Source organism: Drosophila pseudoobscura, chromosome 4 (assembly GCF_009870125.1).
Source record: "Drosophila pseudoobscura strain MV-25-SWS-2005 chromosome 4, UCI_Dpse_MV25, whole genome shotgun sequence".
NCBI lineage: Eukaryota > Metazoa > Arthropoda > Insecta > Diptera > Drosophilidae > Drosophila > Drosophila pseudoobscura.
This window is the reverse complement of record NC_046681.1, coordinates 14,740,580-14,801,527: the sequence shown is the minus strand read 5'-3', so window position 1 is coordinate 14,801,527 and position 60,948 is coordinate 14,740,580. Positions and strand designations below refer to the sequence as shown.

Sequence of the window (60,948 nt, the reverse complement as noted above, 5' to 3'; positions counted from 1 at the left end):
GCGGTCGCCTGGTGACATCAAAAACCAACAGGTTGTCGCAGCAACTATCGTATCACGTATTATAACCTCTCAAAAATGGTGGATGATGCACAGTTCTAGATAATTACATAATCAGGAATGTTAAAAAAAAGGTTATTGTCCGTCAGAGAGGGTCGGATCTGCAGCTGATGATAGGAAGGCATTTGATGGGTTTGTAGTTTGGGGTGACATTTTGTGGTTAAGCAATTTCGCCCTTGCCACGGGTGGAGCGGGATGGAGCGGTGTGGGTGGCATCGTCCATCGCCCGGCAACGAACGCATAATTTATAATTGTCAAAGGAATTGCCAGGGATCGGGGCTGCTGGGGGATGGGTCGCGCGTCAGCGCTGATTTATGGAATTTAATAAATTTCCACAGATTTTAATCGCTTGTAATTATACGAAAAAGAAGGACAGAACAGCAACAAAAAAGGTGCAGCAGCAGCAAAAAAAAGGACACAGTACAGAGACAGAGACACTTCGCAAATTTCAATTAAAATTAAGAACGAAATCAGCGACAGGTAATGTCCACGTTTCTCCCTTATTTGATTGGTTTTTCCACCATTCAATGGCAGTGTGTGTGTGTGTGTGCTACCAATTCAATTTCCCAGCCAAACGTTTTCCTTTTATTTTTATTTCATTATGTATTTTTTCCTGGACTCTGGACTCCCCGCTCTCCCCGATCTCCCGGTACTTGCGATTGTATTATAAAGCCTCTCATATTCTTACCAGCAGCAGTCACAGATTGATTTTGCTCTCCTCTGTCCTCTCCTTCCTATCATCTTTTTGTTGTGTGTGTATTTCCTTGGAGACAAACTGGCCCGCCCACAGGACTTGCGTTTTTCATCCAAACTTCAAAGAACTTTCGGCTGCCGCTGAGCCTCGAGTGTCCTTGCCGTGTGTGGTCCTCGGCTTATGCTTCTTTTTTTCCATTTATGTTGCGTTTTTCTGGCTTCGGTTCTGGGATTCAATTTTTCTTGTTTCGGCTCAGTCGGCCTCAATTTGATTTCCAAAAAAATGGCAAAAGAAGATGAAGAATCGAGCGGTTTTGAGGTGTGGCACAGTCGGCACTTTTGTGGTTTCTGGGGGAAGGACTTCTGAGTGATGGCGATGCTGGAAGGTCAAGGGGATGGAAGCTTCTACGAGAGATCTTTTGAAGGGTATGGCATTGAAATTTCTGTAGCATCTTTCATGACTCGATTATAAACTCCGAAAATACAAATTCATTCATATATGTAATCATCAAAATTGTGTGTTTTTTTCTGAGAGTTTTACCGAGAAAATCAACTGCTGAAAGTCAACCAATATCAATCAATTAATCGCTCATCATGGCCGAACGAGTTGGAGGACCCTTGAACTTGTACATGTTTGTGTTGCACACTGGCCTCCTGATGTCATTCTTTATTATGAGCGGCATTATGCAATGGATGCTCCTTTGCATATACATGAAGCATGGACATATCGTGTACACGATGATTTTATTCTTCGCCGCTCTGTTGCTGCTCACCTGCATACACTTTAGCGAGTTCCTCAAGTACGGCAAGCCATGGAACTACATCGCCATTCTCACTTGCTACGAACTATTGACCCTGGGAGTCACTAGCTTCATTGTGGACAGTAGCGCTGGCGCCGCGATAGGTGTCATTATGGGTGCAATTTTAGTCTGGGGTGCAATTCTGGCGGGATGCTATGCCATCATTCGTTTTGTCAAGTATCCCAATCCCTACATATTGGGCGGCGCTGGCGTTGTGGGTCTGATGATCTCCATTACCATGGTGGCCGTCGATCAGGTCCTGGATTCCAGGGTTTGCGGGGAAATAGCCCTGTTCATTGTGTTGCTAAGTGTCATCACCATGCTGGTCTCCCATGTGCTGATGACCTACGACAGCAGAGACGTACTCACGAAGGTGGATACCCTGCTGGTGGCCTTTGTGCTCTACCTTAATTATGTGATAATTATGGTGATCATATTCATTTTCGTCATCCGCAACAGGCGCTACAAATACGTGGAATGTACTACAGAAGTCACTGTGAAGCGCGCAATCGAGGCTACAGAGGCGGTAACATATTTCTACAAACCTGCATGGGAAATTGATTGACGTGTTGGAATGCTGCAACGCCCACCTACCCACCCATCGTTCAACAATGATGCCGTGGAGATTCTCTTTATTTGGTGCAGCACATGAATCATCATCTAGCCTCAATCACGTCCCTGACTCATAATACCTACGTGACTTGCGATCTGAGTTCGATTTCTGTTTGTGGAAGTCCCCCATATTTTTGACAGATAATATACGTACTTGGTTTCATAAACCTTTCAATAAATTAAGTTTGTGTTATTATTTGTATTACTCAAGGATTGTCAATTGAGATATATGTATTATAAGGAATACCTCTCATCTAAACTATTATTATATATCTTGTATATATATCTATTTTATATCTAGATCTAGTTCAAAACCAACGAAAGCTTGTGTTAAATTTTGAAAATAAAAAGCTAACATTTTTAAAGAATTTAAAGGACTGGTAATAAAAACAAATGATGCTTTCTGGTCACACTGGTCAGCCATAAATTAAACTAGAAAAATATTTGCCAATTGGAATTGCACAGGAAGGACGCAGAATGCCCCCCCCACCGCCCCACACACAAACAGAAAGCTGATATGGCTGTAGTCGGGGGTCGGGAGAGTCGCAAGAGGAAGAGATGCCATGCCGGCAATTGAAATTGTCGTCATTTCTGTTGTTATTGCTAGGTTTTTTGGTTCGCAGCAGCGGATGCAATTCCTACAAAATGATAATTTATGATAATGATGCTTCCGTTATGGGGCGCACAAAACTGGACACACAGGACACGAGGACATTGAGAGACATTGGATTGTGGCATGCAGCATAAAAATCACCGAGCCAGAGGGGCGATACTGTGTGGGGGGCTATGGCGAAAAATTTGCCCGTTTTCATTCATTTTACGGGGTCTGGCCTCGCATATTTATTGATAATTTCCGTGAATTTTGCAGCAGTCAAGCGAAAGCGGAAGCTGTGCCATTTGCTGCACGCCTGCCCAAAAAAGGACAATAGTTGCGCCATGCAGCGGACTGTCTGGAGTGCCCAGAGTGTGGGCCATGATGGGTTACGAGGCTGCGACAGTGCCAGGCCCAAATCAAAGTGTGTGCCTATCGATTGTCTAAGCGTTTGTCTAAGCAGACTGTCTCCCTCAACAATTGTTTCGACTGCCTGCCCCTGAGTATTTATGGGTTACGCTCGGGCAACAATGGGCCCGTCACGTCCATTGTCTCTGATTATCAATAAACATTAGCCAGACAAAAGGATGACTCTCGCCATTGGGCGAGCAATTCTAATGACCTTGAAAATTAGTTCCTGCACCCATCTAGGATCCAGCCTCCCTCTATTCCCTCGTACTCATAAGCCCACAAAAATCGTTAATTATTGTTTATTATTTATCGTTGATTGCATATTAATTGTTTTCGCTTTATGACAAAAATTGCATTTTAATTTGAAATTGCCAGCATATGGATGTCGGCCGTCGGAGGTCAGACACGTTAACATATGCTGGGTCTCAGCTCATTGCCGATGCACTGCATCCGCTTCTGGTCAAATGGCAGGAAGATGCATTAAGGCCACAAATAGTGTGGGACAAACCGACAGGAAGGACACCGTGACAGCAGCCAGACCAAAGAGCGGCTATAATGAGCCGGGAATCATTTGAATTATTATCGGAACTTTAATCATGATGGAATTATATTATATTATTTACTACGTGAATGGATGTGCTAGTGGCGGATGGGTATTAAAGCGGAATCTGTTTAAGTTATTGATAATTGTTACGGCAGAAAACGCAGTGGCAGCCCTAAATATCACTTCGCCTAACAGCACAGACATACGACTCGGTATATAGCTGGATATATAGCTGGGATCGGAAACGATTCCTACTGAATGTTACAAAGCTACACATCCACCACAAATCTAATATAACCCCTATACTCTTTAAGTATCGGGTATATCGCTCATCCGAAAGTGTTGATTGGTGCTATGGATAAAGAATCAAATGTTATGTGTTGCACATCAGGTAAAGTGCAACTGCCAGAAATTTTAACAGCTGGTATAAGTATTCGCTTGATTCGTCTGCCATGTGCTACATCACTACCAGTTTTTTGCCTTCAATTTTAACTATTTGAGAAGCCTTGGTTTGATGATAGTTCACACGATAGGCAGGACAGGGTTGAAATATTCTGAAAATAACACGAATTGAATTGTATCAGAACTTTTTTAACATTCTAAAATCATAGGGATCCATCGACGACCAATATTTAAAGAAAAGATTAGGTCTATTTGCCTAGGTAATAGTCTTTAAACTCCTTGAAATATTCTCTTCAGATATATAATTAGAGGTTTCCATTAATATTTATTATAATCGCGCAGCTATAGTTCCGTGGCTTCCATATTCCCCGTTTAATCTATTTGTTATCCCAGAAGCATACCCTTGTCAGACGAGAAATACCCATTACAATTATGAATTTATCACCATTCATTTATGCCATTCTTCCTACAGAAGAGAGCAGCCAACTTTTGGGCTATCAAAGCACGAGGGCAAATTTGTTCAGCTGCATTGAGCTCAGCTACTCATTTGCAAGAATTTAAAGTGCACTTGCCAGTTGCATGTGGAATGGATATGGAAATAGTTTTCCCTTATCTGGCCGGGGGTTTGGATTCGGGCTGGCAGCAAATGGAGCCAAAAGTTATAGACGAACAGGCAAATGCAGGAGACTTCCATTTCCTCCATCTCTGGGAAGTAGTTCCATCAGCGACTCCAAAAGAGGCAACAAAAAAAGGACCAACTTTCGTTGGGCATAATGCGAGAGTCCCACAGGGAGAGAGAAGTGTTTGGCATAAAGTTATGCGCCAGCCAAACAACAATAAAATAATATAATTTTTTTGTTTGCAAAACTCTCAATTGGAGGATAGGATGAATTTTTTTTTTCTTGTTTTGGGGCGAATACGTGTTGCAGGCGAAGCCTTGCGTCCTTCTTTTTTTTGGGGCAATTCGCGACTTGCGTTCGACGCTTGGTCATAAACTTTTGAAGGAATATCGAAAGTTTCTTCCTGGCATCGCGCTCTCGGCTCGGCAAAAGCTTGGGAGCTGCGCGAGAGACACACAAAGGCTACAAAACTTATAACGAGAAAACTTTGGCACTTGGCAAATGCGCGATAAAGAAACAAACAGAACAGAACAGAACGGAACAAAATAGAACTGAGAAGCATACATATATATCTGGAAGGGAGAGGAGATGAGACGCGCTGAGATGAGCTGGAGCCGCGGGGAGGCGGCAGTCGGCGAAAACTAGAAGAAGATGCCTCGCAGTTGATACGAGGCAGAGGTAAACTGGCTAAAAACAAAATGGAAGCTGATAAAACTGTCTTTGGCGATGGCGAATTATGGTTGAACTACGATTACAAGGAACTCATAAGGGTCTCCAGAAAAACTACTCTCCCATCAATTTAATTTTAATTAAAATAAGTGGAAAATTAAATTAAGGTAATGATAAATAAATATAATAAAATAAAATAAAAACAATTAACTTAATGCTTGTTGGTTGTAAGAAGAGTATGATTTCTCTGGAGAAAATATGTTTAAGTTATGTTATTCATAAAAGGAGCTCGAATTTGTTACATTGATTACATGAAATGAATAAAAAATCTGGGATTCCAGCAGCACAAAATCGTGTCCGTGAAATTTTATTTTAGAGATTTTATTTGTATTTATTTGATAATTTATATGAATTATTTACATGAATAGAATTAGGTTTACAAAATCTAAATCCACTTAAAAAAGCCATCTCGACTTGGTTCTTCGGATGAAATTTTGTTGTAATCAAATCCATGTACATATAATAATATATTTTATTAATCCAAAATCCTTTGGAGAAAAGTTTTTAAGTTTTTAAAAGTTATTTTTTTAGTTTTTTATGCTGCTACTTTTGTATAGAAACGTTTAGCATATATAAGTTATGTTACAAATAAAAACAGCCGAATGCAAATAGAATTTTTTTACAAATCTAAAGAAATTTATACCAACAAAATGAGCAACACGTCAGCATGTAAGTGTCCCATGGCAATTCGGTTATACCCATGACAGGATATAGGAAACAGCATATAGCAGAGCCAGCGATTGGATAAAAACTTGCTCAACCTCAGCCCACAGAGCATCGGGGTTCGAGGCTGGGACAGGGGGTTCGGGATTGGGTTGGATGGCTGGCGAAATATAAAACTTCGGCAAAAGCAAAATTGTTCCCTGACAATGGAAAAGCAGAGGGAAAACTCAAGAAAACTCATTCGCGCGCATTTCAACTAACTAGCAGAGTGGGAGGGTTGGGGTGTGGTGAGGGGGGGTTGCCAGTAAGGAAAAACTGGCAAAAATTATTATTTACGCACGGATGGTGTCATCTAATTATGAATTCATTTTCATTTTGTATACTAGCAGCATACTGAAGCAACAACAACGGTTCCCTGGGTTTCCTTGGGCTTCCTTGGGCTTCTTTTTTGGTTCTGGGGCCGGCTAAGAAATTAACAAAATGCGACCGCACTCGGACAATACACCTGCAGCAGCAGTGCCGTTGCAGGCATCCTGATCGTCATTCCCCACATTATTGCGATGCTGGTGGCACTGGGGACTGCCTGCTTTTAATGCAATATATTTTCCAAGAGATTTTCCAGGCACCCGCGACGATAAAAAGTTTCGCTGCACGCAGCATTTTTACTATTTTGCATTCTGCAGCTCTGCTGCATTTTGGCTTAGACCAAAAGCCAGGCCAAAAGAAAATTTCATGCTCTTTGAAAACTTGTTAAAGTATGATAACCACAATGCAGGCCAGCACTACCCCCACTCCTCCATCTCCCTTCATCTACTTCCCCTAGAGTTCGCCGCAAATAATAATAAGCAAGTTGGATGCCATTCCAGAGACCGGGACTCGTTAACTTGCCTCCCAAAAGTTAAGAAATGCATAAAATTTGTTAACAAGCTAAAAAATAATGCAGGGGAAAAAATAGAATGCCTTGTTCATACCTATACCGGGGATGGGATGGGGATGGGGGTAGGCTGCCCCACAAGGCAGCCATTTTCTTAGCGGATATAACTAACAAGCGCGAAATTTTCTTTCTGATGCCCTTTTTTTTGGCCATAACTATTTTGCTAAGAACCTGGAGTTATACCATATTCGTTGCAAGAAAAATAATCATAAAATATTGAATTTTATTTTTGTATTTTTAAATTTGTAATTAAAAGATATGGAATAACTCTTAACCAATATCTGATCATAAAGGGTCGAATATATTTTTGATGTTTTTCTTTTCCTTCCTTTCCATTTTTATTTACAAAATTGCAGTAAGATTTTTATTTTTATTTATTTTTTTGAGTTTCTATAAGAGCTGAAAATCAGATATTAGTTCTTATTTCATAATTTCTGACCCAAAAACTATAGTTCTAACAATCTCTGCTTAAAACTAATTGAATTCGTATGTCGATCTGCAAAAAGATTTCATATTTCTTTCGATTTAGAAATCTCCGACAAATGTGAACTGAAGATTGAATGTTTATAACATTTGAAAGAGCATTCACAGTGGGTTCTTATCTCTGAAAATATTTTTGCTTCTTATTACTGTTCGCATTTGGGGGGTGGATGTGTATTGTTTGGGCCAAGAATGCATCAAGATTTGTGTTAAACTATGTTAAATGGTAATTTCAATGCAAAGTTTCGCTAATGAGAACTAGAAAAGACTGCAAAATAATGATGTTCTTCTGTAGAAAGTTGTAGCCTAACAATCGTTAAGAGCACTAAGTACTACCAAAAAATATATTCACATTCTCCCAAAACCTTGGCTGCTGTCGTCATATATTTTTAAATTGCATTTCAATTGGTTTTGTTTCGGTGGGTTTTGGTTTTTTCTTTTTTTTTGCTCTTTCCTTTCCGCTTTTATGGCAGTTGGCATATTTTTGCGGTTTCAGTTTTTTTCCTGCGACTTATTTGACCGCTAATTACATTTTAATGTAAATTAATGAATCCGTGCACTTAACTTGGCCACATTGTCCCTCTCTGTCTGGCTCTCTTGCTCTCTCTCTCTCTCTCTGTCACTCACACACTCTGTCTGGGGTCTCACAGCCTGTCAACTTGTCTGGCCGTCATCCTCCGCGCCAACACTCTGACTCATTGAGTTCCATGGAACCACAGCCACGTCCACAACATCGAGAAGTTGCCTCATTAGCCAGTCGCGTTGAAAGCCAGAAATCGGAGATTTTTCGGTTTCTTTTTTGGCCTGAACATTTTGATAAATGATTGAAATAAATGATGTTGGCTTTGGCTTTATGGCTTTATGGCCGAAATTAACAGAAACTCGAGAGTCTGTGACGTGAGGTTTTTGGCTTTCACGCAAATGGAGATCATCATGGATCAAATTTGAAGGCAGATCATGGGACGATGGGATGTAAATCTGAGGAAAGATCGAGAAAATTAGATACTTATTTTCTTTTTTCGATATTTCATTGGACTTCTCATGGGTTTAAGGAATCCAAAGGAACTGGGAAACATCTCTCTATTATATGATAGATAAAGATAAAGATAGAAGAAGATAGAAAAAGATGAAAGATAAAGAATTCAAATAGGGAGTCAACCACAGTATAAGTTAAGCATCTTAGCGTCCTCCCATCCATAATCTTAAAACACTCCAAGCTGCATCCATGCTTGAAAATTAGCCAAAACATGGACTGACTCTGACTCTACCCCAACCTGCAGAATTTCCAGCTCTTTAAACATCGCACCCACTCAACGCCACCATCGTCTCGGCTCGGCTCGGCTAATTTTGCAACACATTTTGATAAGCTGGAAGCTTCCTTTCCTCTTTTTTCCCCCTATATACTGTTTCCATATTAAAAATATTGTTTGCCTTTGCTCCAGCCCCAACTAAGGGATGTTGCATTATAATATATGAACACTCTCACGGCACACCTATTACTATACTCTTGTATGTGTGCGCCATTATGGAGGATGCGACGCCTGTTTTGTGTTTTTGCTTCACATGTGTGAAATTGCATGTAGGTACAGGAGGCGCAGGTGTGTGCCGTGTGGCGTATGGCGTGTGGCAAGGAGAATGATGCATTAGACACATCATAATTAAACGCGGCATGGCGCTCATCATCGTCACCCATCTCTCCGTCATTATTATCAACATTTTTTTCCATGATTATAATATGCCACTCGTGATGTTGCTTCTGGTTCTTGCAGCCAGCACCCGCGCCAATTAGGGAAATTGTGTGCTATTTCCAATTTGAAAATTTCAGCTCTTCTCGCTCTTCTTCTTCCGGCTTGTCTTTCCCCGACTCTGGGGGCTTAAGTGCCCCACCAACCAGCCAGCCAACCAAACAGCGAAAAAATATTAGAACTGCAAGAGAGGCGGAGCAAAATATCAAATACCCTTGCAGACACTTTCTTTCAAAAGCTTATATTCAAATATAAGTGTTCGTTTGTATATGTGGAAATTCAAATATAAAATATACATGACTTATTTCTTAAAATCTAAAAATCTATGATCCAACATTAATTCCCATTTACATATCTCTTTCTGGAATATACGAGTAAGCTAGAACTAAGAGATCAAATATATATATAAAATACTAGCTGGAAGGCCCCCTGGCCACTCGCTTCGGTCATGCTCCAAGCCCCGTCTCACTCGCCGGACGACCCAAAACTCTAAAATCCTGGTATTTGTGCAAACTTATACCGAGACTTCAAATTCCCTACAGTGAAGAGTATTAGAACTGAATAAAACAAAGGTAAAATCTGCGATTTGTTCACCGTTCAACTTCCAAGATCTCCCTCCTCTATGTGTGGGCTGTGGGCTTTGGGGGCTCTGTGTTGTCCATTAGCCAAAATGGAGCAGGCTATTTTTGATTTAATGAGTCATGGTCTAATGGATTTTGATGTTTCGCTAACTGTAATTAAACACTCGCTACCCCAAAAAAAATCAGACAACGAACAGTTTCTGTAGTTCCCTCAAGTCTCTGCTTTTGTTTCCATCCCATAAGGAAGTTGGACTCTCAAGTGCATATTTCGAAAGCTCTGAGAGCAGCAACAGAATGTTCAGCAGTCTCCAAAAAATAACTAACCAAAAACGATTTGGGGGTGCAAACTGAAAGTATAACAACGAAATAAATAAAAAAAAAACAGCGAAGTAAAATAAAATAAACAAACAAATGCCTCATTACATGCGAAATTAAATTTAAATGTTTGCTTAATGCGATTCCCAGAGTTGCCCAGGGTGGTCCCGGAGTAATACGGGGTACTCGGGGCTACTGGTACCCGGCAAAGGGCGGAAAAGGTACAAGCCCGAACCCAAACCCGAACCCGAGCAGCACCACCAACGCACATCAAATATAATTTCATTTTGAAGCCCAGGGCTAACCAAGGATGATGACGATGACGATGAGGAGATGACGGGTCGCCGACGCATGCTTAGAAAAATATTTCTGGTATTTTTCCTTTTTCTTCTTTCCTTTTCCATCCCATTTTTCCTGTCGTTTTTTGGCCTCTCGACTGAGTGGAGAAATTAGAATTTTTGCGTGTGTCTGCGGTCGCCGCATTTGGACGCCGACGGATGCCGCCATCGCTCCAGGCCGCATTTCCTGACACTCTCCCCCCCGCCCCGTGACACATAGCACCAAATTTAATATATATTTATGCAGGGTATAACCTCAAGGGTGAACAGGTTATATAAGGTTTGGCAATACGGAATAGATGGGATAAGATGGGGAGTTGAAAGAACAACGAATCTCAGCAACATTTATTCGAAAAGATTTCAAATTGCAGTGATCCCAAGTTTACATTTAAAAATATTTCAAAACAAGAATTCGAAAGATTTATCGCATAGATACTTAGATCTGGAGGAATAAGCATAGTATACAATTTAAAATAAGAAATTCTATAAATAGCTCTTAATATTTACGTATGAGTTTTTGAATTCGAAAGGTTTTATCTTAGATATCTCTCAATGCGTAAGAATATATTTTTTATTGAAATAGAAAGATCTGCTTAGATTTTTAGGTGTACCATGTATGTAGATGTAGAAGTACCATAATGGTTGGAAATTTCGCTGAATTATTAACTAATAGCTCTACTTAAGTGTACGTATATTTCCTGCATCTCTTGTCTACTCCGCTTAATAATGGGCATCTAAATGTCGACTCTTTTTTTGTGGGAACTAACTGGTAAATATATAAGGCCGGAGTCTGCCAGAGAGACAAAATCATAATAATTTCAATATTTTTGTTGCTGGTTGATGTTGATGCCGTTGCCTGCTGCTGTCAGCGGCAAACTGTCAACGCAGGGCGTTTATTTGACAGCCGCTGGGGATTAGAGGGGGTACGGAATGGGGCATGGGAAATGGGGGGCTGAGACTGATGAGGCAGAAGGTTGTTCGGAAGTTGGATGGCAGCGGGGTGGCACGCTCAATTAAAATATAATTTTTGTAGAATTATTAAAAAAATAAAACGTGAAAAAATAAAAGGAAAGAACGGGCATACCGAGGGCAGATCCTTTTTGGATCTGCATCCCAATACATTCACATGGCCATAAATTAAAAACTTAATAACGAGCGGGGCACAGGATTCAGCGCAAAAACCAGGACATGCCCAATACGTGTATCCTGCTCCTGCCTGCTCGATGTCCGCAGTCACATCACATACATATCTCTCTGTCTCCCTTCCTCTGTGTGTGCTTCTCGATGGGATGCGACTGCGGCAGCAATAAATCGCTAACAGCAAATAAATCAACGCGCATAAATTCCAATGTTCGCCGAGGATGCATGCCCCGACTTTATTTACGACATTGCGACAAAGACAGTAACGGCAAAATGCTGCCCCTGCCACACACCTCTACAACTCCTCTACATCTTTCCCTCTCCCTCAGTCTCCCATGCCCCTGACCCTACTGCACCTTCTAGAAATGAGCGGGACGAGGTCAAGCCAAGAGGGTGCCTTGTATCTATCTTTTCTTATGAAACAAAAATTTATTGAGATCAAAATACGCCCGATAGATATATAGATATGGATATAGATATAGCGGAACGCCCACTGTTGCAGGGCTCTGAAGCTTTCGGCTATAGGAAATCATTTTGTAGGAACAATTTTTATGGCACTTACAATAACATTAGTTACAACAGATCTATGAAGGTATGACATTCTTTGGACCATTTTGTGGATTGGTAGCTAATTTTTTTGAGAATTACTGCAACTACAGATATGTCGTCTAAAAACGGCCTATACAATACAACAAAAATTTGTTTAAATGTCATAGTTGAAGAAACATTAAAAAAGGAACTTTAGAACTTTAGCTTTGGGTCGGTAAATCTTCAGGTTTGTTCGTTCCATAGACCCGAAAGGTTGTACAATTTTCTTATGATTTCATTGGGTTTTGTGCATATCAGCTCCAAAAATGCCGAGTGACAAAGCCATCAAATCTCAGTTTCGGAATTGAAAAAAAAAAGGTTTTTGGGTATATTACATATTTGAAGTACGACTCACCCAGCCCAATTTTTTGTATATCATGACGAACGAAACATCTCAAACAGAAATCAAAAAGAACATCCCCAAAACTCATTAATACAAAAATCAAGTGATTCTTCGAGTTCCAAGACGTTTTCATAAATTGCCAACTATCTACTCGACAAAACACTTTTTAAATTAAATTAAATTTGTATAGTTGTTCCCAAAAATAGGTATAGGACCTAACAATTATAATGTGCCAGCCAAGGTCCTGTCAGGGCACTGCGGATTTCGGATTCCCATTCAGCCGGCCAGTGGCAAAGCCAATGAACACGAAAAAGGTTGACCTCAGTGTCGGGGCAATATGTCCTGCCTGGAAAAATGTCAGGCTAACGCTGTCCGTGGTTAACCGGAGAGGCAGTCAGTTGCCAAGGGTTAAAAGGGTTAACCCCAAAAGCTAAAACAAAACGCAAAAAGGCGAAAACCTCTAAAAAATGTGAGTTGGCAGGAAAGGGGCAGCAGGAGTCAACGACGGCAAGGACGAGTACGAGTATATTTGGCGCATTAAAACAAAGGGATGTGCCGTGTGCTAGGCAAATAGACAAAGGCCGTGCCTGTGGACACATGCGAGGCGCCAAATCAAGCCTTGATTTATAGCCCAGTCAAAGGATTGCCAAAGGAACAGGACCGACGACACACACACAACCGGAGAAAAAACTAACATTAGCACCCTTGTAAATGTGTAAAACCGCCAGGGAAACAACAAATCAAAGGGGACTACTCATAGGAATGTGATTTCCATCCAGGAACCCATAAGAAACTCCGGGCATCTATTAGTTGCGCCACTCGGCCAAGGTTTCACCTTTCCAGTGAAACTTCTGGGTGATAATTTATTTATTTGGGATTATTTATTGCGCATACATCATAATTTTTGAGACTCTCTGGCTATATATTTTATTCCTTAAGCAGGCTCCAGGCGGCCAGCATCCAGCAGGAAAGAATTATAACTTTCAACAATGAAGGATGCGCAATAAATTAAAAATTCCAAACTTAAAAACGTAACAATAAATACATGGCAGGCACGGGGACGGGGTGGCCCTACCGGCAATCGCCAGGAACAGGACATGCAGTTGATTTATTTCTATTCTATGGAAAATCAAACAGCGGAGAGGAGCCGCAGCAGGAGTCGCACATCCCAAAATCCCTGCCATACCCGCGAATACGTCTCAAAGAAACGGAAGTATTTATTTCATAATCGTTATGATGTAATGAAGAAAACGTCGAGATTGCTGCAAGATTGGACGGGACTTCTGTAAAAATCATGTACATGGTGTTATTATATACAAATCAATGAAATATTGATCAAATATATTTATATTGTGTGCAAATTTCATTCCAGCTATGATTTTACTATATTTTCATATATTTCAGGTTAAAAAATGCATTTTTAAATTATTCTAGGATCATTAAGTGATTATATCATACTTAAAGATATGTATATATTTTGTGGTATTTTGGTACAAAATATTTATTTATCTTATTTTTTTGTTTGTTTTTTTTTAAGTAAAGTAAACCCTCAATAAAATAAATGAAAATTTAAAGAAAAATAACATTTTATTGAAGAAAAAACATTATTTTCCTATTATTTATCTATAAGATACTGAAAAATTCAATTGAGAAATTTAATGCTTGAATCAATCTGAACAAATATTTTTCATTGTTATTACGAGATATTTAAATTTTGTATTCTAAAATAATTTTGAAAGAAAAAATCATGTAATTTTGAATACACTCATAAGAATAAATACTCATCCTGGAGTACGAAATTGCACTCATCTGTGCAACTCCCTAGTCGACTCTCAGTGTGAATGATTTAAAGGAACGGCGCAAAAAAAGGAAGAATAGGAAGAAACCGAAACACATCCTCAACATCAAAATACGTGGCGCATATTAAATTCTTATAAAATCGGCATTCGCTGAGGGATGCTCTCGTCTCTGGCATGTGGATCGCAAAGGGGAGAGAGAGTGGAAGGTAGCACTATAGCTCTATAGATAGACTAGGGCGCTATTGTTGTAAGTTTGAGGCATTTTTATGGTGTCGTGTCTCTACCTCCGTTAGATATGAGCTCCTGCTGCGATATTAAAAACTTGTTGCTAATAAAAAAGATTCGGATACGCTTGTCGATGTCCCAGATGATGATGATGATCCTAATGCAGTGGCAGTTGATGATGATGACATCAATGACATTTGTTGCGGTTCAATAAATTCGCAAACGCTTGGAAAAACGTGGATATATACTCGTACTCTTCCGTTTGCCGTATACAATATGTATGAAAAGCATTATGTGTGTGCGGATTTTTATAGACCCTAAGTAGGCTTGGGCCTCACTGCGCATTTAATTGTTCTGCGGAGGAAGGATGGCAGTCAGCCAGTCAGCCAGTGGCAATTGTCAAAGCGAAACGCTTTCCCATTCATCGACACATCGTTGGGTTCGTTCGGGGTATCCCCGGGTGTTGTTTAGCTGTCGGATAATCTGCTGCATGTTGCCGTTGATTAAAATGACACACACACACACGCCGACACACAGACAGACAGATACCCACACTTGTCCGCAATTTACCGCTCCGAATAGGTCGGATGGGGTCGCCTGGTGGGGGGCCGGGCCTCCGGTCGATTGTCTATAAGCCGACTGCAGTTCGTTCCCTCCTGTATTTCTGTATCTGAAGTGCCAAAAAGCACACGTTGCCCCTTTTTTTGTCGTATTTGTCGTCGTTGTATTATTGAGTTGTCGAGTGCGCGTTTTAGTGAGAGGATTTATGCTCGATGGCTCGATATTTGTTTAGCCGCTTAGTTTTACCATTCGTCCATTGTTTTTTGCCGGCTGCCCTTTTTTGAATATTCTTGTTCTATCTCTGTTGTGTTCCCGTTTGAACTCCGTGCTGGGTCTAAGCTGATTTTTCGGGATCATAAAGAGACGACAAATGGGTGAAAAAATGTAAATATTTCATCGCAGATTTGCATACCTTTTTCGATTGACTGTTCAATCAATTATGAAATTATGAAAACTCCACATGAACGAACAGTTAACACGTTATTATGGTAATTGCAGTACCACACTCGCATGCCCGAAAAATCCAATCCGAAAATAAACAGCAGCAGGGAGTCCGTTCAAATGGAATGGCATCCAGGCATTGTCTTACCCATTCGGCAGGAGGGGGTGCTTTCTTTTTTGTTCTGCCTGAGCCACGCCCACACACAGACACACACATGGGAATACGACTGAGTCGTAGGATTTTCAACACCCAACCTTATTATGGTCTGGGTCTGGCCCTCGATGCTAAAATTACTTAATCAAAGTTGGATTATCTGCAGCTCAGGAAGTAAACAGTGCGAGTGGCAGAAAAGAGTGGGTTGGGGTGTTGGTTTCCTTTGAATTAAAAGCGCCAACTCGACCGAAAGTCGGCAAAGCAAAAGTTTGACAGTGCGGCAAAGGCAACAGCAACCGGCAACAGCAACAGCAACAGCATGGGGCACTTGGCACACATATGCGCCACTGTCCTTCCATGCCGAGCTGCAGCTGAAACTAAATTAAATTCCATGTCTAATACTCGCACAAGGATTAGGACCAAACAACGCCTGAGCCGCTCGATTGGGCCTGGGCCTGGGCCTGAGCCTGGCCCCCGCCACTCGCCCCGCCTCGCCTCATTGCCTAAGACGGGTAATATTAAATAATTTTTCCCATCTACCAAAAACGAGAGCCTGCTCAGAGGACACACACATATGGCATGAATTCGCTCGCTCATTGTTTTGCATCGCAGTGGCAGAGTGGCATGGAGGGCTGTCCCAACCAGGAGCAGCCACAGATTAAAGTCTCCCGTGGCGAACTTAATAATAAAAGCCCAGGACCAAAGTCCTGCAATGGAAGATCCTTATACGAGTATGTATGATGATGGCACACAAGTATTTTGTAGGTAGATGCCACGAGGGGCATTGGGCGCAAATCTTTTTTCGAGTGCTAGACATTAGCAGCATTAGAACAGCAGCAGCAGCCATGAGCAGCTATCGCATACAGATATCGTTTATATATGTAGACACACAAGAGCTATAGATATACATGCCAGCCATAGCTTAAAGCTCACAAAAAAAAATGTAAGCGACCAGGAAGCGAATGACGGGGTTGGGGTCGGGGTCACCAAAATAGCCAGAAGGACTTATGTCGTCTAAGTCATGGATAGGAGCAGGGGATTTAAGGCGTGGGCTGCAGTAAATGTATCCGCATTGTAAGCTGTAAATATGTTAAGCAGTTCCAGCATATAATCTTCTATTTTTCTCTATTTATTATTAGCACGTTCAAAAAAATTTATCTATCATGTTTTACACAGCCATTGGCATCGGGGTTCAACTAAACTGGCTCCTTTCGGATGATGAATGTACGGATTTGCATGGGGTTCAGGGTCACACTGAACTCGGAGGCCTCATGAGACTTGTTCGCCGACAAGGGCTTGTGTTGCGACATGAAAAACTCGGCTTTTCGGGGCATAGGGCCGGCTCCATAATGATGGAATTTCATACGTTTCATCTCTTCCAAAGGCAGGTTGCCATCCAAGGTGGCTTCGCGGATCTCGCTACCGCCCAAGCTATCGAATATCGAGCGAATATTGAAGCTAACTACCTTTCCTTCGATGCGATCCAGAAAATTCTCCAAGCGCAAGAGGATCTCGTCATCGGTGAAGGGTTCAAGGGTAAGCAGATGCACCGATTGGGGCAAGTCATTAAAGTCGGGTAATAGCTTGGGTACAGCGTTGCTAATTGCGTTCTTGGATTTGCTGAAGAACTTCCAGAAGGGCAAATGAATCTCTTTCTCAGCCTGACGCTCAGCGATAGTATTTTCTTTGGCCCCTGCATTGAGAATGAGAAACAGTTTTCCCCTTGCAATAAGACCATCACCGAACTGCTCTTCGTTTAAGGCTTCTGCAGCACCGGAGCCATCGCTGAAATAGCTTCGGCGATGGAGCATAATCTCTAATCGTCCATCATTCATACTCGATCCTCCCTGAGAGCGATCATTCAGTAGGACCAGTCGCTTGGCATTATCCTGCAGGGCAATGCGGGATGTGACTGGATAATAGTTACCACTCGCAGGTTGCTTCTCCAAGTCGGGACTGAAGTCTTCGCGCTTGTCTCTTTCTCGCCTAATCATCTCGCGACCATTGGAATCGGTATAGAAGACGCCATCTGATGAGATTCCACTATCGAAAATAGTAATGATCTCTCTACCAAACCCTGGGATAGGACCGATCAGCCATTCAAACTCCACACGATTGACTCCTTCATAAATCCGAATGACCTGGGAGATGTAATCGTCCACCTGCTGATGAATCTCCTTTACCAAATCCCCATCGTATACTGCGAACTCAATATCGTCTGACAGCACATCCATGGGTTCATCTTCACGGAAAATATAGTGGCACGATCGTGTAGTCTTGAACACTCCAAAGTTCTGCTCAATCTCCTCAACGACACCGTTCATCTGAATGGTCTTTAAGCGACCAGTATAATTGTCGATCACCAGTTTAATCTGGGATGTCTGGACCACAGTTTCCGAATCAACATCGGATTGAGTCTCGTCCTTTCTCAATCTATTGTGCAGGACGATTTTCTTGCTCTCAGTCTTCTCTATCTTTTTGATGAAGTAGCTGGCAATCTTGTTCACGGAGGCCTTGAACACAAGCTCGTGCTGAGTGTTGTTCTCGCGGTATTTCAACGCCAGTACGGGCTGGGCCACTGGGACAACTTCAGAGGCAACCACGCGTCCCTTCTCATCCGTCACTTGGTAGCTCTCCTCCCTCACGGGCACCCGCACATACTGGGAGGAGGTGTGGGCCAATGGGTTGAACAGGGTCACGACCACGTTGTCGGCACTGTCCTTGGTGAAAGCGCACTCACTGATGTTCAGTTGCAGGCAGCTCTCAAACTCCCCCTCTGGAAGGTTGGTCAGGACTCGCAGGGCATCCCGGGCATTGCTGGCTCCTCCGATAATGCCATCGTACAGCAGGCGATCGTAGTCGTTGGACACCTCCTGCTTCTCCGTTCCAGTGATGGCATCGTGGTGCTGCATCACACCCATTATCTGGCGGAGGTAGTCCAGATCCTTCTTTTGCTGGTCGCTCGAGAGCCCGGCGAAGACACTGAGTTGCTTCACGGTCTGCAGCATGTGATTACCGTCGCGCTCGAAGCGTTTCTGGGTGGGTCGGGAGGTGTAGTATCCTGTCCAGAAGCTGTCCGCCTCATGTGAGTGGGGCAGGAAGTCCTGCGTCTTGTTGGGCCATGTTTCCAGAGTCTGATGCAAGGACTGCAGATAGCAGCTTGGGGTTGAGTAGAAGACATTGTACCTGAACTGGAGACTGTTGACATATCTATGTGGACGGAAAAGTAAGATACCGGTTCGAGATTGAGGCTGATCATAGCTCACTTAATCAGTTTGTCCATATTTTTATAGTTCTTATGGGCATTTTCATAATGAAAATCATCACCCATTGGAACCATGATGTGATAGGAGCGGTAGTGCGTTTCCAGGCCCTCTAAATATTTGGTGAATTCATTAACCCTGTCCCCTACATTGTTGTCGTAGCTCGTTCCATCAACAATGGGGTCGTCATTGCAAAGCAAATCAAAGCAAAAGCCAGGAGGGGCCGAGTAGTGGTTGTATAGCATTCCGGTGAAGAGTTCCATTTCATCGAGGGACTCGCTGGCATTCCAAATCATTTCCAGGCCCAAGTTATCTGCCCGTTTGCTCTTATCCCTGTGATCCATGCGAGCAAAGAACTGTCCGTCGAATCCCATTTGAGCAAACATCGAGGCCTGCTCCCGGGAGTGGCCAAAGGCATCGATCTGCCAGCCAACATGGGGACGTGCGCAAATACCGAATGCCTCATCAAGGAACCTAAAGATCAGTATATAAAGCCATGGAAGTCCCATGCGGACAACTCGGTTACGACTTACTTCAATCCCACTGTGAACTGATCGATCACACTCTGATAGTTGACTGCCGCCTCATCGTTCATGGTCCAAGCTCCGCCAGTGAATACCAGACGACCTTCGTTGACCAATCGGTTGACCACCTGCTTCATTGACTCCGTCTGTTCCTGCCACCATTTGGCAAAGAACGCGGTCTCCACTTGAATAAAGCGACGCGTGGGATTCTCCAAAAGTGCATCGATGACTGTGTCGAGGATGTACTGGACTCTGGCATGCTGGATGTTGTTCTTGTGGCCATAGTAGTACTGATCCACCGTCTTGAGCCAGCCTACATCATCGTGGGAGTGAGGCACCAAGTGAACGTTGACCATGAAGGGTTTTGTTTCAGGACAAGACTGCAAGCCGAGGAATCACTAGTTTAAACTAACACGTTTAAAAGTATCTGTAATTACCTCATAGCCACAGACAGCTTCAGTTGTGTCGAATGCCAACCATACTAAAAATATAATTATGCCGTAAAAATATTTCATTGCGGTGTGTTTTCGATGGGTGGGAGTCGAGTCCATGACTGATTTCTCCCCTCGTTTAAGCTGTCTTTTTATAAAGAATTGATAAGCAATGAGTACTAGAGTATATTTTGAATTGGAATCAATTAAGCGATAGCCATATTCATAGCCCACCATAATCAATATGTTATCAATTTCACCGTGCGGTTAATCTGGGATTTGAAGAGGTATTGCAATTCTTATCAAAACCACTTGAAGGTTTTAAATGGATTTTAATTGATGAATGCCACTTACGATTAAAGAAAACTTTTATGAATTTGTACTACTTGAAGTACCAGGGCAATCAGGGATCTTATCGCTAGGAAAGTGAAAGCCACATATATTAATTATACCTGGTACTCGATGTGTTTGGGGGTATTTTATTTCTGCGGAGGCTCCAATAATATATTGTAGAAGTAACAAAAATTATAAGCTCATATATACATATATAATATGAGCTTCGGGTACTCGTTAGCCGTTCTCTCTCGTTACTTTCTTTTAATAATGAAAGTTCGAATTTGCATTGGGTGTAGCGTGACACTAAACTCCGATCCTTCCTGGTGTTTATCCGCCTCCAGGGGGTTGTACACGGCTTTAGAGTACTCGACAGCCGTTGGTGGTAAAACGCCAGATGCTTTTGCGGGGAACTTGAATCGCTTCATCTCGCTCAGTGGTAGGTTGCCATCCAAGGTGGTCTCGCGGATCTCTTCACCGCCCAAGCTATCGAAGATCTGCCGAATGTTGAAGCTAACCACATTACCCTCCGTGTGGTCTACAAAGTTCTCCACCCGCAGCAGAATTTCATCATCGTTGAAAGGCTCCAGGGTGAGAAGATGCACTGTCTCAGGGAAGTCATTAAAGTCGGGTATCGATTGAGGCATAGCATTTCTGCTTTCACTGCTGTCCTTGCTGAAGAACTTATAGAAGGGCAGGTGAATCTCCTTCTCTGCCAGACGCTCAGTCCGAGAATTTTTTTCTTTGATTGAGCTGAGGACTAGGAATAATTTACCTCGGGCAATCAGACCCTTGCCATACTGCTCTTCATTGAGAGCTTCGCCAACGCCGCCGCCATCATTGAACATCAGACGGCGATGTAACAGCATTTCCAGCTGTCCGTTCTGCAGGCTGGCCCCGCCCTGCGAACGATCGTTGAGCAGGACCAACCGTTTCTCATTGTCCTGCAGTGCAAGGCGGGAGGTGACTGGATAAAAGTTTCCGCTGATCGGTTGACGGCTCAAGTCTGAGGTAAAGTCCTCCCGCTTGTCCTTCTCTCGCCGCATCAACTCACGGCCATTGGAGTCCGTGTAGAAGACACCATTCGATGAAATTTCACTGCGGAAGTTTGTGACAATCTCCATGCCCACGTTGTCTACAATGGGAATGGGTCCCACCATCCATTCGAACTCCACACGGTTGACACCCTCATAAATGCGAATGACCTGGGAGATCCACTCGTTCATCTGCTGATGGACTTCCTTGACCAAATCCCCTTCGTACACTGTAAACTCAACATTATCTTGCACTACTTCAATGTCCCCATCTTGACGGAATGTGTAAGCACATGAAGCGCGGGTCTTGTACACCCCAAAGTTCTGTTCAATATTCTCCGATACTCCATTCATCTCAACAGTCCTCAAGCGGCCCGATTTGTTGTCTATCACCAATTTGATGAGCTGTGGAATTATGGTTAAGATTTGCAGGTACGATCTAAAACTATCTGAGAGCTACTGAAGCTTACCGAATTTTGAACTACAGTATCGGAATCCTCTGCATGCGGTTCAACCTTCTTTATCGTGTGAGCCTTCTTTGGATTGTCGATCTTCTTGATGTAGTAGCTGGCGATCTTATTCGCGGTGGCCTTGAAAAGCAGCTCATGTTGGGTATCATTGGCACGGTGCTCCATTGCCAAGACCTGCCAGGGAACTGGCACAATTTCTGAAGCAACTCCATTTCCATTCTCATCATTGACTTCGTAGTTATCTTCTTTCACGGGTATTCGGACATACTGCGTGGAGTTGTGGGCCAATGGATTGTACAGCGTCACCACTACGTTGTCAGCACTATCCTTGGTAAAGGCGCACTCACTGATGTTCAAAAGTAGGCAACTTTCAAACTCTCCGTTGGGAAGGTTGGTCAGAAGCCTCAAAGCATCGCGGGCACTGTTGCCAGCTCCGACAATGGCATCGTACATCAATCGATCGTAGTCGTCCGATACGGCTTGTCGTTCGGTACCAGTAATGGCATCGTGGTGCTGCATCACTCCCATTATCTGGCGGAGGTAGTCCAGGTCCTTGTTCTGTTGATCGCTCGAGAGTTTAGCAAAAACACTGAGCTGCTTGACTGTCTGTAGCAAGTGGTTGCCATCGCGCTCGAAGCGTTTCTGGGTGGGTCGGGAGGTGTAGAAACCGGTCCAGAAGCTGTTCGGCTCATGGGCATAGGGAAAGAAGTCCTGGGTTTTGTTAGGCCACGTCTGCAGGCTCTGATGGAGAGCGTTGAGATAGCAGCTCGGGGTTGAGTAGAAGATGTTGTACTTGCTACCGTGTGCCTGGCGCTCGTTTATATACCTTGTTGAAATTCCAAATGATACGCACTTAGGGAACATTTATGGGTAAAATACTCAGGCAGCACTTACTTGATCAGCTTGTCCATGTTCTTGAAATTAACCTTGGCATCCTCGTACTGGAAATCACCACCCATTGGGATCATGATGTGATTCGCTTGATAGTGCTTTGAGACAGTTGCCGCATAGCTAATAAAATCATCCACCCTGGACTCCACGTTGTTATCGTAGCTCTTGCCATCGATAATCGGGTCATCGTTGCACAGGACATCAAAGCAAAAGCCGGGTGTATCCGAGTAGAAATTGTATAGCATACCCGTGAAGAGCTTCACTTCACTCAAGGACTCGCTGGCATCCCAAATCATTTCCATTGACAGATTCTCCAGCCGAGTGTCCTTATCGTTGTGATCCATGCGGGAGAAGAACTGTCCGTCGTAGCCCATCTGGGCAAATATCGCCGCCTGTTCGCGAGAATGGCCGAAAGTATCGATTTGCCAGCCAACGCGAGGACGAGCACAAGCACCGAATGTCTCGTTGAGGAACCTATCAAACAAATGAATGTCTTATGATGAAAATCTCATAGAGTTAACCTACTTCAATCCCACTGTAAACTGATCGATCACACCCTGGTAGTTTACAGCCGCCTCATCGTTCATGCTCCAGGCTCCACCCGTGAACTCAAAGCGTCCTTCGTTGACCAATTTTGTGACAATTCGTCGCGTGGTCTCCGACTGTTCCCTCCACCACTTGGCAAAGAAGTAGGTCTCCACCTGAATGAAGCGACGCTTCGGGTCGCTGATGAGCTCCATCACAACCGTATCCAATATGTATTGGACGCCAGCATGGTGGATATTATTCTTGAAGCCATAATACGACTGATCCACCGTCTTAAGCCAGCCGACATCGTCGTGGGAGTGTGGCACCAAGTGAACGTTGACCATGTTCGACTTTGTTTCGGGACATGACTGCAGCAAATAACTTTAAAATCAAGCTCTGCGTTTTCTCGCGAGTGTTTACTAACCTCATAGCCACAGACAGCTTCGGATTGCTGCGGTTGGATCACCAAAAATGAAACCAAGAGGAGAACAAAGCCCAGACGTATCATATTGGCAGGAATTTAAAGCAAATTGAAGCAAGAACTGACTTTCTTTTAGCTGAACATGCTGTTTTATAGGCACAGGTATGACTTGATAAGGAATGCACACGAATGATAAGAAATAATATGCTCGTACATTAGATCACTGTGATAAGCTAATTCTAAGAACAAGAGAATTATTGCTGTGCAAGACTCGACAAGTCGACACTCGTTACATCGAAGACAACTTAGCTGCACAAGACAATGCTTCCTTTTTGAACATACTTACATTTCCATGAATACAAAACACCCTTCTATTTCATGGGTACCATAAATACGGTAGTATTGGAATTTACTGATAAACTCTCTCGAGTGTTTACTTTTGCATGACTCCCTGGATGATGTACTTCACTTTTATACGATCTAAAAATATGTTGATTATTCAGTTTGTATCAATCATTTAATGGGAGCAGTACTCGTAACTTCTGTTTTACTGAGAACTATATTTTTAATCAATGCTTATCGAGTATTTTAATGGGGCGAAGTGCGGATAAGAGTTTGTTTATGGGAATGCATTACCAGTAGTACCTACAAATACAAAAAAAATACAATAAAAAATATAACAGATTTTTTCTGACAAGACGAAAGTCTCACAATTGTTTAAGCGATAGAAATTTTATTAATGCTCAATTAAACGTAAATTAAGTCTTCAACCTCTTCAACATAAGATATAAACGATATAGAGTTATCATTACTTCTGACAAAGTTCATGCGACAAAACCGTTCCGGTTTTATAGAAAACGAACCAAAAATGGGAGATAAATTCCAATATTTTTAAGTTCCTTAAAAAATCTTATTATCATGATTTTTAGTTCTTTTAAGTTTCTTTCATTTCAGTTTTTTATTCTAATTTATTTCTTCTTGATTATAAAAGTACGAATTTGCATTGGGTGCAGGGTAACACTGAACTCCGAAGCTTCTAGAGAACTATCGGCAGCCAGGGGCTTGTGCGCCGCGGTGTAGTACTCGGCCTCTGTTGATATCGCTCCGGATCCTTCCGCATGGAACTTGAATCGCTTCATCTCGCTCAGTGGCAGGTTGCCATCCAAGGTCGTTTCGCGGATCTCCACACCACCCAAGCTATCGAAGATCGGCCGAATGTTGAAGCTAACTACCTTGCCTTCGATGTGATCCAGGAAGTTCTCCACACGCAGAAGGATCTCGTTATCGGTGAAGGGCTCAAGGGTGAGCAGATGAACCGACGGTGGGAAGTCATCGAAGCTGGGCACCGCCTTGGCGATAGCGCTCTGGGTCTGGCTCTGACTGCTGGCCTTGCTGAAGAAAACGGAGAAAGGAAGGAGGATCTCCTTCTCGGCCACACGCTCCACTTTGGTCGATTCCTCCACAGAGTTGAGGATCAGGTAGACTTTTCCGCGTGCAATGAGGGGTTTGTCGTACTTCTGCTCGTTCAGGGCCTCTCCCACTCCATATCCATCATCACGAATAAGACGACGATGGAGCATGAGCTCCAACTGTCCGTCCTTCATGCTAGTTCCTCCCTGTGCACGATCGTTGAGCAGTGCAATGCGCTTGTTGCTGTCCTGCAAGGCAATGCGGGATACGACTGGATAGTAATTTCCACTGGTGGGCTGCCTCGACAAATCGGGAGTGAAATCTTCGCGCTTGTCCTTTTCTCGTCTAATCATCTCGCGGCCATTGGAGTCTGTGTAGAAGACGCCATTCGAGGAGATTTCGCTGTAGAAAAGTGTCACAATTTCCCTGCCAGTGTCCTCGTCCGTTGGAATAGGCCCGATGAGCCACTCGAACTCCACACGGTTGACACCTTCGTAGATGCGAATGACCTGGGAGATCCATTCGTTGAACTGCTGGTGGACTTCCTTGACCAAAGTTCCATCGTAAACCGTAAACTCCACATCTGTAGTCAAGAATTGCATCTCGGTAGACTCTACTTCACGGAACACGTATGCACCAGAAGCAGAAGTTTCATACACTCCAAATTTCTGCTCAATATCCTCAACGACCCCATTCATTTCAACGCTCTTCAAGCGACCCGTATTATTGTCGATCACCAGCTTGATCTGGGATGTCTGCACCACAGTTTCGGAATCATCATCGGCGTGGGTCTCGACCTTCTTCATCGAATTCACCTGCTTGAATCGCTTGGGCACCTCCAAGTTCTTTTCGGTTTCCTTCACAGACTTTTTATCAGACTTGGGCAGGACAATTTCCTTGTTTTCTCTCGTCTCGATCTTCTTAATGAAGTAGCTGGCGATCTTGTTCACGGAGGCCTTGAAGACAAGTTCGTGCTGAGTGTTGTTCTCGCGGTATTCCAGAGCCAGGACCTGCCAGGCCACCGGGACAACTTCAGAGGCCACCACGCGTCCCTTCTCATCGGTCACCTGGTAGCTCTCCTTCTTCACTGGCACTCGCACATACTGGGAGGAGGTGTGGGCCAATGGGTTGAACAGGGTCACGACCACATTGTCGGCACTGTCCTTGGTGAAGGCGCACTCACTGATGTTCAGTTGCAGGCAGCTCTCAAACTCCCCCTCTGGAAGGTTGGTCAGGACTCGTAGGGCATCCCGGGCATTGCTGGCTCCTCCGATAATGCCATCGTACAGCAGGCGATCGTAGTCGTTGGACACCTCCTGCTTCTCCGTTCCAGTGATGGCATCGTGGTGCTGCATCACACCCATTATCTGGCGGAGGTAGTCCAGGTCCTCCTTCTGCTGCTCGCTCGAGAGCCCGGCGAAGACACTGAGCTGCTTGGCGGTCTGCAGCATGTGATTGCCGTCGCGCTCGAAGCGTTTCTGGGTGGGTCGGGAGGTGTAGTAACCTGTCCAGAAGCTGTTGGAGTCACTGGCATAGGGGAAGAAGTCGAGAGTTTTGTTGGGGTACGACTGTAGACCTTGATGAACAGAGTTCAGGTAGCAGCCGGGTGTCGAGTAAAATATATTGTAATGGGATCCAGTAGCCTGGCGTGCGTTGACATATCTAAAAAGTTAAATCGGGAATTTAGCAGATTACTATTAATCAAGTAGACAGACTTTTCTTACTTGATCAACTTGTCCATATTCTTGAAGTTGACCTCAGCATCTTCGTACTGGAAGTCACCTCCCATGGGTATCATGATGTGGGTCGTGCGGAAGTTTGCCGCGACCTTAGCCGCAAAGGCGATGAAATCGTCCACCCTGGACTTTACGTTGTTATCGTAACTGTCTCCGTCGATAATTGGATCGTCATTGCAGTGCACATCGAAGCAGAAGCCGGGAGTGTCCCAGTAGTGGTTGTAGAGCAGACCAGTGAAGAGCTTAACTTCACTCAAGGATTCGCTGGCATCCCAAACCATTTCCAGTGCGAGGTCAACCATGCGCCTGAACTTATCGCTGTGATCCATGCGAGAAAAGAACTCTCCATCGTATCCCATTTGTGCGTACAATGAGGCCTGCTCGCGACTGTGACCGAAAGGATCGATCTGCCAGCCAACGCGAGGACGTGCGCAAATACCGAACGTCTCATCAAGAAACCTAAAGATATCAGTCCATATAGCTACGTAAGTCCCACGACTACATCTCTGTTGCAACTTACTTTAATCCCACTGTGAACTGATCGATCACACTCTGATAGTTAACTGCCGCCTCATCGTTCATGCTCCAGGCGCCGTTGGTGAACTGCAGACGACCTTCGTTGACCAATTTCTTGACTACCTGCTTGTGGGTCTCCTTCTGTTGCTCCCACCATTTGGCAAAGAAAGAGGTCTCCACCTGGATGAAGCGACGTTTGGGATCCTTGATAAGCTCTGTGATGACTGTGTCGATGATGTACTGGACACCAGCATGCTGGATGTTGTTCTTGTGGCCATAGTAGTACTGATCCACCGTCTTGAGCCAACCGACATCGTCGTGGGAGTGTGGTACCAAGTGAATGTTGACCATGTTGGGTTTTGTTTCGGGACAAGACTATAGTAGATGGAACGATGGTTGATGGTTATTTCAGTCCATGGAAAATATCAGAGCTCGCATCACCTCATAGCCACAGACAGCTTCAGTTGGTTTTGTGTCGATGATCAACAGTACGACAAAAAGAAAAATGCCGCCGAGATACTTCATTGCAACTCCTTTAAAAATTTAAAATGTGTGACTATACAAATATAAGAACTTTATACGACTCCAACAAATAGGTGGCTCGAGCTTGAGTCCACAACTAATTTTCAATCAAGTGTAAGTTGCCTTTTTATATGGGGAACACAACACAACATAGCTGTTTTCCCTGGCTATGAGTTGATAAGAAATGAGCACTTGACCGTATCTTGGATTAGTGAAAGTGAAGTGATGCTTAAAAACCAATTAAGTAGGTGCATTTGAAAGATAGCCCCTGGTTTGGTTGGTAATACGTTTCGAACGTCATGTTGTACATTGTAGGTAATCGAATCTCTCCATTCTCGACATATGGCAGTCCTAATCATCTTGCACTAATACGTTTATCTTAATTGGGTGCCATATTTAACAATCTGTCTGTATTTGCTTCTGTTTTTGAGGGATATGGCACTCCTTATCGAACGTTCATATTCGATTAGTTAAAATGATTTTAATTGTTGATTGCATGTATAAACATTTTTAGTTTTTATTAATTTGTACGGGAAATAATCAATTACCTCATTGGCATCAAACCACATCGATTGTTTGTTTTGTATTGTTTATTAATCCTTCCTAGTCCACAAGTGCCTACAAAAATTAAATATACTTGGTATAGTTTTTTTCATAAATATTGGTATGATCATTAGTTCCAATTAAGACTTACTAATTATTTAATAAAATCTTTATATTAAACATGTTTTTGTGTTGAATTTAGTTTAAATTTGTTTATTTATTTAATTATATACTTTTCTAATTATCCTTAATTATTTAATTGGATTTAGATTATTTAAATTTTTAGTTATATATTTATTTGTTTTAATATTTGTTTTTATTTTTTATGAATTGTTTTCTATTTCCTAGAAACTAGAAACCGAAAGCCACTCGAAGTTCATGTGGTATAGAGCTTAGCCCCTAACCGAGGAGTGGAGTCCATAAGCCACGAACAAAGCACTTATTCCGACCCTGTTCTCGCACAGCAACAAAGCACTTGAGGGCCTGTTTTGGCGGTCATTTGGAAGAGAGTCGAGTGGCTTGGCTCAATTTTAGGGAGTTATCATAAATAGGAGTGGTGTATTATACACTTATTCGATTGATGTTTGCATAAATGTAGGCATACTATTGAAAAGTATTCGAAAAGTAATTGAAAAGTAACCTTATCTGTGTCATCAAGTCCATCCGCTTAGCCTAAGCATTCATATCTGTTATGCACGACAAAACAAAGTCTTTTAATCCTCTGTTTGAGCCGCGCATGTGGCTTTAATAGTCAATAGGTGATAAGCTGCGGTGTACTTATCCTAGAGAGATAGAACGAGGGGGAACGTTGTGAGTTGCTGCGGAGACCGCAACTCTACATGTATACCCGATACTTAGTCAGTATGGCTCTCCTCCGGCAGACGCCGCTAATATTAAAAGACACGACAAAGAGTGCGTGCGAGAGAGCCAGAAAATCAGCCTGAGCGTGACGTTGGGCGCTGCATAGCCACTGCAAATTGATTTGTTCATTTTGGCTATAAATATGATCTGATCTGATCCAGATCAGCAATCTGATAGATAGTGACCATATCTATGATTATGCGTTTATAGTTTTCTCGAATCTGCAATATTGTTGATGCAACAGATTTTCGTCCTTTGTGGGTGCGGAAGGGGGTTTTATAGTGAGATCTAACAGAAGTGTGGATACCAAATTTGGTTACTCTGGCCCTAATAGTTTCTGAGATTTGTGGGTGCTCCAGATTTTCGTCCTTTGCGGGGGCAGAAGGGGGTGTGGCCAAATTTTGACACGAAACGGTCAAGGTCCGATATCTAAGGAGTGTGGATCGAAAATTTGGTTGCTCTAGCTTTTATAGTCTCTGAGATCTAGGCGCTAATGCCACAGATTTTCGTTCTTTGTGGGGGCGGAAGTGGGCGGGGCGTAGTTTTGAAATATTCTTGTAGCAGTGACATATCACAGAAGTCTGGATCCAAAACTTCGTGGCTCTAGCTCTTGTAGTCTTTGAGCACTAGGCGCTAATAGGGACGGAAAGACGGACAGACAGACAGGGCTCAATCGACTCGGCAATTTATGCTGATCAAGAATATATATACTTTATGGGGTCGGAAACGATTCCTTCTGGACGTTACACATATCCACTTTTACCACAAATCTAATATACCAAAATACTCATTTTGAGTATCGGGTATAAAAAAAGAGAGGCATGGCTGTTCAGTGGGTAGTCGATAAAGAGACGAAGATTTATTAAATATTCCTTCTATGCCGCTTTCTGTGTATTTCCAAGAATCGTTTCTAAACTCCAAACTGTTTATACATTTCTTTTTCTATGAAAAAACTGACATCTCAGAAAATACAAACATTAGATGATAAAAGTCATTGAAGTTTGTTCAGTATTCCTTATCTTAAATGAAACAAAAGCACTTCCAAATTATAAAAATATAAAAATTATAAAATTATAAAAAAAGCTGTATTTAAAAGTCCTTTTAATACAAACTATATTTGTTCTTAATAAACAAAAATTAAAAATGAATTAATGTATATAATTTATGGGAATTATGAGTGTATGCATGAGTAAATTATCAGACAAATTTAAGTGAAAACACTTTCTTTTTGCAATATATTGGTACACAATTTTTAATTTAAGTATAGATATTAACATAAAGTTCCCAAAGTTTTTTCTGGGTGTACGGATCCTAAATATTTATCACAATAAAAAAATTTGTTGTTTGAATAACGTTGTTCTAGCGACAATAGCCAGCAAATGTTCTGCAGTTCAGAGCAGTGTTTGCACTTAATTACTTTCTTCTCGAAATATATGTTTTTAAATATTGAATTTATATATTTTATTATATATTTATTATACTGCATGATGGGGAACTATGAATTACTTCTTCTTGATGATGAAAGTGCGAATTTGCATTGGGTGCAGGGTGACACTGAAGTCAGAGGCTTCCTGAGAGTCGACAGCAGCCAGAGGCGTGTGGGCCGTCGTGAAGTATTCGACCTCTGCGGGGCTGTGGCCAGAGGCATCGTGGTGGAACTTGAATCGCCTCATTTCGCTCAGTGGCAGGTTGCCATCCAAGGTGGTCTCGCGGATCTCCACACCACCCAATGTCTCAAAGATATGACGAATGTTGAAGCTAACAACATTACCCTCGGTGTGGTCTAGGAAGTTCTCCACGCGCAGCAGGATCTCGTCATCGGTGAAGGGCTCAAGAGTGAGCAGATGCACCGACTGCGGGAAGTCATCGAAGCTGGGCACCGCCTTGGCGATAGCGCTCTGGGTCTGGCTCTGACTGCTGGCCTTGCTGAAGAAAACGGAGAAAGGAAGGAGGATCTCCTTCTCGGCCACACGCTCCACTTTGGTCGATTCCTCCACAGAGTTGAGGATCAGGTAGACTTTTCCGCGTGCAATGAGGGGTTTTTCGTACTTCTGCTCGTTCAGGGCCTCTCCCACTCCATATCCATCATCACGAATAAGACGACGATGGAGCATGAGCTCCAACTGTCCGTCTTTCATGCTAGTTCCTCCCTGTGCACGATCGTTGAGCAGTGCAATGCGCTTGTTGCTATCCTGCAAGGCAATGCGGGATACGACTGGATAATAATTTCCACTAATAGGTTGCCTGCCTAGATCAGGGTTGAAGTCCTCACGCTTGTCCTTTGTACGCTTGATCAGCTCGCGCCCATTGGAGTCTGTATAGAAGACGCCATTCGAGGAGATTCCACTATCGAAGATGGTGACGATTTCCCTAGCAGTATCTTCGTCAGTTGGAATTGGCCCGATGAGCCACTCGAACTCCACACGGTTGACACCCTCGTAGATGCGAATGACCTGGGAGATCCATTCATTGAACTGTTGGTGGACTTCCTTGACCAAAGATCCGTCGTAGACCGTGAACTCCACCTTGTCTTCCAAGAATTTCAGGTCAACGTCTTCCTTTTGACGAAAGACATAAGCTCCAGATTCAAATGTTTCATAAATGGCGAAATTCTGGTCAACAGATTCGGAGACGCCGTTCATCTCAACGGTCTTCAAGCGACCTGTATTGCTGTCGATCACCAGCTTGATCTGGGATGTCTGCACCACAGTTTCGGAATCATCATCGGCGTGGGTCTCGACCTTCTTCATCGAATGCACCTTCTTGAATCGCTTGGGCACCTCCAAGTTCTTTTCGGTTTCCTTCACAGACTTTTTAGCAGACTTGGGCAGGACAATTTCCTTGTTTTCTCTAGTCTCGACCTTCTTAATGAAGTAGCTGGCGATCTTGTTCACGGAGGCCTTGAAGACAAGTTCGTGCTGAGTGTTGTTATCGCGGTATTCCAGAGCCAGGACCTGCCAGGCCACCGGGACAACTTCAGAGGCCACCACGCGTCCCTTCTCATCGGTCACCTGGTAGCTCTCCTTCTTCACTGGCACTCGCACATACTGGGAGGAGGTGTGGGCCAATGGGTTGAACAGGGTCACGACCACGTTGTCGGCACTGTCCTTGGTGAATGCGCACTCACTGATGTTGAGCTGCAGGCAGCTCTCAAACTCCCCCTCAGGAAGGTTGGTCAGGACTCGCAGGGCATCCCGGGCATTGCTGGCTCCTCCGATAATGCCATCGTACAGCAGACGATCGTAGTCGTTGGACACGGCCTGCTTCTCCGTTCCAGTGATGGCATCGTGGTGCTGCATCACACCCATTATCTGGCGGAGGTAGTCCAGGTCCTCCTTCTGCTGCTCGCTCGAGAGCCCGGCGAAGACACTGAGCTGCTTGGCGGTCTGCAGCATGTGATTGCCGTCGCGCTCGAAGCGTTTCTGGGTGGGTCGGGAGGTGAAGTATCCTGTCCAGAAGCTGTTGGAGTCACTGGCATATGGGAAGAAGTCGTCGGTTTTGTTGGGCCAAGTCTGTAGTCCCTCGTGCAGGGAGTTCAGGTAGCAAGCCGGGGTTGAGTAGAACAGATTGTATGTGGAGCCGTCCGCCTGGCGTGCGTTGACATACCTAGTTTGGAGAACAATGAATGGTGTCGGGACTAAAGGTCAAATTAGTGTGCTCCGCTTACTTGATCAGCTTGTCCATGTTCTTGAAGTTAACCTGGGCATCTTCGTACTGGAAATCATCACCCATGGGGATCATGATGTGATTGGAGCGGTAGTACTTGGCCACATTCGAAACATAGCTCAGGAAGTCGTCCACTCGCGATTTGACATTGTTGTCGTAGCTCTTGGAGTCGATGATGGGATCGTCTCCGCAGTGCACATCAAAGCAGTAGCCGGGCGGAGCCGAGTAGTGACGGTAGAGCAGGCCAGTGAAGATCTCATCGTTGCTCAGCGACTCGCTGGCATCCCAAATCATTTCCATTGCCAGGTTATCCAATCGATTATTCTTATCTCTGTGATCCATGCGCGCGAAGAACTCTCCATCATATCCCATTTGAGCGAAAATCGAGGCCTGCTCACGGGAATGACCAAAGGGATCGATCTGCCAGCCAATGCGGGGACGGGCACAGGCGCCGAAGGTCTCATCCAACCACCTAAAATATATCTTTAAATGGGCTTCCCTCTCGTCTGATATCCACTTACTTCAAACCCAAGGAGAACTGATCGATCACACTCTGATAGTTGACTGCTGCCTCATCGTTCATGCTCCAGGCTCCACCCGTAAACTCAAAGCGTCCTTCGTTGACCAATTTCTTGACCACCAACTTGGTAGTCTCTGGCTGTTCCTGCCACCATTTGGCAAAGAAAGAGGTCTCCACCTGTATGAAGCGACGATCGGGGTTCTTGATCAGCTCAGAGATGACTGTGTCGATGATGTACTGAACACCCGCGTGCTGGATATTACTCTTGTGGCCATAGTAGTACTGATCGACCGTCTTGAGCCAGCCAACATCGTCATGGGAGTGTGGCACCATGTGAATGTTGATCATGTTGGACTTTGTTTTGGGACATGACTGAAACCAAAGTTAGGGGAATCTTTAGTGGAGGGTTTTCTTCCTACTTTAAATGTAACAAAACTGGTACAATGTTTCACTTTCGTCTAAACTCTTTTATTTTTTGTATATTTTTTTCCGTTTACCTCATAGCCACAGGCAGCCTCAGATTGTCTCACGTTGAGAGCCAGCAGGGCGGCGGCCAAAAGCACAAGGCCGCTGAGGTAGCGCATGGCGTAGAACTTTCTATTTTTTCGAGCTTACACGTGTGCCGTTTCGAATCGAGCACAGAACTAACTTTCATTCGAAATTTCGAGCTTCTTTTATAAGCGTCCGTCTTGGTGCGACTTGATAAGCAATCCAACTATCGCTTAGAGGCTTAGAGCGAATTGATTCCGCTGAAAAGCTCCATAAACCCCACTAGCGATAACCAATAGCTTAGGGAAATACGGAATACTTTCATTACCGAAGTTCAAGTTTCGAAAACCATATCGTTGATTGGGTTCTAATCTGTGATTGGCAATCGATTAGTAAAATGTGTTTTTATGAATTTGTACCAAGGCATTGGAGGTAATCCTCATCCAGATTAGGGCATAGTGCGAGTATGATTTGTACTCGTGGAAACCATTAGAGTAGGTAATACAAAGGTTTATTTTAATATTTTATATGGCCACTCCCATGAGGGCCACTCGAGGGAGCTGTTTTGAAAATAATTACCTCCCAAGGAAACGCTACCCATGAGCTAATCATATTCTTAATCGGTCAATTCGGTCAAATCAAGGTATACAATGGCATGCCAGCAACAGACTCCAGAAGTAAGACTACACTGCATCCCCCGAATGGATCTTTCTTAATGTAGGTAGGCATCGAAGTAATTATAGAATCCATTCCTTCTCCGCTCGACGCCTTTGATATTCTTTGCCATATCGAAAACTATACTCATTTTGTATGAACAAAATGAACTCAAAAAATATGCACAATATTTATTATTGAATAAAAGTACAAACTCCACCAATGGTGTATCTGAGAAGTAGGTATTCAAGAAATACAAATGTTTGTTGTACGGAAAATTCTACTCTCAGATGAGACATCTTCTTGCTGGAGAAATTTCTTTATTTTTGCTAGACTTTTAATGAGGATTCATATGTTTTATATGTTTTAATGAAGCAAAAACGGCAATTATATTCTTTATTTTTTAATAATCCAGCACTATGTAGTATTGCAAACGATGCGATGATTGCACAAAATCGCTTAAATGCAAAACTCATTAAAATAATTGCAAAATGCAAAAGTATAACAAACCCATGAATATGTCGACAGACGGAGAGAGAGAGGCAGAAAGAGCGAGTACAGTAAACACACAGAGAGTACTACGGCATACACTCATTAAACCAACCATAAATAATTAACAAAACAATTTATTTTCAAGGATATGACGGGGGCGGGCGGCTCTGGGCTCTGTCTATAATTGCACCGCATTATCCATCCATCCGTCCCCTTATCCCCATCGACAGGGCGAATGCATTCCATGCACTCTCCTTTCGTATGCAAACTTCAAAGCTCATTTATGTGGGCCCGGCTCGGCCTGGCCGCTTGTCTGAGCCGCTCAGCCGCAGAGCCACAGAGCTCTGATGCCAAGATGAAAAGCCAAAAATTACAACAACAAACACACTCAGGATGAGCGGCATTGTCAGTACTCCCGACTATAAGATACCTAATACTTGAATTATTTGATGGAAACGGATAGAAATAATAAATAAATAATTATGCCTATAGTAATTATTGGGAAACGTAGATTAGTGGTGGTTGGATGGATAATTATGTACAATTATTTATGTAAATACTTTTTTGGAGTATTTTCATATATTCTGTATTTAGAATAATGGATAAATTAGAAATTAGAAAATTTTCAATTCAGAATAGCTGTTCGGATGAAAACGCAAAAATAAAAAAACAAAAAACAAATAACACTGTTTTAATTCGATTAATAAACATTAAATATCTCTCTATTATATAAACACATTTTTGGTCGTGAGTAAGCCGGGGAATGGGGGACGACTGAAGCGATTGTGCGCAATGGTCTTGCCCGCATTAAAATAAAGTGGAACACATTATTTTTTTTTAAATTTTTAGCTGTCAGGGAATTGTGCAATAAAAATAAAAAAATTCACAAAATAAAATAAAATATAATATTAATATCTATTTATATTCCCAAAACTATGGCCTAGCTTACAAAATAAATAAGAAATTTGCATTGATGGATAATTGTTTTATTCCCTTTGTGTGCAATGCATTTTTATGGTATATATGGATCGAAAGTTCAAGAAAATTTTAAGCTGTCAAATGACATGTATTCAATGACCTCATAGACTGTCCTTTCTGCACGTCGCATACCCATTCACAAATCCAATATACCTTCTGTTGTCTACGCGTCTACCGGGTATAAAATGTATATGAAAAAACAACAAAAATTCTGCTGACAAACAAACAGCGTCTAAAAGTCAACAAACCATGGGGCATGTAGCATGTGGCATAGGGGCATGTAGCATGGTACTCTGTGCCTGGATGCCTGACGTTGGCTACTGATGCGCGATATCTGAAAACACTTAAGCACTCCACAGAACACGACACATGACGCATACGCTATGTGGCACCCACTCGTAAGAATATGTGCAAGTGTGTGTGTGCGTGTGTGTGTAGTTTGCGAGTCATTAAAAGTAAATAACCTCAAAGCAAAGAGCTGCCCCGTCTCTCTCTCTCTCTGTGCTACTTGAAGCACATCCATGCTGGCATCCGAGCTGGCAAAAAGAAATGCCCTGTCGTCCTCCCATGACCATGTCCAGCTTTTGGGTCCAGAGGGCACCCACACGTGTTGGTCCTGGTCCTGGTTATGCGCCATTTGTCCGCAAACACTTTTGCAATTAATTGCGCATGGTCCAGTGCAAATGTCAGACCTGTGCCCCCTGTGCTTAGGGACTAGAAACGCCCAGCCAGCCTCCGAGAACCACTTAAAAGTCATCCAATGCGCTGGTCAAAGGTTGTGCCGGTCATAACCATTTTCAGGGATGATGGCTCAAGTGAAGGAATGACTAAGAAGGTGAGGAGAGCACAATTTAAAAATATATACACCCATCTGAAAGTTCTTAAATGAATTATGAAATTTAATATAATATAAATTAAAATATAAATCTATGAATCTGAAACTTTTCTAATTTATTAATCCTAAAACATGTTGAAACAAGTTTTCATTCAAGTTCTTCCAGAAGTCCTCTTTAATGAGGGAAAATTGAAGAATGTACTTGGAACAATGCGCCCGAGGACATCGCCTTGCCTATTGTAGCCGTGGAGCTGTTCTCTAAACGAATTTAGCATAATTAATTGCCTTGTCGAAATGTGTGCAAATGGAACACGCTGCATTGCCCCAGGCTTTGGCTAAGGATTCCCCACTCCCACTTCTGCACTCCACAGCAGTCCGTCAAGCCACTCCACTCCACTTTGGCGATGCAGTAGAAAAATTGTTTCGCCTTGTATTTGCATAATGCAGTCGACCCCCCCTTGCCCTCCTCCTAATGTGAGCCCCTTTGGTGGGTGTCTGGTTCTCTTTTCCTTTGGCTGTCGTGTCGCTTGTCGCTGGATGTTCTCATTAGCACACGACTCAAGTGGATTCGGCCCTGAGGGAACTATTTAGCACACAACGCGGCAGCAGAATGAATGCATTCGAGTGTTGCAACAACAATTGCTCAAAAGGACCTTTGTCGAAGCATCCTTGGATGGATCCCCAATCGTGGAGATACACACACCTTGTAATACATATACATATATATACATAGAAAATATTCAGAATTTTTCGAGCATTTTTCGCAGGATTTTGCCAGCATCCAAACTTAAATAATTTTCCTGACTTTATCTCTCATCTTGACCTCTCTTTTCGTAGCCCTTTCAAAACGCTGTCAATCGTTAGAGGGGGATTTCGGTGAAGATTCGCCTTGGAATGTGTAATTAAAACATTTTTTTCACTTTGCGGCCTAATATTTTTTTTGGTTTAGCTTTTCGCGTAATTCGCGGCTTACAAGTTTTAGCAGCACTTTCATAGAAAGCCAGCAGGTCATATGAGATTGGGGCATATCAGACAGCAGAGATCCGCTTCTTTGGAATTAATACCAATTCTATAATAGTTTTTTTTTAATTTTTGTTATTTTTATTTGAAAGAACTTTTTCTACTTTTTTCCATCGATTTTTTTTTTTTCAAAATTGTAATCAATTCTTGCTATTCAAAAAGCTTTATCTACAATTCTTTTGTAAACCAAATTAAGGCAAGAAATATTAAAATTCCAATTTAATCTCAAGTCCGTTCATGGTATACTTATCTTTTAAATACTCGTGTTAACTTGGTTACCACCTACGAATCTTAATCTATTTGATATGCTCTATCAAAACCTTAGGTAAACAAAACCTCAAGTACTTTGATTGCTCGGAGGCTATTGCGCGACTTTTAAGTTCATTGATAATCAATTTTTCATTGACGATTGTAAAGAGCTATTATTTAAATTAACTAAATTGTGTGCGCTGTGTCGAAGGCGCCATCCAGCTGATAAGAAGGAGGCGTGCATTCTTGAAAGCCTATCTCTACTTATAGGAAACTATGTGTTATCTTTGCGACACGTGTCCAAGCAATTTATTTGTTTTTGGTTTCATGGGGCCGAGCTAGTGTGCGTCGCCAAAAACTGTTTATTTTGCTATTGAATTATGGGGACCGAACGAAACGCTGGATCCGAACGAATATTGATGTGGAGTTGGTTCCTGTTGCAATGTTTTGGTTTTTTTATAGTCTTATTGTCTATAAACCTTTATGCATTTATCCATTAAAGTTCTGACTCCAGTTTTGCCTTTGAGAACATCAATCTTCTCATATCCGCCCTGCCTAAATACTTTCTCTTCTCCGCAAATTAGAAGAATCCCCCTATCCTAGTAGGGCATTTCATAGCCTCCTCAAGCCGACGCTCTGCAATTGGCACCTACAACTTCTCGACTGCAGGAGGCGCTCAAAAGTGTTAGCTTCAAGTGCAGTTGGTGCTCCTCGTTCTTTGGAGGCTGAGGCTGTGGCACCTTCTGTTGTTCCCGCTGTTTGCACTGTGTTTTTTTTTGTCGTCACCTGTTACTACACTTGAAACTGTGAGGGAAGCCGCCAAACAACCTAATTAGTATGCAAAACACATTAAGTGGCAGCCCCAACTACGTTGCCGCAGTACTCATCAAGCGCTGCGGCACTGCGGCACCAGTGTGGCAGGCGGGGCGAGGGCTCTATTGTTTTCACAACCTACAAAACATTTCAAATGGAAATTTTTCTGCAGCAAATATTGACAACCTTCACCTTCATTGATAGCTATAATTAGTGTACAAAAAAAAAAAAGAAAAAACATAAATCCAGGGTCTCCTACCCCGGCAGAAGGGAGTCCCGGGTGTCGGGAGCTGTTTATTAATCATACGCTACGTTGACGGCATCCAGGCAGGCAACCAGCCATCGTCGTTAGTCGTCCTTAGTCCTTGGCGGGTGTGTACTAATTAAGCCTTCGATTAATTTACGCCTTTTGGCCCCCAAACGTCAGTGTGAAAACAAAGAAAATTAAAAGCTCTTGCTGCTGCTCGAACTTCAAAAGCCGGAAACGGTAGGCGAATCAGGACGGGATCCGGGTCGGGAGTGCTGTCTGGTTGTGCCCGAAAGGCAGGCTACGAATATGCGTTAATGATGCCATCATCGTCACCGTCATCGTCATCCTCATCTCTGCTTCATCCTTGCCCCGAGTGGATGACACTGTCTGGGCTTAGTGGCTACGTCCGTCTATTCGTCCCCGTCCTGGCTTCCATCCTCAACCCAAAAACCACCTCCAGAACAGAACTGGCAACATCAAAGCGTTGAAGCTTGGGAATTGTTGACACACCGGATGAGCAAAGCTTTCTCTCTCTCTCTCTCTTGGTTCCTCATTCTCCCATTTTGAGATCTTTTGCTGGTGCATATAATTTTCCCCATTTTTCCTTCTATTTTGTTGTTTTTGTTAATACCCTCTGACTGCTGCTGAAATTACTGATAAGCTTGGGGATTTTATTATTAGGTTTTTTTTTGTTTCCATACTTCACTGTTTATCTGATTTTTTGTCGGAGTTTTTGTAAACATTTTTCGATTGTCTTCAGTTGTAAAATGCTCCAGGGGAAATCGACTATTAGATACATTTGCACTTTTACAGAAACCTTTTATGGCCTCTTGATTCGATTAATTTAATGGTGAATGAATGTAGTTTGGATCTAATCCGGGTTAAGTACCATGGAAAACCGAAAAAAATTATATAGAGTTATATTTTATATCACATGACATAATCTGGTTGCGATCGGATCATTCTTGGCATTTAAACGGAGTTGTAATCCGAGAATTTAAAAATTGAATATTGGTTGGACGGAAGTTTAGACTTTTACTAAATGCAGATGATTGAACTTCACTCCTTAGTCTTACTCCAGCTACGACAGAACCCTTCTTCTACTTTTAGCACATTTTGCACCACTTCTCCTCAGGAAGAGATGGCATCACACTCGACTCTCTAGTACCCGTAATATCATAGTTCAAATCCCAATCTAAACCCAAATCCAAATCAAACCGACCACAGAACGATGCTCATTGCGAGGAGATGAGAGAAGTTGCGTTGCTCTTCCTGGAAATGGAAATCCAAACTAAAACCCACACAATGCACACTGCTCTATGGATGGATGGATGGTAGGTGGAGAGCACTAAGGGGTGCAGTGAGGGGGTGTGGTATGGGCTGTGTGTGCTTTGAGTTTGCGGAAATGAATTGGTATTTAATTAATAGTTTTACCCTGATTAATCTACCCCTTACGCATCCGCCCCCATCATCATCCACTGCCCTGGCATTGCGCAAGCCACACCGATCCAATCCACAATCCCACCCCATCGCTCTCTCAAAGTCCTGCCGCATGTTGACCTAATGAAGTTGCCGTATAATTGTTGCTCAGACGTTCTGCCCTGCCCCCTGTACTGCCCACCTTCTCGCTGGCATGGCACGGAAATCAAATTGAAATTAACGTACCATAGACGTACCATAGACAGACGGCGGAAAGCGGGCCACGAGGGGGGAGAGGGTCAGTTTGAATTTCAGTTTGGGTTCGAGCAGCATCAGGGGCTTCATCATAAGCCTAGGACGCGACGGCGGCAGCGGCTGTTCTGTGGCCTGTTGTTGTTAATTTGATTGGATTCTGATGATGGGGCGTAGCAATTGCAACGCCCACGCACACGTTTCGACATTCGGCTATGGATTCACATTCGGTCTGTCGGTCTGTCGGTTGGTCTATTACTTTAGTGCCTCGGCTTTGATTTTTACCCGAACCTGAGTCTGAGTCTGATTCTGATTCTGATTCGGAGTCTGCATCTGAGTCCAGGGGGGTTCCAGAGGGCTCTATTCTGTTCCGGGCAACCCCTGGGAGACGAGGCTGTGCCTGTTTTGATTGTGTAATGCAATCACGTCGTTGTTTTGCTTCACTTTTTTTTTCTCCCTCTTCTTCTATGGTGAACCAACCAGGGGCTAAGGTAAGTTAAGTAGAAGGGTCTCTGAATTAATTTTCGACAGCATTTTGCGCTGAGCACGAACAATGTGCGTAATCATACGTGATGATGTGGATGTGTCCTCGTTCTCGTCCTCGTCCTAGTCCTTGTCGATGTCGTCATCGAGTGGTGGAGGTGTGGATCTTGTTAGGCCAGAGAGTGAGAAAGAGAGGAGAGGGCTTCCCCCCATTGTTGTGTGCTTCAATTGGAAGACATTGATGTGCCGTCAGCGTCGCGTCGTCGTCGTCTCTCTGGCACTTCATGAAATTAATAACTTGATAGACTATCGGATAGACTCATGCTTTCTACTGCTTGATTGAACGAAACGAATCTCTGCTGCACAGAGAGGTTTCTTCAGGGCTGGATGCTGGCTGGGGGCGTGTCTTGCAACATGTGCTCTTGAACTTGCCGCAAGGGTTGAAGGGTAGCTGCTTCATTAGTTAATAGTAATCAGTGCACAAGTCGCTGGTTTCTTTCCACCCAAAAATTCAACGACTGCGAGTAACATATATGCATAAATCTGAGGACATTCCTGCCTCTTTCTCCTCCTCCTGTGGGTCTTGCTGCGCTTCCTGCAGGCACACGCTCCGCAGCTGAAGCTCCGGCTCCTGCCAGGATGCTGCTGTCTGCCGCTGCGTTGACATGCCACGCATTTAAACGTCACCGGAAGTCCTTTTGTTCTTATGCCTCAACGATGACGTTCCCGTCTAACTGACTGACTGACTGACAGGCGATACAGCAGGGAGCATGGAGCGTGGTGAGTAGAGGCGGGGGGTGGGGTTGCCTTGCTCCCCTCAACTTTCGAGCAGAGTTCAAGTGTAAAAATTTAATTTATTTGTAAAACAAAAACTTAATATCTATGATGCTGCTTCGTAGAAAATTCCATCTCTCTTTTACTTGATTTTGCTTCTCTTTTTTTTTCCAAACGGATGCCCATCATTGTGGTATTTTCGCCAGTCGTAGGATCTAGCAAAAATCAATCAAATTGTTCACATGCATTTCTCACACTTTCATTGTGGGGGAGGGAGACGGCGAGGGGTCTTAGGTCAGTCAGAGTGAATGATTGCGCATTATGTTAGGGCCTATACACCTTAAACAACATGACATTGGCATTATTTATTGTCTGCCCTGCTGCCTGGGTCCTGTGTGGGTGCAAAAAGTGGGTCTAGGGAATGAGAAACCGAAGGCAAAAGGAAATGTCCCTGAATGCTGCTGTGTCCCTGTCAGTGACACAATTCGACATCAGGAATAATGCGTCATTCGTCATTTGGCATTGTTCAACAAGCGGAGGAGTCCTTGTGCCCTCTGGAACACATATACTCGTACATACATATTTCATGTGAATTGTGCCCCTGCCTATGCCCCGAGGACGAGAGGCGAGTGCTACCTGCATTTGAAAAGTCAAACTCTGTTTGTTATTATTGCCAGTAATCGGCTGTTTCTACTCGTACTCCATCTTCTACCCTCTCTGTAAAGTGTACTTTCTGCTTTCTATTTTGTATTATTGGGAGAAATTTCTAATGAATTGCCATTAATATGTTGGTTCATTCATAAAAAAAGGCAAAATATATAGAAAGGGACCCTTGAGGTTGCGTTAGGTTTGATTTTGGTTAATGGTTTTGGTCTTGAGTGGGTTTGGTTAATGATATTTATTTTCTTTCAAGATGGTGGACAATTTTTTGGTGGGTGACATTAGGTTAGAGAAAGTATCACACAGAAGACTCTGAAACAGATGAAATGGACTTTGCTTTCCATACAGGCGATATTGATTCCATTTAATTTGCGATTGGTATTCTCTAGCAGAATATTAAAGAATATATTAAATAAGCCCTACACTAAGAAAAATGTAAGAGAATGCTCATGCAATTCGTTCTCTTACTTACTTACCCTACTTTTCACGTTTTAAAATCGCGGAGCTGAATCTCAGCTTTGAGTTGGTTGGGTTCCGTTGGTCCTTACCTCTAATAATATTTACTTTCAGTTCTAACTTTAAGCAAATAAAAAAAGTCCCTTACCACACAGAAAATGTTTGCAATAAAATGAAAGCGAAAACTTGTTCATGAACAAATTTTAGGCGAGATTTTGGACAAAAGCTAAATGTCATTTTGGTTGGCTGAGCGAGGGTTGCTTAAAGGGTTTTTAGTAGGAGTTACTCTGTTTTGCAGAAATCATAAATAACAGATTCATAAATTCTTTAGAAAAGAGTCCAATATAAAGAATTTTTAAAATCAAGTATTATATATTGAAGAATTTGTGAATAAAAGCTCAATTTCAAAGAAACAGAAGTTCAACATCCTCCCCATCTTCAGCCTCACGCTTTTTCCCCACCCGTCTCAAAACATATGCCATGGATCCACATGTAAAATAAAATATAACTTTTACTAAATGCTTTTCCCCGAAAAGTTGCTCCTACAGCAAAAATTTCCCTAATAAAAAAAGGAACATAAAAAAAATTTGCAACACAACGAAAAAGTTCGCGCTTTGCACCCAACAACAAACAAACCAAACAAACAGGCAAAACGGAGCGAAAGCCCCTAAAGCCGAGTCGTCACAACGACTTTTGTTGGTGTTGGCCAAGTGGAAAACATTTTCCAGCCTATCCCCCGCTCCCGCTACCACTCCCATTCCGACTTTACACTGGCCCATTAGACGAGCAAATTGTTGGTAAAACAAGCCCGCAAACACCTTCAAATTTGATCCAAAAGGAAATGAAATCAGGGAAAAAGTATACGGTACACGGCACCGAAGCATGGATCGATTAGTTGTCTATAATTTTTCCATTCAGTGAGTAATAAAGTGCCAAGAAGGAGAAAGGAAATTGTTAAAGAAAATGCGTAAAAGAATAGCATAAAAAAGAAAAAACTGAAGAAAAACTGAATCGGGAAATGTACGTCTACGAAGCGACACCTTATTGATAAGTTCTCTATCATTTTTACATTCATTTTTATAGTTTTAGAAATGATGAAATGTCAAAGAAAAATCTCTCTGCTTATCACTGAAGAAAACTTTTAATTATTTGAGATATAATCAGAAAGTTCAGTTCAGTTTGCCAAGTACTCGGGGCTCCATTGAGACAAAGATAATTTCAGTTTTATCCTGACAGAAGTCAGCTTTGAACCTGAACCAACTCCAACAAGCTCCCAGGCATTTGTCCCGCTGAGGAGCTAAGAGCCTGAGAGCTGAGACTCACTTGACTGCGACTGACTCGAAAGCCTAGTCCCCGAAACTCCACAAAGCCTCTGCTCCTCCACTCTCTCTCTTTGTCGCTCTATCTCTCTCACTCTCTCTCTCTCCGGAGTGACGAGTGGCCTCGAGTGCGTCGAGTCTGGGAGATTGGAAGACTGGGGATTTTCGCCCCATGTTTCACTTTGAGCCCGATACTTTGTTTAAGTTTTTCTTTTCCAACCCCCAACGGCAGGAGCAACGCCCATGCACCACCATTCCGTACACCCCGTTGCCGTTGCTCCGTGTGGAGTCTGTGTGTGCAGACAGGACGGACAGGGGGGGAGACAGACACCGGATTGCTTCCAATTCGTCGCGCAGTCGGCGGTGCAAAGTATTTGCCAAAGGCATCGTGAGTGCTAGGGATTAGTTGCCCCAGCCCCCAGTCCCCAGCTCCAGCTTCAGCCCCCAGTCCCTGCTTCCACTTGTTCAGCCACTCCAGGGATAGGATAGGATTTTTTCCTCCTTTTTTTGCACACAACCTTGGGCTGATCTTCCCCTCCAACGTTGAGGGCTTTAAAGATGCGCTGTCGGTTGGGGGATGGGCGCTAAAAATTAGTTAATACCGGAAGTCATCGCACTGTTCCATGCATCCGCCTCAAGTCCTGATTCGGTTTCTCCGTGTTCCGCGCCTCAGATTCTGCGCAGTGGAGTGGAAATTTTTGTGAAACTGTTGCCTTGTCTGACTGTCTGACTGCGGTTTTGGCAAACGGTTTGGATCGCCAGGGAAGGGAGTACTGTGGGTGGAACAGAAGTCATAATTTATAATTTATTGGCTAGCGTGTGCGTTTATGTGCGTTTTATGGGCGCTAATTAGCTTGGCCTTAGATGGCTGAAGATTTTCCCTGTGGCTGACAATGAAAAACGAGCATCAGGAAAAAGAGGTGACTGCAGGAGAATTCGATCTCTAAAAGAGCTGATTAAAAGTAGCAAATAAACCCACTTTGAACTGTGCCACATGCTCTGTTCCACACACATTTCTTATTTAAAGGAAACCTAAAAACTGCTAGAAACCAAATTCCAACTCCAGCTTTGCTTTGAACAAAACAAAATGAAAAAAAGGAAAAATAAGTACTCAATATTCATAAAATGTCCAATAGGACATCTTGAAATTAATGCGCTGGCCATAAGAATGAAACTGGAACAGGAAGTGGGCCGCCCCCAAACCGGAGGGGCTCGGCACTCGGGCTCTCGCCACTTTCCAATTTTCATTAAAATAACAGAGCCGCTGCCCGCCAACCCCAGATCCAAGGATTGGGGAAAGCCAGAGCCACCCCCAGATGAACATTTTTTGGGGTAAGAGGATGAGGACGTGGAACCATCGTCGTCGTCGTTTCTACGTGATTGCTGGGCGATGGATGTCTGCCTGCTCCGTGCCCAGTCCCCAGTCCGCAGTTTCATGTCCCATACCGCTCCCGAGGCCCCTTCGTTTCATTCGTTAGTTCAACGCACACTCTCGGGAGTATGATGAAATTAAATTGGGGAAACTTTGCCAGTCGTCGTCGGTCGTCGGTCGTCTGTCGTCGTGGCTGGTCCTGGTCCTGGTCTCTGCTTCTGCTACTGATGATGATGATGGCTGCCATCAACAGAGTCAGCCACATCTACATCCACAGAGCTTCCAGCAGCAGAGCTGGGTCTGTGTCCTTCTGTTTTTGGGCTGGCTTAAATCCTCCTCCTGTTCGGCTGCCATTTTTTATATACAAACATACAATATATATATGTACATCATGAATATATATATATATGTGTATATATTTTGCTGTTCCTGGAACATTTTCACTGCAAACGAAAGCGAATGTAGATTTTTTTGCTGGCTTGTTTAAAAATTTAAACTTGTCGTTTGTCGGGTTTTTTTGGGATGCTTTGGGGTTTGGTTTGAGATGTTCGCTTTTTTTTTTTTGCTTGTTTTAAGCTTTTTACCTGGACATTCTCCGGCTCCTCTCCTCTGGCTCCATCTCTTTCTCCTTCATCTTGTTGGAGGCAAAATTTAATCAGTTGCCAAAGTTTTGCAATTTTAATTAAATTCTCCAAATTGGTTTTGACTCTGCTCTGCGCTAAAGTTTTCCCAGTTTTCATTGTCGTGTTCTCTCGCTCTGTCTCTCTTTGCCTTGTCGCTTTTCATTCTGAGGAACCGCTGTGTGGGTCCCTGGAGGATGGGGTCGGTCTCCGTCTCCGTCGTCCCTGTCATTGGTTCTGGTTTAGAGGTTATCCAAATTGGCAACTTTGTAGGTAGACGAGTAAAGTTTTAATTGTTTAAGACATGCAGCAACAGTGCAGTACACTCGGAAAATCAATGGTTATTTGAGGGAAAGTAAAAGTGTGCGAAATTCACATCACATTAGTTTTACATTTTTTGAATCAAATTTGAAAATGCTACAAATTATATTCCATTTATTTTTTAATTATACAAATCAAATTTATTTGAAATAGATTTTAAAAACTCTACACGTTTTTTTATAAGCTTCAAGATCCGGAAAACATACAATAAATTCTGTCAGTGTAAAGAATTCTGTAAAGTAATGATATAAAAAAAGTTTTTTGCTCATTTAATGTCGCCATTTTTGCTGGATCCATAGACATAAACTATAGTGCTGTCGCCTGCAGTGGACTCCACCTAGACACCAGTACTCTCCGCCACTCCTCAGATTCGCTGGAGCCATGGCTGATGGGAAAACAAAAACAAAAACATGAAGCAGAAGCAGCACAAAAACGCCATTTAGCGCACAGGAAACAGTTTTAAAAGCGCGACAGACTCGACGGATCGGACCGTCAGGCGACAATGTTGATGGCGACGTCGCGTCTCGAAAGGAGGAACCACCGGGAGACGAACCGAAGAACCACCGAAGTGCTCGATGGGAGTGGGAGTGGGTCCGAGGCTGGGCAAACGCAATTGCGTTTAATTGCAAGAAAAAAAGGAAAAAAAAAAAAGAAAATTATAAAAGGGAATACAACTACTGCAGAAATGAGGGAAAAGTCTGCAGGGCTGCACAAATTACGGAGTAGGACAACTTGTATTTATTGTCTTTTGGCAAATTACCAAATGGCCTCGCCTCGCGGTTCCCATTCTGATGGCGAGTACTGCTCGACAGACTGTTTGAATTCGGGCCCCGTTGAATGGAAGAGAAAACCTTTTTGGTCGCCTCACTGAACAAAGCAGATCGAAATCGACACGAAACGGATCGCATCTCATAGGTCCATCTTAATTGCGCGACAACAACAAATGAGCGGTTGGCTGGCGCTAGAGATGGCAGCGTACGCCCCAAGCTTTTACGCGATTTTAACGATAGTTGAAAATGTTACTGGAGATGACATTGAGAATAGTTACCATTCTATATAAAATTAATGACGGGACATAGAACAGCTATTAATGAATATATCCTGATTATCATTGATACATTTTTTATTATATTTTTGATGTATTTTAAATGGGTTTTTTTAATTGATTATCAAATAATACTACATGTATACCGATATTTTCGTTATAAATACTTTTTGCAAGTAAAAATCTCCTAATCAAAGCGAAAAAGTGCACCCAGTAGTTATAATAATATCTTATGATCAATTTCTGTATTTATCGCTGTATGGCAGGGATCACGTCACGATCTCTATCCATACCTCACGTGCACATCCAAATTGAAAAATGTTAAATCAATCGCAGAGGCAGATTTAAGCAGACAAACAGACAGACGGATAGACAGCCTCTTATCAGTTGGTCTGTTGCCTGAATGGATGTGGATGGACGTTGCCAGGGACAGGGTGGGTGGCCAGGAGGAGGGAGTGTGGGTCAGCGGTACGGAAGCGCGAAGATTAGTTGATTGCATCAATATGCTAGCCGTCCGTTCGGCCGATATTCACCCTCACATTGCTTCCAACGAGGAGAGAAGATACGTCTCTCGTCGTCTCGTTGCCCCTTTATCTCATCGTTCATGCGAATCCGAAATTAAATTATCTCCCAAACTGCGAAAGCAGACGTCGAAGTCGTGGTGGGGGAGGGGGTGTACACAACCCTTGTTTCAAAAGTCCTTCCCCACTGCTCCCGGCACTGACTGCTTTTATTCCAATCAGATTGTTTCCGTGGCCCTGTCTCTCTGTCTCCCTCGCTCTCTCCATATACATATATATATATCTCTTGCCACGACTGTGTGTGTGCCACAAATAGGCTTTTTACTTTGTCGCATTGCCCTGCCGCTCATCGTAGAGCCCCGTAGATTGAATTCGAATTAATGCCTTTGACCCGCCCCGCAGCCCAACCTCATTACCATCGCCATCACCCCCTCATCGACATCGTCAGCATCATCATCATCCTCATCAGGAGCAGGAGCCGTAGCCGGAGCCGGAGCAGCTACAACATCATCCACACGTTTCGATTTGTGTCCTCGTGCTGCTCGTGCTCGTCCTCGTCCTTCTTCCCAGTCTTTTGCGGCGCGTGTTCGTACGCCTGATTAACATATGTCAACAGTATTATATAAAGTGGTATTTTTGGGCCTCATTTCTGGGGAATTGGAATTCGGTCCCGGCTCCGGATTTGGGATTTGGGACTCCAGGACTCTACTGCCTCGGACCTGCTTACGAAAGCGGCACATGTTGCTTACCAAATTCAATTATGGCCCAGCATTTGGTTATTTTTGTAAGAAATTAACTTGTAGATTAGGGCAAAATGGGGGAAGTACTTTCCACTACTTCAAGGGGAAAGAGTTGTATGTGCATTTACATCTTAGGGTTGAAATCTATAGATTTATTGACCGAAATTTGACTACGATTAAAGCTTGGTTTATTGATTTTGAAAGTAGTTAAGGATTTGCTATGAATCCAAATTAATTTCGGTCTTATTTTGCTAGATTTTTAGGATAATTAAACCAGACTGTTTTGCAGTCCACACTTTTGTAGAAGTAATATAATTTTTAGAAGTACTAATTATTTTTGTATATATCAACTTTTGTATTCATTTATATTACAATTTTTTTTTAATTACTTAATTATTCCATTTTCAATTTCCTAATAAAATAAATAAAAAAATTAACTAAAAATATAAATCAAATCAAAAACAATAGGTAATGAAAAATAAATATAACCATTGTTATATATGTGCATTCTTTTTAGATAGTATTCGATGTTATTATTATTAATTTTACTCCTAATAGTTTTTAAAATTTATTTTTTACTCAATTTTATTTGTATTTATTTTATTTTAATTTCAAATTTAAGTAAGTAGATATTTGCTATCAACTTTAAGTTCTTTTCGGAAGAAAGTTGCATAACAAAGTTTCGTACGAAAGCCGAAAAAGGCATTTATGAAATTCCAATATCAATACATAGTCTCCCTTCGTGAATGGAGGAGCCTTGCACTTGAAATAGCCATCGCATCGCCCTTTCGCGAATCTCTGTGCTCAGTGCTTTGCTGGCGGTTGGTCAACCACCAATAAACCACTCCAACCAACCCACAAAATGCAAATGAACAGCCATGCCTGCCCATGGGCTCCACTCGAATGGATTTTCATCAAAAAAAATATATAGGAACCACCAATAACCAACCCCAGGAGCAGGGACGCGGAGTCGTAGTCTCGACTGCAATAAATCAGTGCTCCAATAATTGAGTGGAGGAAAAGGATTGGCCTGGGTTCGGTTGGGTTTGTGGGGGTTGGTGGGGGTTGGTGAGTGGCCAAATGGTAAAATGGGGGTGCATTCAAAGGACCAACAAGTGTAGTAGCAGTAGGAGGTGATGGTCTCTCGTCTCCCGTCTGCTTGGCCGTCTGGTCATTCCAGCCAGACACTCGACATGGCTGGCAGCACCAGCGACTGCTACTCCTGGTTCAATGAGTCCTGTTTCGCCCGCGCTGTTTTTAATTAGGCGCATAATTTATGAAATATTTTCACGTGATATTCAAGTGGTTTTGGCTGGCTGGCAAAAGGCCTCTGCTTCTAAACGAAAAATTGGCCAGAGGCACCACCAAAAACCAGAATTGTGTTCACCCACATTTCCATTGCATTTGGAACAATGATGAGCTGCGGCTGTTGGTCCTTCTTACTCCTTGAAAGTGAGTGCTACACCCGTGTGCACTCGAGTGCCAGCCAGCCAAAGGGTTCATCATCAGCATCAAGCTCTGTAGCAGAGGTATTTCTTCGTTGACGGGTTTTTGTCTCAGGAAAAAGAGAGCGTAAAGAAGAAGCAACAACCAGTGCAGTCAGCCAACCATCCATCCAACCATCCTTCGAACCATCCATCTATCCAGGCACATCCTTCAACCCAGGCCGCACTTGAAATATTTGTGGTTGTTGTTTGATTGAAGCAGTTCAAGCCGTTTGCAACGGAAGTGTGTTTGATTAAACGCAGAAGGACACAACACGAGAGCGAAGCAAAGGCACACAAGTGGCTCGAATGCTCGTAGAATGGTGGGAACAGGTCGAGAAGGTCCTGCGTAAACTCCAGGTAAAATACGAGTACGAGTATTTCAAGATTCGAATCAGCATAGCATTTGTTTAGGGTTAGTCCTTGGGGGGAAGCCTTCTAAAGGGGGAACTTAAAGATCTTCGGTTTTTTTAAAAAGATTCTGAAGTATAGTTTACAAAATTGCGTATACTCGTATTAGGTGTCAAGAAGGCACAAATCCATTTTCCTGGACTATTTGAAAAATTATTTTTATTAAACAAATTAAAATAAAAGATTTTTTTTTATTTTAATAGTAAAAACTATTTTTTTTTTCATTTTAAATAAAATCATAGTCATTGTCAGATACCATTCCATTTTTCGCTCTTTATTTATTAAACCCGTTCCCGTAACCATGTTCCCAAACCTTTTTTCAACCCACACCCAGACCATTAATAAAAGGGGGCATGGGGGCTGCCTTTAATGGGATATCGATTTGTTGTTTATGGCCAGTACGGCATGGCCCATCGTGATTGTTTCTCTGGCCACCTTTTGGCCGCTCTCTGGCTGCTGTCTCTTTTTCACCCAGTGGGGAGTGCAATCTGGGAGTGGGAGTAGGAGTGGCAATGTGTGCGTGTTTGTGTTTGTGTGCTGGTGCTGTGACATTGTTGCCACTTAATCCGTTTATCTAACTTCGTACACCGTTGGACCCGTTGATACCCCAAAAAACTTGCTTTCTGAAAGCGTGGTTTAACATCGCATGCCATCCCATTCCAGAATCGCATTTTTTTCTGCTCAAGACTTGTTGGGGGGTTATCGCCACTTGAAAATTTGAAATCCATTCGACCGTAGAGTGGAGCTGGATGCCACAGGATGGTGTGCCACTCCTTCTCTTCCTACTCTGGGAGAGAGCTTCTCCCAGTCGTCGGGACACTTTGACTTTTTCCCCACGCTACGGCCAAGAGTCGACATCCATTAGCAATCGCAGTCATACAGACTTCCGCATCATACTTTAAACTTCCGCATATTTTATGCTATTCTCTCTCTCTTTTTCACTCTCTTGCCCTCTCACTCTTGCTTGCTGTGTGTACAAAATGGCGGACGCACGCAACAGAATTCCATTCCACATTGAGGACCATGTTTTGGCCATGCGCGAGCCTCAACTCGACCTTCCTTCAGTCCCGCGCAAAACGATGTCTAGGGCAGAAGTCGGCAGAAGGAGTTACCGATTCGAATCTTTTTGTTGCAAATACTTTAGCTTCTGGATGATGGCCTTCGCTAGCCACTTTTGGTGGCATGCAACATTATTTAGAGTGTTGACGGGTTTTATAAGGAATTAAACTTTTTGTCGTTTTCAAGCTGAGAGGGGAGTATTAGAAGATGCGATATAAGTGGGCTTTGAACAGTGCTCCCCCAAAATATTAAAGTATTTAATTAAACTTTAAACTTGTAGAATAATTTTATTAAAAATCGAGTAAGAACCGACTTCTCTTTTATATCAAGAAAACTACTCTCATGGCTCTTTTTCTCACAGTATTCCTCACCGTATAACTAAATATATATTTAAATGAATTAATTATAATAAATAGATTATATACATTATTAAAAAAAAAACAATACATAAATAAAAGAAATACAAAAAAATAAATAATAAGAAAATATTGAATTCCATCTTACATTGACAACTTCCTTTAATCAAACATCGAATAATAAAGTACATCAAGTCCCTTGGACATTTAAAAAAGCCCTACCCGAGACTCCTCCTCTGTACTATATATATATTCCTTCGCCATCCCATGCAAAAAGGTCAAGTTTAAGCGACAAATTTGTTGTGAAGGAATCCCCCGAGCGAGAGTCGAACAAACAGTGGCCCTCGCCTGAAGCCACTTGTTTTTAGCCCGGTAAGAAATCAGCGACAAAATATGACAAATTCGGGGCCAAGAACAAACAGGAAACCGTGCGCCAAAGCACCGAAGAACAGTCGAAACAAAATGCTTCTTGAGAACGGAGGAGGTGGATGGGCTGCCTCAGGAAGTACCTTTGCTGGAAGTGGAAGGAGGGGTGTCCGTGGGGTGTGCGTTCAAATGCAAATCCTTGGCAAACCTGGGGAAAAGTTTTTAAAAGTTATGTACCGGGTACCACCCTCAACTTTTGCTACCTTTGCCAGCCATAAATCATGGCACAGCCACCACAGGACAAGACTTTTGTAGGCTGGAGGTGTACGATTCACGGATTCTTTTGGGCTTTGTTTTGTTGAGGACAGCATTTCCTGAATTTACCTTCGGTCTTGTCCTCTCTTTCTGTGCTTTATACCTTTCTCTCTTTAGCTCTCTCTCTCTCTTTCTCTCCGTCTTGGTATCTGTCTATCTATATATCTGTAGGTCTCTCTCTCGCTGGGCCACGCTTTCTGTGTTTGTTTCGAGAAGCGTCGCAAAAACATAAATCCAAACGCCAAGACAAATTTCGCAGATCCGCCGTTGGCTCTTGTGTGTTGGGGGGGCTTCGAAGGAAGAGGATAAACTTTCGCTCCAAGTTTTTTCTCCTCCTGTTACTCCACGTGATTTATGCCTGGCACGCCATTGGGCTACAACTTTTTCGAGCTGCGCGAAAAATTATTTGCCCCGGCACAAAGTATCCCCCATCCTTCCGCACACCCATATCCCACACCATGTTGGCTTTAATGCCACCCGTTGTTCTAAGCCATTTGCGTGGATTGCCTGCAATTTGCTGCCCAGATTTCCCAAGATGTTGTACGGGGACCCCAGCCGGTGGCATGGGTTGTGTGGAGGAGGGTTCATCCTTCGCCAAGTCGTGTGTCTGTTTCAAAATTATGTTTGTGCAAAAGATTTGCTGTAGTCCTCTCTGTTGCCTCTCATGCCGGAAGAGATTTCTTGGCTCTTGAGATTTTATATGTCCGCCTTTGGTCTTTGGGTCTCTGGTCTTTTGGTCTTGGTCCTGATCCCGCTGGGAGGACTACGAAAATTGCGTTTAAATTAATTGCAAATGGCGCATGATTAAGGGGAAGTAATAAATGGCTAATTGTTCATGATTTAATGATTTCGGTCTTTCGGTAGTACTTTATCTTCGTCGGTTTATTGAATGTCCTTATGGGGGATGATACAAATGTATGTGCATGTGTTTTGAGGGAGTGAAGTGGATGGATAGATAGAGGAAAAACTGAAAAAAAATGTATAAATAATTAATAATAATAAATAATACCAAACAATTATTGAATAATAACAAATAAAAGAGAAAAATTGAGAATAAATAATAACATAAATATATAAAAAGTTTATAAATAAAATATCTTAAAAGAACATATCTGAACTGAAAATAATAAAACAATATATAATAATTTAAAAAATAATACGATAATATGATAATAATAAATAAAGGAATATTTCTGTAATATAACTCGTAAATATCTTTAAATATTATTATTTGATTTTTTTTTATTATAATATTATAATATATTTTATTTATTTATATTCTTGTTACTTATATATATTTATTTATTTATTTTTTTACTTTTCGCCAATATCTCCCATGCTAAGTTTATCAAAGACTTAGACCTATACATACATATGTATATATGTATAGGCCGCTATCAGACAAGTATCTTAATGATGAAAAAATGGATCAATCACAAAAATTCTCATATGCAAATGAGTCAAAGATTCTAGATATTTAATCTGTACCATGTCGAAAAGTCTTCGCTTTAAAGTATTCATGCCTCATGGGCATCATTTGATATCAATAGGGGTTCGGTTCCCTGCTTGCTCTTGAGAACCTCTCAGAGACCCTTAACGAATCTCTTGCACTCAGAATGGCTCAGAATTGTCGCCTGTAATGACAAATGTAACCCTACTTAAAATAATTACTTCGCCTTAATTGCGCTGTCAGTTGGTGTCTACTTAGGGAAATATTATCCCGCATAGACACACAAATACTACGCCTAGCGAAAGGGTGTGAAAGGAGTCGAGGCGGCCCTCAGCTGAGATGAGTGTGCTGCTCGGCATATGTCAATTAAGTTATAATTCTGTTCGGCATGCTGAGTCTCAACGAGTCGTGGAGTCGGGACGACTGTCAATCAAGCCATTCGACGTTGCCTTACTGACTTCCTTAAAGTCTCCTGTCCGGGGAAAACGGGAACACGGGAACTGGCTTTAAGATGATGACAGAGGAACAACGACCACATCAAGTTGTCAACAAACAACCCCCGGAAACCAACCAACTGACAGAATGAGAGATTTCGGGAGTGGTAGTAGAGTAGAGTCCTAGAGGATTCCTTCCTCACAATTATCAGCGATAATTATGCAATATTTTTACACAGGCAGCGGATCCGCTGAGATGCTGAGAATACGCACACAATACGTGTGCACATGGAAATTCCCATACCATTCCAATCCCTTCCCCAAAATTCGTACCGATTCATAGTTCTCATTTCCCAATTGCCTAATTTTCCCATGCAACATGCATGGCGTCTGATTGATTGGAAAAGCCATTGAGCATCCACAGTCTGAGATGGAGAGAGAGTGCGGCTTTCGTTAAGTCCTGCATTGGGTCAAAGGGTATGAGGGGGTAGATCCGACTTCAGCGACTTTGATATGATATTTTTCAGAGGAAAATATCATTGAAGGAAAAATCTGAAAAAGTAAAGAAATCAATGAGCATACAAATTAAACTATTAAATGATAGAAAAAACTGATGTAAACATATAAAGTTTACCAGAAATAAAATTAAAATTCAAAATTTCAAATCTAAAAATTAAAGTGAAATGTATTAAAATTTAAAGGTTTAAATTAAAAACGAAACAAGTTGTAAGTAAATTATTTCATTACTTATGCGTTAATAAAGTGGATTAATGATTATAATATTTTTAAATTAAATGATTTATTAATACAAAAATTGCAAGAAAAATATAAGCCTTTAATTAAAAACTAAACTTTATTTTAATATATGTTTTTAATTATTAATAGTTACAAATCAATTTAATATCATTAAATAACCTCTCAAACAATTCTGGAAATCTATTAAATATATTCTATGTCTTGCGATGGGTACCAAAATATCGAGCCTATTGGACGTACGTAGGAACCATTCTTGTTTTAATTAGACGCCGCGTTGAGTCGTATCGAATCGAGCTTGTTAATTGGCTCGAATACCAGACTTGGCTTTAAATTCCCGCTCGTTGTGGATGGCTGGCTGCTGTTCTTTTTCCCCTTCTTTTCTTTTTAGTTTTTTTTTAGTGCTTCGCTTGGTTGGGGCTGGGTGCGCGCCAATTTGCGTCCTGGTCTCTCCTCCGACTCAATGGCGTGTTAAGTCAGTCAATAGGCGCCGCCGCCAATCAGTGCTTCAACTTGCGAAGGACCCAAAGGATGCTGCTGCCTACCCCACAAAACCCATACTAACGGCGGCTCACACACACACACACAAACTGAGAGACTGAGGCATACCCTGGCGCGCGTTCTTAATAGAAAAGCGCTTTTTCAATTATGCTAGCCAACTCCTTTGCTGCCTGTTCCTGCTCCTGCCTGATTCTGCCTCTTGCCCTCCTCCTGGCAGCCTGGCTACCTGGCTGCATGTTGTGTACCTTTTAATTTACTATTTTTGCTTCATCTTTGGGCCAGGTCTCGGTCTCGTTCTCGGACCAGAGAGGGTCTCGGTCTCTCGGCAGACCATAGTTGTGTAGCAGCATCCTGCTGTTAGTATCCAATTAAAATCGAAAATTAAATGTCAGAAAAGGGCCAGCACTCGCCCAGGTGCTTTCTTTGGAGCCTGGGTACGCTAAGGCGCTTACTTATTGAATATTTTGCAGCACATTTTCAGGGCCTGCGGCCAGAAAAACCTAATTGCCTTGACCGTACGTAAACAGACTGCTGGGCCGAGCAGAGTGCAACCCATTCGGAAGAACATGAACTCAAAAATGCATGAGTCCACAACAGCAGCAGCCGCACAACAAATAGACAAACATAATCAAAAGTACTACCGGAACAAGTACGGCAAGTACGCGTACGAAACCACTTGAAAATCACGCCCAATTTGACATGCGCCTAGAGTAAACATCCATTCCATGCCATCCTCCGAGGGGTACGTACGGAAAAATCCGTGTATAAATTCCGTGAATAATTGATGACCCACCCGATGGGCGTTGCGCAATGTAAACTTAGTCATTAATGGCCTCGGGGTCCTTAATATATGTATTACTCGCATACTCGAACATTGTATACATTGTACCTATACTTTGCACAGCCTCAACCTCAACCTCAGTCTTATAGGAGTATGTACCTATACTTATCGCCATCCCCATCCCCATCCCCATCCCCAGCCTCATCACCATCCTTCTTCTCCTTATCCTTGACGTGTGTCGCAATATTTTCTTTGTGCATTTTAAATGGTTTGTTTGTTTTGGTTTATTGGACGACGGGTTAGTCAAGAGAAGGAAATGTTTAGGGCGGAGCTATTCGAGGAAAGGAAGGGGTTCAAATGTAGCTTAATATACTAGATTACATACAGCTGTCTTTCGTTGGGTGCTGGATAGCGATGGTTAGAATATCTGAAAGTATGTAGAACGAATTTGGAACTCTAAATATATATATATATCTTCTGAAACAATTTGTCTTTCACTTTAGCTTTTATCTAGCTTTAAATATATTCATTTTAAAATTGGATTATATTTACTTGAAGAATCTTTAATTTCCATATGGAACAACCTTCACTACTCCTGGGACTAGGGGGGATTTTCAAAACTGTTTCGCTCATTATGCAGTGTTTGTTAATAATCATGGGGAGGATGAAGCCCATAAACTAATGTGACTAATGCCAGCCGATGGATGTTCAACGAATTATGCAGGAGAATTATTCAAGCATTAATACGAAAGCTGCCAAAGCCGAGATGGATGACTTGGATGGACAGGACGGATGGATGGATGGATAGATGGATGGAGGGTTTGGTTAGATTGGTTGTCAGTCGGGGTCTCATATGAAATTTTAATGCCTGGGAATACTTTAATATGACGCTCGTGCCTCCTCTTCCTACTCCTTCTGGGTACTTTGCTCTCTTTTTTTTACTCTGATATTTTTAATAACACGAAGGCACGCCACGTAGATGGGCAGCGTGGAGCAGCGCGGAGGCTCGCATGACACAAAATGATAAACAAGAAATGTAAAAACAGGAGATTTATTACGCAGGCAGTGGCGACGTTCGTGAGATGCTGATGATGGACCATAAAATAAACCCAGCAAAAAAACAAAAATGCAAAGTAAAACGCCAACACGAAAAAGTGTATATACATATAAATATATATATAGTATATATATGTGTTTTATATACACCCAAACCGATCTCGGGAACCAAATCCGGACCCTGACAACCCAACAGCAACGACGAGTAACTGCTGCGTGCCACAAAAGCCATCAATCATTTTGCAGGCAAGCGAAAGGGGCAAGCGGTGGATTCGGGAGTGAGTTTTTGAGAGAGTGGAGACAGAAGCAGCTTCCCCCACACTCCACTTTCGGGGGAGTTGCTTGTAGCACGGATGGTTGGCCGCCCTACCCTCATAGTCGTATTAGAATAATCAGGCAACGTCATCAGCATGGAAGCCGCTGCCACTGCCGCCGCTGCCTTGCGGCTCATGATTATTAAATATGGCAAATCCCGGGATCCCAGAGAGCGGAGCTAATCGATTTATTATGCTAACCAGGCGATGCAGCAAAGTGTGGAAAAGCTTGGGAAAAGGAGCAAAATTTGAGAGTGGAGAAAAGCCTGGGATGTGTAAGTGTGCACGTATATGTCTGAGTGGAGGACTAGCCATCAAGCAAATGAAGCGTGGTGCTGTCATCTAGGGTTTGGCTTGGACATCTCGTCTGAGTTTGAGCTGGAATTTTTATAAATAATTTAATTAACGTGATGTTAAGGAAAATGCAGGAGGAAAAATAACTTTAATTTAACTTAAAAACTAACCTTCTGCTTTTAGGAAAGTAGGAACAAATTTTAATTACACTCGTAAGCAAGAAATGAAGTGAAAATTGTGAACTATTTATATATTTATCAATCATTATTTATTAAGGTGCATTTTTAATATATTTATTTATCTTTATTATATGTTTATTATATTATTATTATACAAGTATAATTGAAAAAAATACAAAAACTTTAAGTTTGGATTCTAAAGTTTTATATTTTTTGTTCGAAGTTCCTCCTGTAATTACCATCTAATGACGTGGAGATTACATGGGGATTTGTGTTCCAACTTTTTTTCAAAAAGCCACATGATTTATGGGATTATATATTTTTTTTTGGGCTAATTAAATGCAGACAGTATTGAAATATCTGAAATGGGAAGACCGACCGAGTGAATCCCCCCTTCCGCACTTTAAATTTCAACTCATTTGCCAAGGCAACACCATTAACCGACAGCCGACACCCGGAACTGCGGAAAGCAGACAGAACTGCTGGATGGCTTCAGGGCGATGCTACTGCTGATGCTGATGGCCAGGATGAGGATGAGGACGACACACAGCGTGTGGCAACGTGGCCGGACACGTGCCGCTAACTTGGGCAAGCGTGTGCAGCATCAACAACGATGGATGATGATGCCGATGACAGCCAGAGGCGGTGGAGTAGGGCCACAAGTGTGAGGGCTTGTGGTCAGCCAATAGACCGCCCAGCTGGCCACGCCCTGTTGCTACCCCCTGTCCGCCATTCTGCCACGGAATGGACGGAGCGGCGGCCAGGGCGATACCGCCTGCGCAATAACTTTTGACATTAATGACCAAGACAGGAGCACAGCAGCAGAGTCCATCACTTGCGAGCCATTTGTATCTTTCATTCTGCATTCGCTTTGACAAGCTACAAATTTTGTATCTTTCCATCTGTGTATCTTGTCACGTTGCTTGTGCTGCTGTCTCTCTGGTTACTCTCGTTGATGTGTTTATCTAAACTTTGCGCTAGAATGCTCGTCACTCATCAGTCGACAACTTTTTGTGTATCATCTCTCGCTTCATCGCTCCATCTTCCATCGGACTTTCGTATCTGCTGTGCAAGTTGTATCTACATCTCATCACGCTCCTCTGGTTTGCCACTTAAATGCGATTCCCTCTCTCTGGCTGCTCTCTCAAGGCTCCTCAAATATTGTCTACTATTAATAATAATAATAATACATAATAATATTTCTGTGCCTCTCACGCTTCAGTGGACTTTAGTTCCGGTTTTGGAGCTAATGCAAATTCCCACAAATTTATGCCTCAGAACGATTTAATGTGATGGCTACAGTTTGTTGTCTTTGAATGTGTATCAAATTATGTATCTATGTTATGTATCTTTAGGTGTTTCAATGTGTTTATGTGTGTAAGCTTAAGTGATGGCTTGAAAGGTGCCCTATTGTACATATTTTTGGGGATAAATAATTGGGAAAGGTCATGACATTGCGGGAATAATAATTAGGAATCAAAATAAGCAAAGTTCCATACGATGCTTACATAATTATCTAGATATTAAAATTGTCGACCAAACTTTTATTTAATTTAAAAAAATACATCACATGCGAATGGAGACCCAGAAGGAGCGCAAGAGAGTGGGATGCATAGGCATGCAAAATTCCATTTTTTACTGCTCTGCTACTCTGTGAGAGAGGCATAGTAGAGACACAGCTAGAGAGTGTACGGCAGGGGATCCCTTTCGATCAACTTTACCTAAGAATTTAAGCTCCCTCATCTATTCCATATATGTAGTCTTACGATCCAAGAATCGCTTGGAGCTTTGAGTTTCAGACTGTCACATACTTTCTCCCAGTCCCATGCTCCATGCACTGCCAATACTGAAGGTTCTCGTCATCTTCCATATGCCATTGTCCAAGTGGGTGGCCTGGGGGGATGAAAAACTTGAAATTAAATTTGCTGCTGACACCAATTTTCAGAAACAGCTTTTCCGCAACTTGACATGTTCCTAATTGATTTTCTTCTTTCTTT

General features: G+C 42.6%; 5 protein-coding genes and 1 long non-coding RNA gene across 6 annotated transcripts; 2 read left to right on the top strand and 4 right to left on the bottom strand.

Annotated features, from left to right (window-relative positions):
* Positions 1-1,202: 1,202 nt before the first annotated feature.
* LOC4816100 (uncharacterized) lies at positions 1,203-2,364 on the top strand. Its single transcript, XM_001355774.4, has 2 exons — positions 1,203-1,923; positions 2,010-2,364. The coding sequence occupies exons 1-2, from the start codon at positions 1,345-1,347 to the stop codon at positions 2,109-2,111; spliced, it is 681 nt and encodes a 226-aa protein (XP_001355810.4). The 5' UTR covers positions 1,203-1,344; the 3' UTR covers positions 2,112-2,364.
* Positions 2,365-16,865: 14,501 nt separating this feature from the next.
* On the bottom strand, positions 16,866-20,140 carry LOC6902371 (lysosomal alpha-mannosidase-like). The gene is made up of 4 exons (XM_002133281.3): positions 19,992-20,140; positions 19,564-19,934; positions 19,034-19,504; positions 16,866-18,977 (listed from the first exon to the last, which is right to left on the bottom strand). The coding sequence occupies exons 1-4, from the start codon at positions 20,103-20,105 to the stop codon at positions 16,964-16,966; spliced, it is 2,970 nt and encodes a 989-aa protein (XP_002133317.3). The 5' UTR covers positions 20,106-20,140; the 3' UTR covers positions 16,866-16,963.
* Positions 20,141-20,422: 282 nt separating this feature from the next.
* On the bottom strand, positions 20,423-23,788 carry LManIV (Lysosomal alpha-mannosidase IV). Its single transcript, XM_002133280.3, has 5 exons — positions 23,666-23,788; positions 23,239-23,609; positions 22,717-23,187; positions 21,823-22,648; positions 20,423-21,757 (listed from the first exon to the last, which is right to left on the bottom strand). Exons 1-5 carry the CDS (start codon positions 23,747-23,749, stop codon positions 20,573-20,575), a joined length of 2,937 nt encoding a protein of 978 aa, XP_002133316.2. The 5' UTR covers positions 23,750-23,788; the 3' UTR covers positions 20,423-20,572.
* An 806-nt stretch (positions 23,789-24,594) lies between these two features.
* On the bottom strand, positions 24,595-27,907 carry LManV (Lysosomal alpha-mannosidase V). Its single transcript, XM_002133279.3, has 4 exons — positions 27,766-27,907; positions 27,329-27,699; positions 26,797-27,267; positions 24,595-26,734 (listed from the first exon to the last, which is right to left on the bottom strand). The coding sequence occupies exons 1-4, from the start codon at positions 27,847-27,849 to the stop codon at positions 24,631-24,633; spliced, it is 3,030 nt and encodes a 1,009-aa protein (XP_002133315.2). The 5' UTR covers positions 27,850-27,907; the 3' UTR covers positions 24,595-24,630.
* A 2,779-nt stretch (positions 27,908-30,686) lies between these two features.
* LManVI (Lysosomal alpha-mannosidase VI) lies at positions 30,687-34,093 on the bottom strand. The gene is made up of 4 exons (XM_015181466.2): positions 33,934-34,093; positions 33,438-33,808; positions 32,918-33,388; positions 30,687-32,856 (listed from the first exon to the last, which is right to left on the bottom strand). The coding sequence occupies exons 1-4, from the start codon at positions 34,018-34,020 to the stop codon at positions 30,753-30,755; spliced, it is 3,033 nt and encodes a 1,010-aa protein (XP_015036952.2). The 5' UTR covers positions 34,021-34,093; the 3' UTR covers positions 30,687-30,752.
* A 20,912-nt stretch (positions 34,094-55,005) lies between these two features.
* On the top strand, positions 55,006-55,633 carry LOC117184057 (uncharacterized). The gene is made up of 2 exons (XR_004469235.1): positions 55,006-55,240; positions 55,313-55,633. It is a non-coding gene; the product is annotated as an uncharacterized lncRNA (long non-coding RNA).
* Positions 55,634-60,948: the final 5,315 nt, after the last annotated feature.

Bases quoted from the DNA above. Each gene is read 5' to 3' on its own strand.
- LOC4816100 (XM_001355774.4), top strand. From the start codon at position 1,345: ATGGCCGAACGAGTTGGAGGACCCTTGAACTTGTACATGTTTGTGTTG. The intron at 1,924-2,009 runs GTGGATACCCTG...CATCCGCAACAG, and splicing joins GCAGAGACGTACTCACGAAG to GCGCTACAAATACGTGGAAT.
- LOC6902371 (XM_002133281.3), bottom strand. From the start codon at position 20,105: ATGGACTCGACTCCCACCCATCGAAAACACACCGCAATGAAATATTTT. The intron at 19,935-19,991 runs GTAATTACAGAT...CTCGGCTTGCAG, and splicing joins AAGCTGTCTGTGGCTATGAG to TCTTGTCCTGAAACAAAACC. The intron at 18,978-19,033 runs GTGAGCTATGAT...CCGTCCACATAG, and splicing joins AATATGGACAAACTGATTAA to ATATGTCAACAGTCTCCAGT.
- LManIV (XM_002133280.3), bottom strand. From the start codon at position 23,749: ATGATACGTCTGGGCTTTGTTCTCCTCTTGGTTTCATTTTTGGTGATC. The intron at 23,610-23,665 runs GTTAGTAAACAC...TATTTGCTGCAG, and splicing joins AAGCTGTCTGTGGCTATGAG to TCATGTCCCGAAACAAAGTC. The intron at 22,649-22,716 runs GTAAGTGCTGCC...AATTTCAACAAG, and splicing joins AACATGGACAAGCTGATCAA to GTATATAAACGAGCGCCAGG.
- LManV (XM_002133279.3), bottom strand. From the start codon at position 27,849: ATGAAGTATCTCGGCGGCATTTTTCTTTTTGTCGTACTGTTGATCATC. The intron at 27,700-27,765 runs GTGATGCGAGCT...CATCTACTATAG, and splicing joins AAGCTGTCTGTGGCTATGAG to TCTTGTCCCGAAACAAAACC. The intron at 27,268-27,328 runs GTAAGTTGCAAC...TGATATCTTTAG, and splicing joins CAGTTCACAGTGGGATTAAA to GTTTCTTGATGAGACGTTCG.
- LManVI (XM_015181466.2), bottom strand. From the start codon at position 34,020: ATGCGCTACCTCAGCGGCCTTGTGCTTTTGGCCGCCGCCCTGCTGGCT. The intron at 33,809-33,933 runs GTAAACGGAAAA...CTTTGGTTTCAG, and splicing joins AGGCTGCCTGTGGCTATGAG to TCATGTCCCAAAACAAAGTC. The intron at 33,389-33,437 runs GTAAGTGGATAT...GATATATTTTAG, and splicing joins CAGTTCTCCTTGGGTTTGAA to GTGGTTGGATGAGACCTTCG.